Source organism: Urtica dioica, chromosome 2 (assembly GCF_054948205.1).
Source record: "Urtica dioica subsp. dioica isolate 48M chromosome 2, U.dioica_male_clone48M_v1_H2, whole genome shotgun sequence".
NCBI lineage: Eukaryota > Viridiplantae > Streptophyta > Magnoliopsida > Rosales > Urticaceae > Urtica > Urtica dioica.
Genome location: NC_142757.1, coordinates 15,037,045 through 15,109,133, shown reverse-complemented (window position 1 = coordinate 15,109,133; position 72,089 = coordinate 15,037,045). Strand labels below are relative to the sequence as shown.

The 72,089-nt window shown below is 46.1% G+C and overlaps 1 protein-coding gene across 1 annotated transcript; it reads right to left on the bottom strand.

The window, feature by feature from the left end:
- Positions 1 to 39,635: 39,635 nt before the first annotated feature.
- Positions 39,636 to 57,232, bottom strand: LOC149404110 (uncharacterized). Its single transcript, XM_089607407.1, has 7 exons — positions 57,138 to 57,232; positions 55,703 to 56,969; positions 55,034 to 55,282; positions 53,955 to 54,586; positions 53,052 to 53,822; positions 52,700 to 52,898; positions 39,636 to 41,636 (listed from the first exon to the last, which is right to left on the bottom strand). The coding sequence occupies exons 1-7, from the start codon at positions 57,230 to 57,232 to the stop codon at positions 39,636 to 39,638; spliced, it is 5,214 nt and encodes a 1,737-aa protein (XP_089463533.1).
- Positions 57,233 to 72,089: the final 14,857 nt, after the last annotated feature.

The window sequence follows — 72,089 nt, the reverse complement described above, 5'->3', positions numbered from 1 at the left end:
CAAATGGGTTCAAGGTCTGCGTCCAAACGACAAAGACGTGCAAATCGATTATGCCTTCGTTGGAAAATCGAGAAAAGTAAGACGCGCACAAAACGACAAAGACGCGCAAATCGATTATGCCTTCGTTGGCAAATCGAGAAAAGTAAGACGCGCACTAAACGACAAAGACGTGCAAATCGATTATGCCTTCGTTGGCAAGTCGAGAACATAAGACGCGCACAATGCAAAAAAGACGTGCTAATCGATTATGCTTTCGTTGGCAAATCGAGAAAAGTAAGACGCGCACTAAACGACAAAGACGTGCAAATCGATTATGCCTTCGTTGGCAAGTCGAGAACATAAGACGCGCACAATGCAAAAAAGACGTGCTAATCGATTATGCCTTCGTTGGCAAATCGAGAAAAGTAAGACGTGCACGAAACAACAAAGACGTGCAAATCGATTATGCCTTCGTTGGCAAATTGAGAAAAGTAAGACGCGCACGAAACAACAAAGACGTGCAAATCGATTATGCCTTCGTTGGCAAATCGAGAAAAGTAAGACGCGCACGAAACAACAAAGACGTGCAAATCGATTATGCCTTCGTTGGCAAATCGAGAAAAGTAAGACGCGCACAATGCAAAAAAGACGTGCTAATCGATTATGCCTTCGTTGGCAAATCGAGAAAAGTAAGACGTGCACGAAACAACAAAGACGTGCAAATCGATTATGCCTTCGTTGGCAAATCGAGAAAAGTAAGACGCGCACGAAACAACAAAGACGTGCAAATCGATTATGCCTTCGTTGGCAAATCGAGAAAAGTAAGACGCGCACGAAACAACAAAGACGTGCAAATCGATTATGCCTTCGTTGGCAAATCGAGAAAAGTAAGACGCGCACAAAACAAAAAAGACGTGCTAATCGATTATGCCTACGTTGGCAAATCGAGAAAAGTAAGACGTGCACGAAACAACAAAGACGTGCAAATCGATTATGCCTTCGTTGGCAAATCGAGAAAAGTAAGACGCGCATGAAACAACAAAGACGTGCAAATCGATTATGCCTTCGTTGGCAAATCGAGAAAAGTAAGACGCGCACAAAACGACAAAGACGCGCAAATCGATTATGCCTTCGTTGGCAAATCGAGAAAAGTAAGACGCGCACTAAACGACGAAGACGTGCAAATCGGTTATGCCTTCGTTGGCAAGTCGAGAAAATAAGCCACGCACGATCAACAAGAAACAAAGGCCGTCCCTTGAGACGCACAAAGGCCGTCCCTCGCGACGCACAAAGGCCGTCCCTCGCGACGCACGAAGGCCATTCCTCATGACACGAACCCGAGAGCGTTCATCCCGCATCCGTATAAAGGCGTAGATTTTGAGTTTCCACTCGATCTACGCTCGACCGGAAACTCGGGGGGCTAATGTTGTCGGTCCGTCTCGGACCGACGAGAACTAAGGCATCGCTTAGATCCACGCGACCGGTGCGAGGCCCGCCCAGCGGCTCCCGGCCGGCCAAGTGCCGTCCGGCCAGCTCTCGGCCGGCGGCCGCCCGGCGTATGACCGGCCCAAGGCCGGCGCTCCAAGGCCGGCCCTACACGGCCGGCGCTAGCCAAGGTCGGCGCTCCACGGCCGGCTCTCCAAGGCCGGCGCTCCAAGGCCGGCCCTCCACGGCCGGCGCTCCAAGGCCGGCCCTCCTCGGCCGGCGCTCCAAGGCCGGCCCTCCACGGCCGGCGCTCCAAGGACGGCCCTCCACGGCCGGCGCTCCAAGGCCGGCCCTCCTCGGCAGGCGCTCCAAGGCCGGCTCTCCACGGCCGGCGCTCCAAGGCCGGCCCTCCAAGGCCGGCGCTCCAAGACCGGCCCTCCACGGCCGGCGCTCCAAGGCCGGCACTCCAAGGCCGGCCTTCCTCCATGGCCGGCCCTCCATGGCCGGCACTCCAAGACCGGCCCTCCTCCATGGCCGGCCGGCACTCCAAGGCCGGCACTCCAAGGCCGGCCTTCCTCCATGGCCGGCCCTCCATGGCCGGCACTCCAAGGCCGGCCCTCCTCCATGGCCGGCCCTCCATGGCCGGCACTCCAAGGCCGGCCCTCCTCCATGGCCGGCCGGCACTCCAAGGCCGGCACTCCAAGGCCGGCCTCCCTCCATGGCCGGCCTTCCTCCATGGCCGGCCGGCACTCCAAGGCCGGCACTCCAAGGCCGGCCTCCCTCCATGGCCGGCTCTCCATGGCCGACCCTCCAAGGCCGGCCCTCCTCCATGGCCGGCCCTCCAAGGCCGGCCGGCACTCCAAGGCCGGCACTCCATGGCCGGTCGGCTCTCCATGGCCGGTACTCCAAGGCCGGCCCTCCTCCAAGGCCGGCCCAACCTTGCTCACTCGGCCAAGGGGTCTTCAAACCACCCTTTGGCTGCCTATAAATACAAGGGTCCTTCCCTTGACCCAGGTAATCCATTCTTGAGTACTGAAACGCTGCCGAACTCGTACCTCGCTCGTTTCTCTCAAGCTCTGGCCTCTAAACACCCCTAAAACCTCTATACTCCACCTCAATCACACTAATGTTGAGCGTCGGAGAGGTAAACAGGGGCACCCCCCCTGTTTCCCCTTTGTAGTTCACAATCTCTTGTTTGCTTTTTCAGGTATCGAGACGAGGTGAGCTTCACCCACAACTAAGGGACGACTTGGGATACCAAGTCCGACACGCTCGAGTCAAGACGAGACCACTTGGTCCGGCCTTGGGTCTAACCGTCTGCGACTCCTAAATCGTTGTCCGAAAAACTGCGACAACAGGCAGCACTGCCGTTGTTGATGAGAACTCTTTTCACCAAGTTATTAGCTACTTGGGCTTTGAGCACAATTGCGTCATTGTGCGGATGCACAACTCGCTTGGCCTCTTTGTTGGTGAAATGCATCGTCTCGTGAGGCACGGACGGAGGTTCTTCATACGTGAGGTTGACGTGCATAGCAGCGTCTTCTTGAGCCACGGCCCTTAGGAATTTTTTCCGTTGTCGGGCCGAATCTCCATCTTGTGGACCTCCCAATATGGTGGTCACAACGTGGAGTTGTGGATTGGCATTGGCAGTAGCCGTGGTTCGGTCGGCAGAAGCGGCTGTTCCTCCTCCCCTGCCAGACTGTGGTCTGTTCGAGGTGGGGGCCCGCAGCGCTAATCATGCGTAACACGAACTCTTTTAGCTCACCCCGTTGGATCAATGCCTCGATCTGCCTTTTAAGACTATAGCATTCAGAGGTCAAGTGACCGTATTCCTGATGGAACTCGCAATATTTAGATCTATCGCGAGTCGCGGGATCTTTGTTCATTGGAGCCGGGGGAGTGAACTTGTCACGCGCTAAAGCTAGGATTTGCTCCGGCGTTGTGTTCAACGGTGTGAACGACGAGTAGCCCTTAAAGTCTTCCGCAAGTCGCGGCTTCTGGGGCATCGGAGGTCGTCTATTAAAAGTCTGACCTCCTCTGTTTCGCCTTTTACGGGAGTTTCCTTGCTCGTTGATAGGCTCGTCTCGGTGGTGAGGGCTTTGATCATTGCCCTTGCGACCATCGAGGTAATCTTCGACTCCCATGAAGGTCTTGGCTCGAGTCATTAACTCGGCCATGGTAGAAGGGACACAGCCGACGATGGACTTAAGGAAGTCACTTGTGCGCAAGCCCTCAGTGATGGCGGTGATTGCGCCTTTGTCGTCAAAGCGGTCGACCTTATTCGATTCTTCAGTGAATCGGGCGAGGTATCGTCTAAGAGACTCGCCATCCTCTTGCCTGATTGACCACAGGTACATCTTGGTCTTCTTTTGGACCATAGACGTAGCGAACCGTGCTAGGAACATGTCCTTCAGGTCTTTGAACGAGCGGATGCTTCCCGGCCTTAAGTTCTTGAACCACTCGAAGCCGGGTCCGGCGAGGGTAAGACTAAAAGCTTGGCACATAGCGCCGGGAGTGACACCCTGCATCGTCATCCAGGTTTCATAGTACTGGATGTGGTAAGCAGGATCTGCTTTTCCATTATATGGAGCGAGGTTCGGGAGTTTGAAATTTCCCGTACATACCTCGGCCAATATCTGAGCCGTGAAAGGCGAGGACTTCTCCTCAACGACCCCATAGGCACTTCCGCCTATTCCGTGTTCTCGGAGATCTCGTACTTCATTTCGAAGATTGTGGATCATCGTGATCACATCGAGATCGGTAGTCGGAGTAACTCCCTTTTCGGGAGGAGTCATCTGTCGTCTTTCATTTGACCCTTGACCCGTGCGGCGGTTCCCGTTAGTTGGGGCTGCTACGGGGACGTTTGGCCGAGAGCTTAGTCGCTCTCTTAAGTCATCGCCACGCTCAATGCGTTGGGCGGTGAGGTGATCCCTAAGATCGGGGCTGGACATACGGAGGCGCAGGCTTTGTCTGCGACGGCCCGCTCTCCGCGTGCCCTGACTCTCCGTAACATTCTCCCTTTGACCTAGTCGGTCGAGGGCCGAGCGTCGGGAGTTTCCCTCTTGAGAAGCAGCCGGCGCGTCGCCTTTCCGGGGTAGGGGATTCGAAGGACCGGTTTCAAACACGGCGGGGAGTCCCCCGTCCTTCGTGAGAGAAGTCTCGATATCCTCTGGATCGCCAGTACCCTCATAGTCAGGGTCACGGTCGTGGCTTTCCTCGTTGAGGTTCTCAGGATCCCCGTTGGGGGTCATTGCGTTATGCGCGGGTTGCTTGGTAGCCAGTTGGCTGCGGTACCTCGCGTTCTTCGCCTTTAGTTGGCGGATACTCTCCTCCAGCTCCATGATGCGGTTGTCCCTGCTATCAGGAGATGGAGATGGTGAGCGGGTCGAGCTCTCTTCGTGGAGCGACTCTTCGTCACCATGCGCTCGGGAGCGCAAGAAGTATTTCTTGGTCCCGGTGACGTTTTCGGGGTTGTTCACGCCCTCAGAACGTACGGGTGGTTGAGTACTCATCTTTTCTCAAGTTCGAGAAAGTTGAGTTTGTAGAAGAAAAGAAGAAGATGAACAGAAGGGATTTCGGGCTGAACAGGTCGGGAAGTCCCCTCCTTCTAGCGCCAAAATGTTGTCGCACGAAAATGAACAACTATTTAAAACCTCGGGCGGTTCGATCCAAGGCCGGACCAAGTGATCGCACCCGGGCCAAGAGTGGGAACCCGATAGTCTCGAGCTAGGGTTTTCTCCGATCAACCCGCCTCTCGGGAGAGGTAGGGGGTGAGGAGGAGGAGTGACCGTGCCTTGGTTGTCGGCTGCCTACGTACCCGTGTGTGGGATCAGGTCAGAACGTAGTTCAAGCGTGTAGGACGCAGTATGAGGCGCGGAGCCTTGGTGGAGAGGCGTGCTCAACGAAGGAGACGAGGCATGGAGGAGTCCTCGGCGACGTCTCAGAACTTCGGAGATCGCGTATGCGAGAGAGAATGTGTGTTTTCTCTCTTTTGGAGACGTGGAAGACTCTAAGTCAAGAGTGTCTTGTTGTGGCGGAGATTCCGGACGCGTAGGTGATTCCTAGTTGGAAATGCCGGACGCGTAGGCGATTTCTTGTCAGAAATGGTGGACGCGTCTAGGGTGCTAGACGCGTAGGCGATTTTCAGTCGAAAACCGTTAGAGCGCTCGTGGGCTCAAGATTAATCGTTCGATCAAGAGAGGCGGCACTCGGGAGTCCCCGGAAAGCGCTTCAGAATCTCTGAGAACGAGAAATCGTGGAGAATCTGCTTCAGGCCAAGGATGGCATCCAGAGAAGCAGAGAGAAGTCTCAAGTTCCTTGAGAATGAATGGGATGGCATTTCCCCTCAATGAGAGAGGGTATTTATAGGTGTTTGAGGGCCTTAGGAGGCTCCTTTTTCGTCCATGTGGGACTAGGAACGCGCGCGCCATCAAGTGGAGGCGCACGGCGCGCGCGGCGCACAACGCGCGGCGCGCGGCGCAGGGGGCGCGGCGCGCGGGTCACCAGGCGCGGCGCTGGATGTGCGGCGCGGGATGCGCGGCGCGGGCGTGTCATCGCGCGGCGCGCGGTCTGCCTGGCGCGGCGCGCGGGCTGCTGTGCTTGGTTGGCCGGCGCGGCTGCGCGCGCGGCGCATGGCCCGCCTCGTCGGGCTCTTGCGGGCCTTCGAATACCATTCTTGCCACATGAAATATGAAGGTTTCTACCTGGCGAGAGTGACTCGATTCGAGGAGCGACTCGAGGCTCGACTCGAGGAGTGAAGCTCGACTCGAGGAGACCGACTCGAGGCTCGACTCGAGGAACAACCCAAGGCTCGACTCGAGGAACGACTCGGGGCTCGACTCGAGGGGCATGAGGATTTGGCACGAGGACTTGTCAGTCGACTCGTGAGAGAAGGCTCGCCGCTCTTTAGGACCTCCGGCCTGACCATCGGCCCTTTGAATGGCGTGTCTTCTTGGCGTCTCGGGTTTTCCGAAAACGACCGACAACAACTGTGACGACCTGGATTTCCGGCCCGTCATACTAAGCTTAATTCTTTTACTTAGAAAAAAAATATTGGATAATTTTTTTAAACATCATTTCATTTATTTATAAAATTTAGACTTGAAAATAAAACAACTTTGAAAATAACCAACATTTGGAATTACAAAAACATTTGATGAAAATAAGAGAAATACTTAATTCGGAATTCCAAACTAAAGTAGATGGTTGGAATATTCAACGAACATAAAACCATAAAAAAATTCAACTTCAGTTTTGCAAAACTAATTAAAGTCGGAAAGTATCTTAAGCATAAAAATCTCAAACCGAGAGTTTAGAAAATTTCGTAGCGGAAGTCTTTTAAATAAGCGAGCGGAACCACAACCCAACCCTTAGCTATCGAACGCCGCTGATCCACCCTCCTCACTTGTTCATTTGTTGCTTACCTACAATACGGATGAAAACACATAATATGAGCTAACGCTCAGCGAGAATAACTATGACTCACGAAAAGATGAGTAATGCGATGCATGATCCTATTATTAGAGTTTTAAATTCTAACAGTGTCATGGTCTTTCGTATCATAAATCTTATCATATTTTATTTGGGGTGCCCCTAGAGTAATCGTATCAATTTCAGTGTACACTTTGGAAACGAACCATGGGGCTGCGACCTCCCATAGTTCACACCATCTAATAAACATATCATATGAGAAACTCCCTTTCTGAGCCCGTAGGTTGGCTCGAGAGAATTCTCTTAACACCTCTGTAGCTCGAGGCAGTACGACTCTCTTACTTATCTTATCACTTGATTATTTGCGTTACATACAAAGATGACATATGACATAAACATAAATAAAACATGCTAATAATTAGAACATGTTATGCCAAAGTTGTACTAAACCCATACATAAACTCGTCATAACAAGACATAACATATTACTCACAATTCACTCAATAACACATACACGCATATAAGAAATATCACATAATCAATCATATAACACATATTAACCAATTCAGATCACATACTCATCGTAATTAATTTTAAACTAATCCGTATTGTAGTGAGATTATTCTCACTTTGATTCGGAAATGTGCGACTTTAAACTATCGAACGATCGGAAAAAGTCTTTGGCTCGGGAACTAAACGAAAGAATGAAAATCAGGTTCTAATAAACAATTTTTGGCGTAAAAAGTTTCTGGAAAAACTCAAAGACGGAACTCTAAAGTGAAAAGACAAAAATACCCTTTGCCCTAGGGTTTCGGCAAACAAATATTTCCGAGAAAAATTCTGGAAAAATTCTACAGAATAGGAAATCAAATTTTAAACATTTTCTTCTTTAGTGGAAGTGTCGAAATCAGACTTTAACATGAGGAAAACTAATTGAAATGTATATTGCCTATAAATTGAGTTTTAGAAAAACGAGACAGGTACGCGCACTTGTTAAAATAAATACTAAAAAAATATTTCCGTTAACAGAAAACTCCTAATTATTTTTATATACAAAAATAACAAATATATGTGTCTCTTATAAAAATTAATGCCAAAATAAGTTTTGCAAGTATTTAAAAAAAATTGCAAAACATGCTGTTTGAAAAAGAAATAAAAAGTCTGCGTACTGATCATAATTTATTTTTAGAAAAAACACGGTTCGTCCAAAAATTTCGAAATTTAAAACATGTATTAAAAACATCTTGAATATTTTGGTATAAAAAATTCAAATCAAAATTCATTTTATAGCTATTTTATTAAAATTAAAACACGCTGTTTGGGTCATAAAAAAAAGTTCTACGTACCGATGGTAAAGTATTTTTAGAATAAAAATGGTTAATTAAAAAATCATGAAATTTAGAAAACATACTGAAAACATCTTAAATATTCATGTATAAAATATTTAGATTAAAATTATAATCGTAGCTTTTAAAAATATGTAACCATTTACGTTACTTCTTAAAAATCCTTGCAAAACAAGAACTATTGTATTGAGTATTGTTCATAAGAAAAATGTAACAATAAATGTAATCATGTAAAATATGTCACATACGAAAAAAATACCTCTGAACAATATAGTCGTAAAGGATGCTCCTTGATCTTTGCATGAACATCAAAACTCAAAGAAAATACTACTAGGTAAATTACGATATTTTTTTTTTAAAATGATGAAAAGAAAGAGAGAATATTGAAGTGTGTGTGAGGAAGAGGGAAGAAAATGAGTGTATGACCGAGAGCTTCAGAGAAAAGCAAGAGAAAATTCAAAATTCAAAAGTAATCACTAGGGTAATAAAAAGTCTCATATTAATCTAATTAAATCACAACTTTAATTCTTTCATAAAATAAGTGTGGACAAAAGGTAACGATTACCTTCCATTCTCTTAATACGTAATGCTATTAAATTACTAAACGTAAGTAGCCATATATAACCATATTCGTATATATACCTATTTGTTAATGCTATTAATACAAAGATTCTTATTAATGTCCACTTTTCTTTTGAAAAGTGGTAACCAATTTCGTCAAAAAAAAAATACATATATATTATACTTAATGCGTGTACGTATATTTGTCCACACATTAGGAACCGGAAGCGGTCAGGCCCAAGGCCAGTCCAAGTGGCCTCGCTTCGGTTCGAGCGTGACGGACTTGGTATCCCAAGTCGTCCCTTAGCTGTTGGTGATGTCTATCTCGTCCAAACACCTGAAAAAGTAAGAAAAGATGTGTGAACTACAAAGGGGAAACAGAGGGGGTGCCTCTGTTTACCTCTCTGACGCTCAACATTAGTAGGATTGAGGTGGAATACTGAGGGTTTAAGTATTTAGAGGCCAAAGATGAGCGAAACGAGCGAGTTATGAGTTCGGCAGTGTTTCGGCCATTGGCCGAGTGAATTGTTGGGCCGGCATGAGGTTTCACTCGGCCATTGGCCGAGTGAACTTGATGGGCCGGCTGAGGGTTCACTCGGCCGTTGGCCGAGTAAATCTTGATGGGCCGGCTGAGGATTCACTCGGCCACTGGCCGAGTGAACTTGATGGGCCGGCTGAGGGTTCACTCGGCCATTGGCCGAGTGAACTTGATGGGCCGGGTGAGATTCACTCGGCCATTGGCCGAGTAAACTGCTTGGACCGGCCAATGGCCGAGTGAACTGGGCCAGCCATCGGCCGGGTGAGCTCGTCCGGTCGCCCGAGAGGTCGATCGCGTCGTCGGACCTCGTCGGGCCGATAACATTAGCCCCCGAGTTTGCCACCGGGCGTAGCGCGTGTGGTAAACTCAAGTGAGCTCCGTCCCTCGCCGTTTCGTCGGACCGCCTTGTCTTGAATCGGTAAGCCTCCCTCTCTTAACCATTATTTTATTAATTTTCCGACGCCATCCCTCGTTACACGTGTCCATGGGGTCCCCCAACCACCTGTCGGCAAATGGACCCCCCCGAGGACCTCTTTTCTTTCTTCACCGACGATTCTTGTGAGACCTTTGACGATTTCTTAGGACAATTTTCATCGCCTCCCGTCGATTATCAATCTCTCCCAACCTTGGGTTTGATTTTCCCGGACCAGGTGACGATGGGCCTAGATGATCGTTACTTCTCCTCGCTGGACAGGTGGCTAGCCGGTGAGGACGACCACCCGACGGCCCATGAGACCGCGCACGGCCTGGAGGGTGGGCGCGCGGCCGTGGGGACCGCCCAGGGAGACCCTGCCGGGTCGCGCGCGACAAGCTCAGCCGGGACGAGCGCCGAGGGGGCCGAGCGAGCTGACGCCGGCGTGGGGGGAGCCGCGCCAGGCTGGGTCGGCACCGTCTAGGTCGATCCCAACCCCGGAATGGCCCTTGTCGGGCCGCGCGCGAAGGGCCTGGCCGGGACGCGCGTCGAGGGGGCCGGCGCCGGCGTGGGGGGAGCCGCGCCCAGCCGGGTCGGCGCCTTCTGGGTCGGCGTGGAGGACGCTGGAGAGGCGCGCGAGCCGGGGGCGACGTCGCCGGGGTCGATGCCGGCGCCGAGAAGGACCCCACCCTCTTGGGTGGGGTTGGTTTGCAGGTGGCTGGCGGCGTTGGAGACCTGGGAGGCTCGGGCCCGGCCGCGCCTGAGGGCGCGTGCGCTGGTGAGGGGTCGCCGGAGGTGGGCGGCGCCAGAGGCGAAGAGCGCCGGCCGGGCAACGCCGACCGGGGGGCGGTGGCCGAGGCGTTGATTGCCCTAGCCCTAGGGGCCGGTGAGCTAGGGTTGCGCGAGGGCAGCCCACCCGGTCGCAGGCCGGGCCGCGCTGCTTGGCTGGACGCGCGCGCCATTGGGCCGGGCGAGAGCCCAGGAGGCCTAGGCAACCTGGGCGCGCAAGGGGGTGCCCCATCTAGGCCAGGCGCTGGTGAGGCCGACCCAATGGCCTTGGGCGCTCAGCGTGGGGGCCTGGATGGGCCCGTTGGGCAGGATGCGCATGGAGGGACCTGTTCGACCGGGCCAAGCGCGGGCGAGGAGGAATTCTTGGCCGGCCCGGGTGCGGGCGAGGAAGCATGCCCGGCTGGCCCGACCACCGGTGTGGGAGGCCGCCCGGCCAGCCTTAGCGCGGGCGACGGAACCCAATCGGCCGACTCAGGCGTGGGCGAGGGAACAAGATTGACCGGTCCCGAAGGCGCATCAGACCTAGAGAGCTTAGCGAACCCTGAAGGCTCATGCGAGTCCCTTCTGCCTCGTCTACCGGCGGCAGAGGTGCGTACTTCGACTGCTCGAGAGGAGGAGCGCGCCTCATCGTTCCCTATCGGGAAAACGGCGATTCAAGGCGGCTTCGATTGTTCCGGGGTCGACTTCCCGAGCTCCCTTTCGCTCGCGAGCTTCAGAGGTTTGAGGAAGCGGTTCAGCATTCTGCTATCCGTATCGTTACTGCGACCGTTGCCTGAAGATCTTCCGACTCGCCCTCGGAAGGGGTACGCCGCCGTTCACGAGGCGAGTGTTTGCGGCGGGCTGCGACTGCCTTTTCAGCCCGTGATCTAGGATCTCTTGGTCCAACTCAACGTCCATGCGTTCCAGATGTCTCCATCCTTCTACCGCATGGTGGCCGCTTGCCACATGATGCTACATTGAGCGAAGGGCCGGGCCGTGACGGCCGACGATATTAGGAACCTTGTGTCCGTCTACGATGTCCCCGGGAAGCCTGGCTTCTACAAGGTTCAACACCGCAAGCGATTTCCCATACTCACCAAGCTATCTTCCAAACACCGTTACCCCGGGGTGTGGGTATCCGAAAACGCCTTCGGGGCAGCGCCTCTCGCCTTCGGTCCCACGGCCGATGTCCCGGCCGATTATGGCATCGAGAATTCTGAGCTCGCGCTCGTGGTTGGGGCGGTACCAGATTCGAGGCGAAAGGGATCGCTCTTCGAGTCCCCAGATCTTATGGCGACTACCGGGTGGTTTGTGCGTGGCGACGAAGCTCCCCAATGCCCTGGCCTCGGTGCGGAGGTTGTGGAGGGCCCCGAGTCAGAGGCGGGGGGTTCGTCTGCCCCTCTCCCCGATGTGAGGGGGTACTAACCATACGTATGCTTTTGTGCTATCGCATCTCTTTGTTGTTCGCGTTTATCGTTATGTTCTAACTGACTGACGCCTTTTCCTTTCTTTTTGCAAATACCATGGTTCGAAACCGGTCGCGCGCGCGAGTGCCGAGGGTAGAGCCTACTGCTGAAGCTGTGGCCGCGGCTCGTTCCCGAGTCGAGGCTCGTCGCGGAGGATCACCAGCGCGGGCGAGGAACGAGGCGATCTCTTCGAGCAAGCGACCGTCGTCATCAATCTCCCTCGGTTCACCTTCCGGCCGTAAGCGTGCTCACACGTCGGCAACGTCAGACGGCATGGACTCGATGCTCCTAGCGGAGGCCGCAGAGCTGAGGGGTCAATGTTCCCAAGGGATCCTCGGAACCTCCTTGCAAGACTTTAAAGGCCTCTTGACGACGAGCGACCTCGAGTACTTTCAAAACGGAGTCAGCGACGCTCGAAAGGTATGCCTCGCTTGTTTGACTTACACGCAATCGTTATAGTTGTTCTGACTATGCGTACATTACCCCTTTTCGCAGATACTCGCGGAGCTCTCGAGCCGGGACGAGGAGCTGAAGATTGTTCATGCTCGACTATCGGCGAGCGAAATCTCCCGCGTCAAGGCGGAGAGGGAGAGGGATTCTCTTTTGGTGGAGATGCAGACCCTTATCGAGGAGAAGGACGACGCCGTGCGATCCAAGGCGAACCTAGAGGATGATTGGGACCTCGCGTTGGAAGAGGCTCGTCATTCGGCAGCCATACGGGTTCGAGATGCGACCGCGAAGGAGAACGCGTCTCGCGGGACCACCTTTTCGTTCTTCGATGCCATGTTTCCTCCTCTGGATGGCGCGCCACAGGTGGGCGACCCGCGTCCCCAGGTCCATGCGGAGGCCGCTCAATCGACGAACCGCCTGCTTGACGGAGAGGCTACCGACGGGTCGACTTTATTTTCGTTTTCCACGCACTTGTTTAGCGCTTGCCTTGTTTTTCCTTTCGGATTATTTTTTTTCTTGTGTTGGATGTTTGTCGTATTTCCTTGTTCTCTTTCGTTGGGTTGTTTATGAAACATTGCTTGTCTTAGTTGAAGCTTCTTTTTGTTTACCATGCGTCTTATTTTCTCAATTTACTATGCTTAGCGTAATCGATTTGCGCAATCCGATTAGTGCGTGTCTTACGACCCTTGGTTTACTATATTTAGCGTAACCGGTTTGCACGGCTTACTGCCACACCTGGCGGCGAAGTTTCCCGCAGACACTGGCTAGACCAGTTTCGTTCGGCGGGTGCGAGTCTCTGCCATCCATTCGTGACTCGCTGCCTATCGGCGTGTGCGAGCTGGACGGCCGTCGCGCCCATCTTCCGGTGAGTACGCTACCTATCGGCGTGCGCATTGTGCACCGGGACGGGCTTGATCTAAACGCAGTTCCCAGTGAGCATAGTACCTGTCGGTACGCGTGCCACGTTTTGGGTTTTGACTGCCGGGATCGAGGCGAAATATAATTCGATTACTATGTCAAAAATAGTTAAAAAAAATACATTCCCAGGCCATTGGCCTTATTTGAAACTTGAAATTGTCTTTTGCTAAGATTGGAAATAAGACGAAAATAATTAAACATAAAGAGGATGGGGAGCGGCTTCTATTGGTAGTATTGACGCAGGTGCTCCGCGTTCCACGGATGGGTGAACACAAACCCTTCTAGGTTCTCGAGCTCGTATGTGCCGTTGTGTATGGCTCGGCGCACGCGGTATGGACCTTGCCAGGTGGAGCCTAGGACTCCCGCCCCCTACACTTTGGTGTTTTGGAACACCCTTCTTAGGACGAGGCTTTCGTCGGCGAATTTTCGCAGCTTGACCTTGGAATTGTAGTACTTCTCGACCTTCCTCTTCTGTGCAGCAAGGCGGGAAAGCGCGTCCGCCCTCTTCTCGTCTATGAGGTCCAGCTCGAGCCTGATTGCTTCGTCGTTGGCGGCTTCTTCATACTCCTCGATGCGAAGGGTCGGCAGCTTGGTCTCGACGGGTACCACGGCCTCGATACCGAATGCAAGGGCGAAAGGGGTTTCGCCGGTCGCGTTCCGTGCGGTGGTCCGGTATGCCCAGAGGACCATGGGAAGCTCTTCGGCCCAAGCCCCCTTTCTCTCTTCCAGCTTCTTCTTCAGGTTCTCTTTTATTGTCTTGTTGACTGCCTCGACTTGACCGTTGGCTTGAGGATGGCGGGGAGAGGAGAACGTCTTGCTGATGCCCAACCGTTCGCACATGTCCCAGAGGCGCGCATTATCGAATTGCTTCCCGTTGTCGATAACAATTGACGCGGGGATCTCGAAGCGGCAGACAATGTTCTTCCAGATGAAGCTTGTCGTTTTTTCCTCCGTGATCTTTGCTAACGGTTCGGCCTCTACCCATTTCGTGAAGTAGTCGATAGCCACGATCGCGTGCTTGTATTGCCTCGGACCGCAGGTTGCTCACCGATGAGGTCGACTCCCCACTTCGCGAAGGGCCGGGGTACAATAATCGGGCATAACGGGGCCGGTGCTTGGTGCGGGATGTGGGCGAACCTTTGGCATTTGTCGCACTTTTTGGCCCATTCGTGGGAATCCGTCTTTAAGGTAGGCCAAAAGTACCCAAGCCTTAGCAGCTTAAGGGCCAAAGGCTGTCCGGCGGCGTGGTTTCCGTACACCCCTTCGTGCACTTCGTGGAGCGCTTTCTTTGCCTCGACCTCGGTTAGGCACCGAAGAAGGGGCATAGAGTATCCTCTCTTGAACAAGTTGTCCTCCCTCATTGTGTATTTCGGCGCCAAGCTTCTCAGCTTTCGCTTTCTGGCCTCTTCTTTGTCTTCCGGGATGACTCCTCGCCTTACGTATTCCATGAGCGGTGTCATCCAAGAGGGGGGCGGCGTTTCATCAACTACCCCTACGTCGCCTCTCAAGACGTAGGGTCGAGTCAGTACTTCTATTGGGACGCTGCCCTCTCCCTCTTCGTCTATACCGGACGCAAGGCGTGCCAGGGCGTCAGCGTCGATGTTCGCCTCTCGGGGAACCTGGACTATCTCGAACCAAGACAGGGCCTCTAGGTTCTTCTGGGTCTTTGACAGATATGCGACCATGTTCGGCTCTTTGGCTGCATAGTCGCCCTTAACCTGGTTCACAATCAACTGTGAGTCACAGTGGATGCGCAGGTTTCGGACACCTAACTTGTTTGCCAATTCCAAGCCAACGATCAGAGTCTCGTACTCTGCCTCGTTGTTGGAAGCCTTGAACTCGAATCGCAGGGCGTATCTCAGTTTTTCCCTATCGGGATTTGTGAGCACAACGCCGGCGCCAGCCCCCCGGGCGTTTGACGTGCCATCCACGTGTAAGTCCCAGACTCGCCCTATCGGGTTATTGGTCATCTTCTTCGACGACCTGTCGTGGTCGTTCTCCTTGTCTTCCTCGTTCTCGTTGTCTTCGTTACCCCCGTCTGTTGAGGGTGCATCGGTGAATTCAGCCACGAAGTCGGCGAGGGCTTGGCTCTTGATGGCGGTTCTCGGTTGAAACTCGACCCCGTATTCGCCCAGCTCTTAGGACCATATGGCCATTCGAGAGGAGGTCCCTTTTTGTAAGGCATTCTCGATGGGATGTCCCGTACGCACCACGATTGGGTGCACTTGTAAGTAGGGGCGAAGTTTTCTCGCGCTCGTGACAAGGGCGAGGGACAATCTCTCGATTTCTGGGTATTGGGTCTCGGCGTCGAGGAGCGCCTTGCTAACGTAGTAAACCGGCCATTGTACCTTGTCTTCTTCGCGTATTAGAACTGCGCTCACGGCCCTGTCGGAAACCGCGAGGTAGACATACAAGGTCTCGCCATCCTTCGGTTTTGCGAGGAACGGGGGGAGCTGAAGTAGGCTTTCATTTCACGGAACGCCTCCTCGCACTCCTTCGTCCACACAAACCCGTCGGTCTTCTTCAATGCCTTGAAAAATGGTTGGCACCTGTCGGTTGCCTTGGAAATGAATCGCGTTAAGGCGGCGATCCTTCCCGTCAAACTTTGGACTTCTTTAACTTTCTGCAGCGACCTCATCTCTAAGATCGCCTTGATCTTCTCGGGATTAGCTTCAATCTCGCGGCGGCTAACCATGTAGCCCAGGAATTTTCCGGACTCAACCCCAAAAGCGCACTTATTGGGATTGAGCTTCATCTTGTAGCGCCGCAAGATTGTGAACATTTCCCTGAGGTCTCGCACGTGGTCCTGGGCCTTGAGGCTTTTGACTAGCATGTCGTCTACGTAGACCTCCATCGTTTTTCCAATTTGATTGGCGAACATTCGGTTTACCAACCTTTGATACGCTGCTCCCTTGTTTTTGAGGCCAAAGGGCATGACCTTGTAGCAATAAAGTCCGTGGTTTGTAACAAAGGTGGTCTTGATTTGATCCGGCTCGTGCATGCGGATCTGATTGTAGCCTGAGTAGGCGTCCATGAAGCTCAGCAGCTCGTGGCCCGTCGTGGCATCCACGAGTTGCTCAATTCTCGGGAGAGGAAAGCTGTCTTTCGGGCAGGCCTTGTTGAGGTCTTTGTAGTCGATGCAAATTCGCCACTTCCCGTTCGGCTTCTTGACCATAACGACATTGGACACCCACTTGGGGTGTTCCGCCTCCCTGATGAAGTTGGCGGCGAGAAGTTTGTCAACTTCTTCACCAATGGCTTGGTACCTCTCCCCACTGAATCTCGGTTACCCTCTTATCGTCGTTGAGGCGGTGGACCATTATCTCGGGGTCGATCCTCGGCATGTCGGCGTGTGTCCACGCGAAGATGTCTTTGAACTCGCAGAGGAAGGCTGCGAGCTGGAGTCGGATTTCGGATGGGAGCTGGGCGCCTACCTTGACTACCTGGTCAGGTTTGGCCTCGTCCAGCACGACGGGAACGAGGTCATCCGATGTCTCCACCTACCGACGCTCGACATCGTCCCTTTGGTCCAATTCGCCGAAGGTGCCCCCTTCCTCGATCTTGCATGGGAATTTGTCCCCGAGCTGGAAGATGGTGCTCACCATCTTTCCCTTTCCCTTTCTGTCCACCCCTTGGATGTAGCACATCCTTGCCATCGACTGGTCTCCCAACATTATGGCGATCCCCTCCTCGGTCGGGAATTTCATCATCAGGTGGTAGGTGGAAGTTATGGCCTTCAACCGATTGAGAGTCGGGCGGCCGATGATGATGTTGTACGCTGAGGGCTGGTCCACAACCAGGAACGACACGATGTGGGTGACCTCGATCCCCCCCGGTGTCCCGAAGGTGACCGGGAGGTCGATGGTACCCTCCGTCATGACCCTCTCCCCGGAGAAGACGAAGAGCGGGGTCGAGATTGGGGTCGGTCTCATCCCGGATAGTTTCATCCTGTCCAACGCCGATTTGAAGATTATGTCGGCGGGGCCGGGGCCGAGACGACTATCGCGTCGTTGTGTGGATGGAGAACTCGCACCGCCTCTTGGCTGGTGAAGAACATGGACTCGAACGGGGTCGGAGGAGGAGCCTCGTATGTGTGGTTGATGTTGTGGGCTATCTTCCCTTGGGAGACTTCTCGCACGTACTTCTTCCTTTGCGTGCTCGAGTCCCCAAACTCCGGGCCGCCCATGATCGGCCGAGAGTTGTGGAGGGGAGCGCGTCTCTCCGAGAGTTGAGCCTTTGGCGGAGATCCTCCCCTCGGGAGTTTCTCTGTGCCGTCAGGCGCTCTCTCAGGTGCACACTCGGTGTCTGCCGGGGCGAGGTCACCGTTGGCCGGATCGTCCGGCGAGCGCTCCGGCTATCGGCCCCATCGTCTCCTAAGGTCGCTCTCTCCCCGGCGAGGGGCCATGTCCGGCCGCCTCTTGAAACCGAGGGGGCGAGTCCTCGGGAATGTGACCGTGCCTGTTGTCGCACCGGGTGTAACGGTCCGGCCAAGGCGCCATTCGTCCTTTCGGACTGTGAATGGCCGAGGCTAGGCGTTGCCTCGTCGGTTCTCGACTGCCCCACATAGTCAGGGTCGGAGTCGCCTCGGGCGGACCTATCCTCGACGTCGTAGCCGAGGAGGTCGGCGATGAGCGTGCCATTGACGCCGGGACGGTCTAGGAGTTCGGCGAGCCTTCGAGCCGTGTCCTCTCGGAGCGCGGCCTCGGGGTCATTCGCCGAGTCTCAGGGCTGGCTCTTGTTGTCACGAGGCTGCCCTCCAAGACGGTGCGCGAGGCTTCGGAGGCCGTATCTTGAGCTCGTCGCTCGAGTGCCCGCGGAGGTAGCGGGAACTTGACTCATCTCTCGAGAGTCGTAGATGCAGTAAGAGAAAGGATTGGAAGGGAGAGCGCCGCCAAGGTCGGGAGGTCCCCTCCTTCTAGCGCCAAAATGTTGTCACTCGTTTTCGGACAACGATTTAGGAACCGGAAGCTGTCAGGCCCAAGGCCGGACCAAGTGGCCTCGCTTCGGTTCGAGTGTGTCGGACTTGGTATCCCAAGTCGTCCATTAGCTGTTGGTGATGTCTATCTCGTCCAAACACCTGAAAAAGTAAGAAAATAGGTGTGAACTACAAAGGGGAAACAGACGGGGTACCTCTGTTTACCTCTCCGACGCTCAACATTAGTAGGATTGAGGTGGAATATTGAGGGTTTAAGTGTTTAGAGGCCAAAGATGAGCGAAACGAGCGAGTTATGAGTTCGATAGCGTTTCAAGACTCAAAATTGGATTACCTGTCTCGAGGGGTCGAGCCTCGCATTTATAGACGACCAAGGGACGTTTTGAAGGTCCCTTGGCCGAGTGAGATTGAGTCGGCCATCGGCCGGGTGAGACTCAGTCGGCCGATGGCCGAGTGAGATGTTGAACGCCGGGAGAGGTTCACTCGGCCATTGGCCGAGTGAGATGCTGGACACCGGATGAGATTCACTCGGCCATTGGCCGAGTGAAAGGCCTGGGCCGAGAGAGGATTCACTCGGCCACTGGCCGAGTGAATTGTTGGGTCGGCATGAGGTTTCACTCGGCCATTGGCCGAGTGAACTTGATGGGTCGACTGAGGGTTCACTCGGCCGTTGGCCGAGTGAATCTTGATGGGCCGGCTGAGGATTCACTCGGCCACTAGCCGAGTGAACTTGATGGGCCGGCAGAGGGTTCACTCGGCCATTGGCCGAGTGAACTTGATGGGCCGGGTGAGTTCACTCAGCCATTGGCCGAGTGAACTGCTTGGGCCGGCCAATGGCCGAGTGAACTGGGCCGGCCATCGGCCGGGTGAGCTCGTCCGGCAGACCGAGAGGTCGATCGCGTCGTCGGACCTCATTGGGCCGATAACAAAGTGTATTCATATATATTCTTATCCCAGATACATAATTACTATTATATATATATATACGTGTATCTATTTATATATATATACAACTCATTTCTAATATTTGAAAATGGAAGTATTCAAACACATGTAAAAGCAAGCATAATGCGAAAAAATAGCGGCAACCCAATAAAAACAACTCGAAAAAATCACATAACAAATTCTAATTTACTTATGGCTAGGTTACGGGATTTCACATGGTATCAGACACGAACAATCGCTTCGATACCACTTGTAGGGAAACGAGGGGGGTATTGGACACGAGCAATCGCTCCGATACAACTCGTCGGGATTTTGTGCTCACCTTGATAACCATATAAGTTGTAGAATAAATTAATTACACTAACAAGAGCCAATTAAAAGGATGATTATCTAACAAGATCTAGATTTACTTTACTAATTAAATAATGAAAGCATTCAAACATGTCAAGCAACCAATAAGATCAAAGATTAAGACTTATAGAGAACTTACGGATTGGGCTCACGAACAAAATCTTCTAGCTTTCACAATCCGTCTTCAAACGCCTTGAGCTCCTTCTTCAAGCTATCAGATCCTCATACTTGAATGCCTTGATCTCCTTCTTCAAACTTTCAGATCCCCGTACTCCTCTTGAAGACACCGTAGTCTTTCGGGAATACGGCAACCGGATTACGAAAATCGTCCACGGTCATGGCACCCTGCGTCTGGCAGTGCCACTTCATGAAGCACATCACCAACAGGCGATAGAACGCTGGGCTCATCTGGCAGGCATGGACTCCTAGTCGGGTCAAAATCCGCTGAATGATTGGCAGAAATGGGAGACACAGCCCACAAGCGAGGCTCCATATCGTTACGGCAGCAAACCCATTCCTCGGGCGGGATGGCTGGTCCTCGGGGGCAGGTCGAAGCAGCCCCACCGAGGAAGGGATGTTGTACGTCTCTCGAAGCGTGTTAAAGACACGGTTGGCGAGCGTGCTCGCAGCAAAGACCCCCTTGCAGTCTAAGCCCTCGGGGGCAACAGAATTGCCCACTCTGAACAGGTGGGTCCTCTCCTAGGATTTCCCGAAAGCATAGTCCGAAGACTCTGGTAATACAAAGGCTTCCTTGGCCGTCTCCAACACTTTCCCGCTACGCTTCACTATCCCCATCGTAGGGGTGATAAGTGCATAATTCTTGTTATTTTATGATCATTCTTCACCACGTTATTCATCATAATCACTTAAAATCACGTTTACAATTGATCATCTAATGATTTGAGTGTTTACATGTATTTAGGTGAATCCGGAGGAGTTCGGAGCTAAAATGTTAACTTTTGGAAGTAAACGGATCAGCGCACTGAAGAGGAGCAAAGCAGTAGCTGTACCGCGGTACAGCAATCTAGTACCTAGGTACAGGAGCAAGAATCAGTGGCAGTACTACGGTACACAACACGGGTACCGCGGTACAGTTCCGTTAAAAGCCCAATACGACTCAAGTAAAGCCCATTCGGAGTGCAATTAAAAAGGGACTTCCGTATTTTGACCTAGCACACTTAGACTACGATTTTCAGAGCAAAAGAAGAGCTGCAAAGACTACGAAGAGAGAAGAGGAATTTCGGCGACAACTGGAGTACGGACGGTTTCCCCGTGGAGACCGTCCCGATTCCAAAACTCGTTCTATCTTCTTTCTCTTTTCTATTGCTTGTATTGTTTTTTTTTATTTAATTATGTCTAGTTAGGTTTTGAATGGTTAAGGGGAATTTCAATCCCAAAACATGAATTGAAGATCTTGGTGTAGACTTTGCTTTTTACTTCTTATATTGAAGTTGTTATTTCTTTTCCAATTGTTCAGTGTTCATGAATTGTTGTGTTTCTGTTTGGATTGATCACCTAGATAGGAATATAATTATTCATAGCCATACTTGCAATTTTAATCCGTAATTGTTAGAATTGCTAGTAATTAGTGGTACGACTACGGGTACGGGTTTCGCAAGGATCTTGTGCACGTAGTGAAAAGAGTAACCGGAATTAATTGAATCACGCGTGTTGAATTTATATTGTTCTTTTCGTCTCGCTTTCTGAATTCATTGCTGTTGTTAGATTAAATCTAGGCGCGTGTTCATTAGGTTGTTTAACAATTAGGGCTCTTTATCGGGGCAACGTCATGATTAGCTAATATCAAAGGATTGCGGAGATTATTGACCACGTGTGTCGATTTTCTGTGGACGTTGATTTCAATAGAGTTGTGCGAGTATTGTCGAACCAAGATTGAATAGGATTGTTGCGGGAGCGAATGAAACCTTAACCGTGTCTTTTCGCCATTTGGTTTTCTTTGTTAAATTCATAATTTTCAAAACCCCCGATTCTTTGTATTATAGTTATTTTTCTTGAAATTAGTTAGTCATTTAATTAATCTAGGTCCTTGTGGGTTCGACCCTTATTTGCTACTATACTTGGTATTCAATTAAGGAATTTATTTTTGATCGCGGAACGACACGCATCAAATTTTGGCGCCGTTGCCGGGGACCTTTATTTAATTATTCGACTTTTTGGTTTCAGTTATTTTTTTATTCCAGCTAACATTTATTTTTTTTTCTTTTGGTTCGAGGTACAAATTTGAAATGTCACACTATGAGATCCTCGTCCGTTTTCGCCAACAAGATTCGGAGCCTTTGCATAACATTTGGTGGAGATTCAAAAATTTGCTTCGTCGACTTCCATATCACGGATTTTCAAGAGAGGGACAACTCGACATATTTCTTAATGGCTTGAATACACGAGCAAGGGCTTGGGTTGAAAAAGGAAACGGTAATATCTCTTTTTACCAACAATCTATTGATCAAGCCTATTTTATGTTGGATAACATGGCAGAGTTCGATTATCATTGTTGGAAGTGTTCAATGAACAACTACGGTTGGGAGAGCGATTCTAACATGACTGAGCTGGGATTCTATGACGCTCAACAACAAGAAGCCGCGTCATTGGAAGATCTTGTAAGGACATTGGCGATCAAAACACTCGAGTTCCAACAAATCACATATGCCCAACTACAAAGCTTTGAAAATCACATGAGCTACTTGGCTACGACTTTAAGCCGATTAGAAGCTAATATCCTGGAGGTGCCACCGGAGCTCATCATCGAAGAATCCTTGCCCATTTTTCCAATGGAGAAAATGCCTCACGACTTCATATTTGACGAGTCATCGCATGAAGATGTTAAAGGCTATGAATCGCCAGGTGAAAATGATGAATCCCCACTTCGTATGCTAACATTGATAATCGCAGATTCCGTCGACAAGGATTCCGTGAAGCTTACTTCCTCTTTACCGACAAAAAGCAATGACCTTTCAAGCTCCCAAAATCTATGCAACCGAATCTGTTGTTACGTTGTTTTATTGGCTTTATTTTTTATTGCAAGTGGTATGGAAAGATGTCGAGTGTTATGTTTCCACTTCTGGATTGACATCTTTCCTCGTGTGTGCAGACAGTATTTCAGGCAAGTTTCCTGTTTCGACAGATTGCTTCGCTGGTGACTTATTGTTGAGTTATTGCCTTGCTGCTGTCTTCATTACAAGATATCTGCCTCGCTGGAGCCTTCATTGCAAGATATCCTTCGCTGCTATCTTCATTGCACGAATATTCACTTTGATGGAGTCTTTACTTTGTGATATTCGCTTGAGGCCGGGTAAGGAAACCCGAGATATCTTCCAGGATTGTCCAGCTGCTATAAAAGCCATGCGCTCTCCCTTAGCAGCCTCGACACTTTTGATCAAACACTCAGAGCTCTCAGACGTGCAAGACCGGCGGACTGGGAGGCTGTGTGTTTTGGTTTTAAGTGGTGTATTCTCTCAAACACTATTCCACAGATTGAGTGTATGTGAGAGTTGGGTTCTTGTGCTTTTCGTGATTGAAGGTTCACGTATCACTGAAGACGGAAGGTGATCCGAGCCAGGAGGTTGCTCGAAGAGTGGAATTGAGACAGAGCTCAAATTCAGGGGGAGTCCATGTCTAGGTGATCACTGGTAGTAATAGTCTCTAGGTTTTATTGATTTGTTGATTGTAATCAGATATAACCTTGTGTGTACTATTGACTACAAGATAGTGAAAATCCTTTCCACTGGCTGCGTGCCCCCAGATGTAGGTGTGATTCACCGAACTGGGTAACCATATCGTGTGTACTTTGTTTATTGCACCTTTTTGTTGTTTATCCATATCTGTGTTCAAGCAAGTTGTCGGACACATTGTCAACACATTGTGTGCGACATCTTGCCTTTGCAACTAATCAGAATTTCAGAATCGAAGTTAGTTGGTGCACCACATGTTCGCCATTCGTATCATGCCAAGCTTGAGGGAACCCAAAACGAAGATCCATTCGTGGTGGCGTACTCGATTCTCCACGGGAGAACACCCTATTTTGAATAACATCTACTTCATGTCGGGCCAAAGACGGTAAATCAAGCGCTTCTCGGGAGGCAACCCGAGGTTTTTATAAGTTTTTTTTTATCATAATTTTTTTTGTTTGTTTCTAAAAAAAAAAGGGGCAGTACCGCGGTACAGATCTCTTGTACCACGGTCTGCACAATTTTCTGAAAAATTCCTCTCTGTGTACCGCGGTACAGCTCTTTTGTACCGCGGTACAGCCCGTAAAAAAAAAAAAAAAAAACTATTCCTCTCGTTCTCGAGTTTCTCGACGTGCTCCACTATGGCGAGTAGCTCCAAGGAGACCTTGTAACACCATGACAGAGTTTCGCTCCGCCGAGTTGCACAATCGTTCCACCATCACCATGACAACGTTTCATCGAGGGAGTTTTTCATTTCCTTACACTTTGATTTTGTGCTATATTTTCACATCGAAGACTATGTGTGTCATAAGTGTGGGGGGATAACTCATGTATATTATTATGCTTTCTAGGGTAACTTATTTATTTTCTCGTTTTGTGCGATTTTGAATCTCAAATACTTGCTCAATCTTGGTTCAACAGTTTTCAAAAAAAAAATATTTTATTATCGGAATTAATCCCAACACAGCTTGAACTCAACTTCCTAACTTGTTTGATATGTGACTTGTTTTTGCTCAAAACATCATTCCCTTGAATACTTTATCATGGACAAAGAACTAATGTTGCGCGAGTGTGACTTGTCAACTATTTGTTTAACTGTTTTCGGTTCATTTGTTCTCACCAGGGCCAGTCTAGAACTCATCTTCGGTAACCGTTCGAAGCGCGATGTGCGATCGTGCCGATGCTTAGAGAATGATTGAGGCAATTAGGATAATAACACCATGGCCAAATCGACCAAGTTCCCTCATTGATGCTCTGCGAGAGCATCCCAATAGTAAGCCCCTCTCAGCCTTTCACGCTATAGCCATTTTCTTTTGAGCCATCCACATGACCAAGCCACTTAAAAATAATTCCCCTCCAAACCCTTGTTCACGAGTGATTTTGACGTTTTAGGGTGTTACTTACCTGGAAATTAGGGTTGAGAGACATTTTTCTTGGTGTCAAAGATGTTTTATAGGATTCGGACATTATTTCGAACTTGTGTAGTTGTTTTGAAAAAAAAAAGAGAGTATGAATTCCGGGAGTTGAGATGCTAAAAATGATTGAGTTGAAAGAGATGTTGCGAGAAATACTATTGTGAAATGAAAGTATAGTTGTAAAAAAAAAGAGAAAAAAAAGGAAAAAAAAAGAAAAAAAAAGTCGATCATTACAAAAGATCAGGTGCCCTTGTTGATGCAAAATAGTGTTTGGTTGGGTATCAGTGCTTCGAAAGAAATTGGGATTTGGAAAATGGGTAAAAAACTCCTTAGCGTCAAATGAACTCGTGAACCTTCAGAATCCCAAATTCCCTCCGTTACTTAGCCCGCATTTAACCCCATGGCCCCATTACAACCCTTGAAAGACCTCATGACTTTGAGCAGAGCCTTCGTTTAGTGGAGACGGTTCCGGAGTTCGAGCATATCATCTGGTCCTTTCAAGATACAAACTAAAACCGGGGGCAGTGGGTAAGCAAGTTGACATGTTCATTTTGCAAAAGATATACCGGGTAAAGTGATTCATTCTCATTTCCATTCGAGCAAAAACAATAAGTACATGTGGAGCACTTTAGGAACTTGTATTTCGAGAGGTATTGGGTCATGATCGGTATGTTCTTTCACGTCATCTAACTGTTGAGATATGGATTGAGATTTGAGTATTTCGGATTCTGTTTTTAGTTAGCTTTTTTTTTCTATTTTATTTATTTTGTTAATTTTTAGGATTTAATATATGAGTTTGTACGGGGACGTACAAAACGATAGTGTGGGGGGATTTGATAAGTGCATAATTCTTGTTATTTTATGATCATTCTTCACCACGTTATTCATCATAATCACTTAAAATCACGTTTACAATTGAACATCTAATGATTTGAGTGTTTACATGTGTTTAGGTGAATCCGGAGGAGTTCGGAGCTAAAATGTTAACTTTTGGAAGTAAACGGATCAGCGCACTGAAGAGGAGCAAAGTAGTAGCTGTACCGCGGTACAGCAATCTAGTACCTAGGTACAGGAGCAAGAATCAGTGGCAGTACTGCGGTACACAACACGGGTACCGCGGTACAATTCCGTTAAAAGCCCAATACGACTCAAGTAAAGCCCATTCGGAGTGCAATTAAAAAGGGACTTCGGTATTTTGACCTAGCACACTTAGACTACGATTTTCAGAGCAAAAGAAGAGCTGCAAAGACTACGAAGAGAGAAGAGGAATTTCGGCGACAACTGGAGTACGGACGGTTTCCCCGTGGAGACCGTCCCGACTCCAAAACTCGTTCTATCTTCTTTCTCTTTTCTATTGCTTGTATTGTTTTTTTTTATTTAATTATGTCTAGTTAGGTTTTGAATGGTTAAGGGGAATTTCAATCCCAAAACATGAATTGAAGATCTTGGTGTAGACTTTGCTTTTTACTTCTTATATTGAAGTTGTTATTTCTTTTCCAATTGTTCAGTGTTCATGAATTGTTGTGTTTCTGTTTGGATTGATCACCTAGATAGGAATATAATTATTCATAGCCATACTTGCAATTTTAATCCGTAATTGTTAGAATTGCTAGTAATTAGTGGTACGACTACGGGTACGGGTTTCGCAAGGATCTTGTGCACGTAGTGAAAAGAGTAACCGCAATTAATTGAATCACGCGTGTTGAATTTATATTGTTCTTTTCGTCTCGCTTTCTGAATTCATTGCTGTTGTTAGATTAAATCTAGGCGCGTGTTCATTAGGTTGTTTAACAATTAGGGCTCTTTATCGGCGCAACGTCATGATTAGCTAATATCAAAGGATTGCGGAGATTATTGACCGCGTGTGTCGATTTTCTGTGGACGTTGATTTCAATAGAGTTGTGCAAGTATTGTCGAACCAAGATTGAATAGGATTGTTGCGGGAGCGAATGAAACCTTAACCGTGTCTTTTCGCCATTTGGTTTTCTTTGTTAAATTCATAATTTTCAAAACCCCCGATTCTTTGTATTATAGTTATTTTTCTTGAAATTAGTTAGTCATTTAATTAATCTAGGTCCTTGTGGGTTCGACCCTTATTTGCTACTATACTTGGTATTCAATTAAGGAATTGATTTTTGATCGCGGAACGACACGCATCAAGGGGAAGCCTCCAGGTCCTCTCCAGGAACCTCCGAATCCGACCCTAGGGAGTCATCGGAGTGAATCTCGTCCAAGACTGATTCGGACAGAATTATCGCAAGTTCGGCGGCCGAGGCCTCTATGTCAGACGCCCAGGGAAGCCCTGTGGACTTGGCCACCACGTCTCTCCACTTGGGTGAGGGGGCGTCGAAGGACGCCTCGCGGGAGACCAAGTTTATCACCAAGCGTGACGAGCGCGTTTCATGAATCCCTCTCTTCTTTCCCTTTGGGGCCACACCTAGTTGATGGGCCGCTCCTGGGCTCCGCCAGCTTGGCTAGTGCCGTGGCGTTCATCTCCAATTATGCGAGCCATTGATCGGCCACGCGAGGACCTTCCTCGACGTATATCGGAATCCCATTGAGTTCCTTAAAGGGACTCTTGGCCGCCCTCTCAGAATCCTGGGCAGGGCAGGAAAGGTCGACCTCAGGACCATCGACTTGGGAAAATAATTCACTCCCCATCAAAATGATGGAAAAATAGGCCAGCCAAAAAAAATTCAACTAAAAAAAGAATTTTTTAATTCTTAAGGCTGCCAGGTGTGAAGAAAAGGGGGATGGGACTATCCTATTTATAGGAAAGGAAGGAGTAGGAACCCTACTCCTAACCCCCCCCCCCCCCAAAATGCTTGATGGGCCCGACCCGCGCGCCAGCCTCGCACGCTCGCTGGCCCGTCGGCGTCATACAGCGCGCGGGCCCTACGGTCCGACAGGTCGGTCAGGACCCGGCCCGGCCCCCATGGGTCCGGCCCAAAAAAAAATCGTCAAGAGGGACAAAAAGATCTCAACGCCCTCGAGAATTAAATTTCACGACTCGCAAGCCATGTACTTGGGGGGCTAATGTTACCGGTTGATTTTGGGAAACCGGGAAAAAAAATATACCGCGCCGGCCGTGCGTCGCTGGCAAGACCACCTGCCGGGTCTCGGCCCGTGCACGTGCCGGCCCACCTGCGCACTGCATCACCGGGCCCCCGGCCCGCTCATGCGCCCAGCGCTCCCGGCCCACGGGCCCGCGCGAGCCCAACACTCCCAGCCCACGGGCCCGCGCGCGCCCTAGCGCTCCCGGTCCACCGGCCCGCGCGTGTCCTCATGCGTTCGCCCTCCGGCCCGCGTGCACCCTGGCATCCCTGGCCCTGCCCTCCGGCCCGCGCGCGTCCTCGCGCCCCCGGCCCTCCGGCCCCCGTGCAACCTGCGCCCGGACGCGCCCTCCCAAGCATGCCCGTCACCCCGCCTGCGCCCAGCTGCCTCCCACGCACACCGGTCACCTCGCCTGCGTTCGCTTCCTCGTGCGCGCCCTGCTGCCTCAGTCGAGCGCCCAGCTGCCTTGGCTGAGCGTCCCAGCGCCGGCCGAGCCCCCATCGGCCGACTTGGCCTCCCTTGGCGAGCACCGACGCACCCCTGCCGGGACGCCGGTCAGACAGCGCTCTCGGTCGAGCTTCAAGCCCCAGCACTCCCCGCGCCTGGCAGGGCTTCATGCCCGCGCGCTCCCCGCGCTCGGCCGGGCGTCACGCCTCACGCGCCTCATTCGCACGCCGTGCCCCGTGCCCTCCCATCCGGTGGGCCTCAAGGGGGCCGGCCCAAGGCTTCCTCCAAGCCTATAAATACCCCTTCATTTCCACTTGAGGGGGACCTTGAACCTTGATTAAAAAAACCTTTGGCCTCACTTTCGGAGAACTCTCTCCCTCCTCTCACCACGCTCTTGTGATATTCCAAGAACGCTCTCTCCTCCTCTCCCGACTCGGCTCAAAAATTTGAGAACCCCCCTTGACGAGAGGGAGCGCGTTCCCATTCTGCGACCTGAGCCTTCATAGTGCACAAGCTGCGCTCCCGCTTCTTAGCCCTTGAGTTAGAACTCTGAGCTACGATTTACGCGACCCCTCTATAGTCTACACTAGAAGCTACGAGCCAGGTCCTTCTCTAAAGTCTTGGATTCTCAACCTCCGAGACCAAGATAGCCCCCACACTTACATTGAACTATGTTCTGACCTGATCCCGGATGACGGGTACGTAGGCAGCCAACCTTTGTCACGGTCACACCCTCCAATACGCACCTCAGGGTCTGGAGGATGCAACTCGGTCTTTGAGTTCACATTTTTGGCCCGGGCGCGATAACTTGGTCCGGCCTTGGATCGAACCGGCCGAGGTTTTTAATCGTTGTTCATTTTCGTGCGACAACACATGCGAGGGCGGCAATCCGATCGGTCAGACTTTGGACCTCCTTAACTCGTCGAGGAGATCTCATATCAAGGTGTGCTTTGATTTTCTCAGGGTTCGCCTCGATTCCTCGTCGGCTAACAATGTATCCTAGGAACTTCCCGGACTCAACCCCTAACACGCATTTGTTGGGATTGACCTTCATTTTGTACCGGCGGAGAATTAAGAACATCTCCCTTAGGTTGTCTACGTGATTAGTAGCCAGTGGGCTTTTAACGAGCATGTCATTCACGTATACTTCCATAGTCTTGCCGATTTGATCGGCGAAGATCCAGTTTACCAATCGTTGGGAAGTAGCTTCCGCATTCTTAAGGCCAAAATGCATGACCTTATAGCAGTAGAGACCACGATCAGTGATGAAAGTTGTCTTTATCTGATGGGGCTCGTGCATTCGTATATGGTTGTATCTCGAGTAGGCATCCATGAAACGTAGTAGCTCATGTTCGGCCGTGGCGTCGATTAGTTGTTCAATGCGTGGAAGTGGAAAGCAATCTTTTGGACAGGCTTTGTTAAGATCTTTGTAGTCTATATAGATGCGCCACTACCCATTTGGCTTTTTAACCATGACCACGTTGGCCACCCACTTGGGGTATTTGGCTTATCGTATGAAGCCAGTGGAGAGAAGTTTTTCAACCTCTTCGTTTATAGCCAGGTATCATTCATTATTGAACGCGTGTCTAGCTTGTACTCTTTTGGCGATATTCTTATCGTCGTTCAACCGGTGCACTATCACATCGGGGTCTATTCAAGGCATGTCTGCATGAGTCCACGCGAAGACGTCCTTAAACTCCCGAAGGAAGGATGCGAGTTGAGTTTTGATGGCGAGAGGGAGTTGTGCACCGATCTTCACAACCTGGTCAGGTTTGGCTTCGTCGAGAACGATCGAAGTGAGATCATCGGGGGTGTCAACCTTCCGCCTCTCGATCTCATCACAGGGATCTAATTCCCCAAACTGCCGTGCATCTTTTTGATCACACGGGTAGTCATCTTCCAGCTGGTAGATCGTGTTAACCCTTTTTTCAGCGGGCTTGCTGTCCACTCCTTGGACGTAGCATATCCTCGCTTGGGTTTGATCTCCAGCCATGACGCCAATTCCCTCTTCGGTTGGGAATTTCACTAGTAGGTGATATGTGGATGTGATGTCCCTTAGTCTGTTCAAAGTGGGTCGCCCAATGATAACATTGTAGGGCGATTCCTAGTCAACCATAAGAAAGGAGACCATGTGAACGACCTCAATACCTCAGGTAGTTCCGAAGGTGACCGGTAAAGTGATGATTCCTTCAGTCATGACCTTTTCTCCCGTGAACCCAAACAAAGGTGTTTGGGTTGGGACGGGGCGGAGTCCCCCGAGCTTCATGCGCTCTAGGGTACTCTTAAAGATTATATCGGCTGCACTGCCGTTATCAATAAGGACCCTTTTCACCAAGTTGTTAGCCACTTGGGCTTTGAGGTCTATTGTGTCATTGTGTGGATGCACAACTTGCTTAGCCTCTTCATTGGTGAATTGTATTGTCTCGTATGGTACGGACCGTGGTTCCTCATAGGTGAGGTTAACCTGCCCGGCAAGGCCTTCTTGAGAGGCAGCCCTCAAGAGCTTTTTCCTTTGCCGGGCTGAATCCCCATCTTGCAGGCCACCCAGTATGGTGGTGACAACGTGGAGTTGTGTGTCAGTTGTAGCCGTGACCATAGCATGGTCAGTGTTAGTGTTGGTTCCTCCATCCTTTCCAGGCTATTGCTCGTTAGTGGTGGGGACTCCAGCACTTGTCTTTCGGAGAACGAACTCTTTGAGCTCGCCTCTTTGAATCAATGCTTCAATCTGCCTCTTGAGCGTGAAGCATTGAGAGGTCAAATGACCATAGTCTTGGTGGAACTCACAATAATGGGACCGGTCGCGAGATGTGGGGCCTCCTTTCATTGGAGCTGGAGTGGTGAATTTGTCACGCGCCACAACATAGATTCGATCTACCGGGGCGTTCAATGGTGTGAATTATGAATAGCCTCTGAAGTTGTTCGCAAGACGCGGTTTCTGAGACGTAGGGGGTCGACTATCAGAAGCTTGACGTCCCTTATTCACTTTATTTCTGGGGTTGCCCTGCTAGTTGTCGGGCTCGTCTCGATAGTGGGAGTTACGGTTATTGCCCCTACGACCGTCGAGGTAATCTTCGACCCCCATGAAAGTCCTGGCTCGGTTCATTAACTCGGCCATTATAGATGGGATTTTGCCTACGACAGACTTTAAGAAGCCTCCAGTGTTCAAGCCCTCAATGATCTGTAATTACGTCATTGTCGACGAAGCAGTCGACTTTGTTCGATTCCGCAGTAAATCGAGTGAGATATTGTCTCAAGGACTCATTATTCTCTTGCCTGATTGACCATGAGTACATCTTGGTTTTCTTTTGAACCACTGATGTAGCAAATCGTGCTAGGAACATGTCCTTCAGGTCTTTGAACAATTGGATGCTTCCTGGTCTTAAATTCTTAAACCACTCGAAACCGGGTCTGGTCCTCGGTAAGAGTAAAAGTTTGGCATAGAGCCCCATGTGCAACACCCTGCATCGACATCCAAGTTTTGTAGTGTTGCATGTGGTAAGTGGGGTCGGTTTTCCCACTGTAGAGAGGTAGGTTTGGAAGTTTGAAGTTTCCCGTGCATACCTCAGCACGGATTTGGGCGGTGAATGGCGAGGAATGTTCTTCTACGACCCCGAATGTATCACCGGCCAGGCCGCCTTCACGTAGATCACGTACATCATTGCGAAGATTGTTAATCATAGTGACGATGTCGAGGCCAGTGTTCGGAGTCACTCCCTGTTTGGGAGGAGTCACCTGACGCCTTTCATTCAACCCTTGTGTCGTGCGGGGATTCCCATTGATTGGGGCCGCATGATTGTTGCCCTGGCGGGCACTCAACCTCTCTCGTAGGTCTTCGTCACGACTGTTTCATTAGGCGGTAATCTGATCCCTCATGTCTCGTTTAGCGGCTTGCTTGAGTTTTGAGTAACACGCCTCACTCTCCGAGTTCCCCGACCTTCCTTGACATTTCCTCTTTGATCAAGTCGGTCATGGGCTGAATGTCAGGAAGTCTCCTCTTGTGAGGAAACGAGTATCACCTTTTTCTTAGGCGGTGGATTCGAAGTAACGGTTTCAATCTCTACGGGGAGTTCCCCATCTTTAGTTAGAAAAGTTTCGATATCTGCCAAAATTTCCAAACCTTCGTAGTCAGGATCATAGTCGAGCTCTTCATCTACGAGGTTTTCAGGTTCCCCTTTAGGAATGTCTTGCATAGGTCGGTTATTAGCGAGTTGGCGATGGTACCTTGCATTGGCCACATTAGTTGGCGAATCTTCTCTTCCATCTCAAGGATGCAGTTATCCCGACTATCTTGAGGCGGAGATGGTGAAGGAGTATGACTCTCATCGTGGAGAGATTCCTCATCACCATGCGCTCGGGAGCGCAAGAAGTATTTCTTCACCCCAGTTGCATTCTTGGGGTTATTCACGCCCTCAGAATGAACGGGTGGTTGGTTGCTCATATCTTTGTCAAGCCGAGAAAGAGGAGATTATGATGTAGAAGGCATTTCGGGCTGTATAAGTCGGGAAGTCCCCTCCTTTTGGCGCCAAAATATTGTCGCACGAAAATGAACAACAATTTAAAACTACGGGCGGTTCCATCGAAGGCCGAACCAAGTGATCACGCCCGAGCCAAAGTGTGAACTCGAAGGCCGAGTTGCACCCTCTAAACCCGGAGGTGTGTTTTGGAAGGTGTGACCATGCCAAATGTTGGCTGCGTACGTACCCGTAGTCCGGGATCAGGTCAGAACGTAGTTCAATATGGCGGTTGTTGCAATCTTTGACTCGGAGGTTGAGAACTTAAGTCTTTAGAGAAGGTCCTTGCTCGTAGCTTCTATTGAAGACTTTAGAGGGGTCGCTTGACTCGTAGCTTAGCTTTCTAACTCAAGGGTCAAGAAGCAAGTGAGCAGCTTGTGCGTTGTGAATACTCGAGTCTCATAATTGGAACACACTCCCTGTTATAGAAGGGGGTCTTGGATTTCTTAGCCGAGCTTGGAGAGGAGGAGAGAACTCTTAGAATGTCACAAGAGAATGGTTTGAGAGTAGAGAGAATTGTCTCTAAAAATGGGTTCCTCTTCAAGTGAAGAGATGGGGGGGTATTTATAGGTGTTGAGGAGGCTATGGGTCAGCCCTTATGGAGCCCATAGGAGGGCCGGGCGCGGCATGCGCGCGGGAAGCCTACTCGGCCAGGGCACGGGGCGCGCACGGACAGGATGCCCGGCAGAGCGCGGGGAACGCGCGCGGGCAGGAGGCCTGGCCGGGTGCGGGGCACGCGATTGGGCAGGCAGCGCGGGAGGGCGTGCGCAGGCCAACGGGCCGAGGGCGCATGGACCGCGCGGGCTGGGGGCGCATGGCCCGCGCTGGCGAGGGTGCAGAGCGCGCGCGGGTTGGAGGGTAAGGGGGCCGAGGGCGCAGGGCGCAAGCGGGATGGTGGGCCGAGGGTGCAAGGTGGGCACTGGCCGAAGGCCCGACCGGGGGAGCAAGGCGTGTGCGGGCTTGAGGCCTGGTGGGGTGCGTGCGCACGGGCTGACATGTGCATTGGCCGGGGGCCCGGTAGGCGATTTGGCCGTCAAAGTTCATCCGGCGAAGTTCGGCCGGCGCCGTTTGTTTTTGTTTTTCCAGTTTCCCGAAAACGACCGTCAGAGCGGAGTCCATGCATGTACTTCATCTTCCAAGGCTGATCAGAGGGATTAGGGAAGGAGCGAATCTTGCTAATGTGTCGAACTTCGTCGTTTATTCTGGTACAGACATTGAACCTTGTCGTAGGCCCATAAACTCGCGTACCTTGTTCGACAGGTTACTTCACTCAAATACTTCCCATGGAAGAGATTGAGAAAATGGACCCATGTCATCGAGTGGACATCCTCAGATGACGTCATCACCTCCCACCAGCCCCTAGCCTCATCCTCTAGTTGATTCACGGTGCAAGCCACTCTCTTGGTATCAGACAGCTACATGTAGTTGAAGATCTGATGCATCTTCTTGACCCAGTTCTCAGCTGCAGCTGGATCAACATGGCCGTCAAACATTGGAGGCTTCTGCTTATGAAACCTCTCATATACCGGCTCTCTCACAGGAGGAACGACGTCAGGAATCTGGAAGTTAAGCTCCTCAGGAGGATCCATAAACACTGGCGGCGGATTCTCTTGTCGTTCTCCTGGAACTGGAGGCGCTGGGTGCTGTTGACGCGGCGCGTTCAACCTCGTTAAGAGCTCTGCGATTGTGCGGTTCCGCTCCTCTAGCAGTTGCGCGAACCTTTGATTCATCTCGTCCCTTTGGGTCGCGTCAGCAGCTTGTCTCTCCAGCGCGCGTCTCATCTTCGTGAGATCCGCTGCTATAACATTCTCGGCATTAGATGGGTCTTGTCAAGGGCCCACGCTTTCTCAAACCTACATCTAGAAGAAGGCATGATAAAAATCCAAGTCACAACATCGAGAATGCAACGAATGAAACATATCAACACATGATCATAACTCAAAACGAGATTTCATAAAAATTTCTCATATCTACATAAAGTCAAAAAGATATATACAACCTGCATTCAGGCATCTACTAATTACACATCACATGGCATCTATCACTATATACATACATCTACATACTCCCAAAATAGACTAGCCTTCTCCGAGGCTCAGTCAGACGAGTTTCAAAAAGAAAAACATAACCGGTCAGAAAAAAAACAAAAATGGTACTCCTATTCTACTACATGACTAACTCGCATCCTGTACGCTCATGCACTTGGAGCAGCCAAAGGCGGGTCTTCCTCCCGGTCCTCATCCTCATCTTGATCCTCCTCTGGATCCTCATCTAGATCCTGATCCACATCACGATCTCCCTCGTTAGTGTCACCCTCACCGTCCTCATCATTGGACTCTAACTCCACCATTGACGGAGCGGGTGGCGGAACGATCAGCGGGGGCACGACGAGTGGTGGAACTATTGGCGGAACAGCCGGTGGTGGCACGACCAGTGGGCGAACTGTTCTAGATACTCGACGCGCTGATGCAGTTTATGTTGGCATTGGTGCCCACAAGAAGAGTGGTAGTCATAACTTATCTACATTTGATATAATAATGTCTTACGAAGATTATTGCTTGTAATTGTTGAATAATAAAAGTTGAAACTTTCATTCATTCTTCCTTTTCTGTTTGAAGCTTTATGATAAACCATAGTCTTTATTCCTTAAACAAACCTAACAACAAATGAAGAGTCAAATATAGATTTGCATGAACAAACTCTTCATGGTTTACTTAAAACAGCATATTCACAATCTAAGGATCAAAGGGCTATTGATCTTAGTATGATTGTTAAGAGAATCTATGATGCCGGGTTATGAGGCATAGAGAGTTGGAGACTCTATAGTTCATCCTAGGTATCTTCTAAAGGTACTGAATTGACCAGTGCACTTCTAGAGACATTGTAAGAACAACCAATTTAACCTTTTCTGTCTCAGAGTCACTATGTATGAATTGCATCATGTTTACCTCAATCCTGAAATGAGACGTCATTTCATAGATTACGTACTCTCATTTGAGAAAGTCAGAGTTCTAGATTCAGTATGTATTATAGATAAGACCTATTGGAGAAGTACTAAGTTATGAAGATGTCATGAACAACTTTGTGAAGATCTCATAGACATGGAATTCATGTACAAGATTGTTGAAATGCAATGTATCACATCATGCTTTGTTCCTTGGAATGTGAATAAATGAACTGGCCAGTGTCCAAATTGAGTCATGACTCTTTTGGATGAATCAACGTGACTTGTTAGCTCCTCGTCAATACATTGTTTCTAACTTATTCATAAGCGACAAAGGAGTTGAGGAAATAACAACTAGGAGGGTAAAATGGTAATATTGTAAATCCCATCTAGTTGATGATAATCATGAAGGGTAAACATAGATAATATTCAATGGATCAACTCGTCACAATTAAGAAGAATTTTTTAGTAGAAAATATATTCATTTGAACCGAGAGATTTCAGTATCAACTCTTTAGTGGAGTCAGTTGACATTAAGCTAGAACTTGGAAAAGGTTTGTGAACTTTTGAGTCCAAGTATGCTAGCTCAAGCTTTGTTCATTTGGATCCATGAGGTCACTACCACAAGTCATTAGAGTAGGATTTGTTAAACTAGTAGCTAATGTTACCGGCCTGTCCCGACCCGGTAAAGCGAAGGCGAGAGCGGCAACGGCCGGCCCTGGGCCTCCCCTCGGCGCATGGCCGGCCCTGGGCCGTCGCTCGGCCAATGGCCGGCCCTGGGCCTTCACTCGGCCAATGGCTGGTCCTGGGCCTTCACTCGGTCAATCGCCGGTCCTGGGCCGTCACTCGGCCAATGGCCAGCCCTGGGCCGTCACTCGGCCAATGGCTGGTGACGCGATGCTCGTTGTGAGGAACACGATTTCCAGCGGAAGGATCGTTTTCTCCACAAGTTTGGTGACTCCGCGACCCAACGCCTATAGAGACGCGAACCTTGGAATAATGAAGATACCACAAACAATGGTGAAAGATCGTTTGATAAGTCGGGGATTGAATGACGCCACGATCGGAAGCGAAAGACCGATTGATAAGTCAGTTTGAACGCCACAAGACTCGTCTTGATAAGTTCGATAAAAGTTCATATAGAACTCAAGAGAAGACTCTCATTTTTTTTTTATCAAAATCTGGATGCTTTCTCATTAAAATGAAGATGAATTTATAGGCATGAAACAACCCTTCATGCTAGGAAAACCAAAAGCCTCATTTAAACCCATAAACATAATGAAAAACGAAATTATAACCCCCTAAGTAATCAGACCACATAATGACACCTCTTAAACCCAATAAATACAACATTTTGAATTCAGCCTACTAATAAAACGAAAATAAACAATTACCATTTGTTTCAGCCAACTAAAAGATACCAATTTAAGGTAAAACTTCATAAGAATCCCAAAAGTCATGCCCATTTATAATCCGGTGAAGAGTAAAACGTTTTTGGCTTCTTATCCATCTCTTCAATTGATTAGATGATGAATTAACCATTTTGCTTCTGGAAGCGTAGATCAGCCCATGCCAAGATTTATACTTTTTCCATTCATCTTGGCTTAAACCATGAAAGTCTTCATTGAAGTCTTGAACTCTTGTATTTGGAATTGGCTCGTTGACATGTCTTGGTTTAGACGCTGCCCTTATCATATCATACTCTCTCTCTTGGAAAAGATTTGTCCTCAAATCTTGCATGTTGTTTGCAGCGATTGGAGATATCTTGAACTCCTTTGATTAAGAGGAAATTACTTCATCCTCCAGGCTCTTGTTCTCTTCAAAATTTTTACCTTCAGATTCTGGAACTTCTAAGTTTACTTTAATAGGCTCTTCGTTCAGCGTAGTCACATAATCCTTCTCCGTTGGCTTTTTCATTTCTTTAACAACTTCAACACGCTGAACAAGTTCTTCCGTATCTTCTTGTTCGGTCGGTTGTTCCAACATGGTGTAATTTTCCATCAAAAAAATCCTCTCTAACCTCCTTTTCTTTTGAATCAGACTTCTTGGTTGTAATTTTTCTTCAACTTGATCTTAACTCTTCATAAGCTTTCTCGTTTCTTTTGAAACCATATCCTTCAGTTCACTCAAAACCTTATCAAAATCCATTTTCTTTTAATAAAACAATTAACAATCACTCATAAAAACCTGGGAGAGTTCTGCGGAAGGATCGTTTTCTCCACAAGTTTGGTGACTCCGCGACCCAACGCCTTTAGAGACGCGAACCTTGGAATAATGAAGACGCCACAAACAATGGTGAAAGATCGTTTGATAAGTCGGGGATTGAATGACGCCACGATCGGATGCGAAAGACCGATTGATAAGTCAGTTTGAACGCCACAAGACTCGTCTTGATAATTCGATAAAAGTTCATATAGAACTCAAGAGAAGACTCTCATTTTTTTTTATCAAAATCTGGATGCTTTCTCATTAAAATGAAGATGAATTTATAAGCATGAAACAACCCTTCATGCTAGGAAAACCAAAAGCCTCATTTAAACCCATAAACATAATGAAAAACGAAATTATAACCCCCTAAGTAATCAGACCACATAATGACACCTCTTAAACCCAATAAATACGACATTTTGAATTCAGCCTACTAATAAAACGAAAATAAACAATTACCATTTGTTTCAGCCAACTAAAAGATACCAATTTAAGGTAAAACTTCCTAAGAATCCCAAAAGTCATGCCCATTTATAATCCGGTGAAGAGTAAAACGTTTTTGGCTTCTTATCCATCTCTTCAATTGCTTAGATTATGAATTAACCATTTTGCTTCTGGAAGCGTAGATCAGCCCATGCCAAGATTTATACTTTTTCCATTCATCTTGGCTTAACCCATGAAAGCCTTCATTGAAGTCTTGAACTCTTGTATTTGGAATTGGCTCGTTGACATGTCTTGGTTTAGACGCTGCCCTTATCATATCAGCTGGTCCTGGGCCGTCACTCGGCCGATGGCTGGCCCTGGGCTGTCACTCGGCCAATGGCCGGTCCTGGGCCATCGCTCGGCCAGCCCTGGGCGATCACTCGGGTAATGCCCGGCCCTGTGCCGTCACTCGGCCAATGGCCGGCCCAGGGCCGTCACTCGGCCAATGGCCGGCCCTGGGTCGTCACTCGGGCAATGGCCGGCCATGATTTTCACACGGCCAAGGAGCCTCTAAACACTCCTTGGTCTCCTATAAATACGAGGCTCGACCCCTCGAGTCAGATAATCCGAAATTGAGTACTGAAACGCTGCTGAACTTGTACTTCACTTGTTTCTCTCAAGCTTCGGCCCTCTAAACACTAAACCTTCTATATCCCACCTCAATCCTCCTAATGTTTAGCATCGAATAGGTAAACAGAGGCATCCCCTCTGTTTCTCCTTTGTAGTTCATCGTTTCCTTCTCTTGCATGACCAACGACGGACGAGTCAAACACCATTCACAGCTAGGGAGAACTCGGGATACCGAGTTCGAGATGCTTGAGCCCGAACGCGACCACTTGGTCTGGCCCTGGGTCGAACCGTTTGGGGCTCCTAAATAGTTGTCCAAAAATGAGCGACAACAGCTAAGTCAAAACAAGTTCAAGTGTTGAACTAGACGAATTTTACGAAAATCGTCTAAAGGGTAATTTTGTCCATTAGGACATGAGATGGTATAAATGTCAAAATAAGATTTTGGACATTTTCATATGATGACAATGTGAATTAATCCATGCGGCCATGAATAGGATTTGGGCCTTGAGGATTGAATTTAATTTTATGGAATTTTATGTGAAAATTCTACATGGGCTTTTCTTGTATTTAAAAGCAAAATAATATGCGGAATGAATAATTCTCATTAACAAATAAAGGGGTATTTATACACATACAATCAGGAAAACCTAATCAGACTCTAACTAAACCCTAAATAATAAAGCCCATCTAACAATCAGCCTATTGGGCTATTTAATGATAATACACGTTAATAAGCAAGAGAGGAACGAAATTACACAATTAAACAATGTACATCACGTGATTTAACACTCCCCCTCAAGTTGGTGCAAAGATATCTAACATGCCCAACTTGCTTATAAAGTCTTCAAACTTCAGCTTGTAGAGCCCTTTGGTGAGAACATCTGCTAGTTGTTCTGATGTTGGGACGAATGGCATGCAGATTTCTCCCCTTTCTAGCTTCTCTTTGATGAAGTGACGATCTATCTCCACATGCTTGGTCCTATCGTGTTGAACCGGATTGTTGGCAATGCTGATGGCAGACTTATTATCACAGAATAGCTTCATAGGAGTTGTGAACTTGATTTGTAGCTCATTCAAGATGCCTCTGATCCAGAGGATTTCACAAATACCTTGGGCCATAGCTCGGAACTCAACCTCTGCACTACTCCGAGACACAACAGCCTGTTTCTTACTCCTCCATGTTACAAGATTACCCCACACAAAGGTACAATATCCTGAGGTTGATCGCCGGTCATCTAAGCACCCGGCATAATCAGCATCTGTGAATACTTCAATCTGCCTCCCCTCACTCTTTTTGAAGAGAACTCCTTTTCCCGGGCTTCCTTTGAGGTAGTGAAGAATGCGATACACTGCCTCTAGATGATCATTGGAGGGGCTGTGCATATGCTGACTTACAAGACTCACTGAGTAGGCAATGTCAGGCCGAGTGTGAGCTAAGTAAATGAGCTTTCCAACCAACCTTTGGTACCTTGCTTTATCTGCCGGATCCTCACCATCTGACTTTGAGAGTTTATGGTTTGGATCAATTGGAGTAGAGGCAGGTTTGCAGCCGAGTAGACCTGTCTCCTTGAGTAGATCAAGCACGTACTTTCTTTGTGAGATTGCAATCCCCTTTGATGATCTGGCAACTTCCATACCTAGGAAGTATTTAAGGCTTCCTAGATCTTTCACCTCAAATTGCTGAGCTAGGAACCTTGTCAACTTGCTGAGTTCAGCCTCATCATCACATGTCATCACAATGTCATCCACATAAACAATCAATATGGCGAGTTTACCATTTAGAGAGTGTTTGTAGAACATGGTATGATCACTGTGGGCTTGTGTGTATTGCTGATCCTTCATTGCCTTTGTAAATCTGCCAAACCAAGCTCGTGGAGATTGCTTGAGCCCATATAACGCCTTCTTTAGGAAACACACTTTCCCATTTTTATTCTGGTCAAATCCCGGAGGGGGCTGCATAAAGACCTCTTCTTCTAGTTCTCCGTTGAGGAAGGCATTCTTGACGTCAAATTGTCGTAGAGGCCAATCAAGATTCACGGCAAGAGAGAGCAGAACTCTGACTGTGTTGAGCTTGGCAACCGGAGCAAAGGTCTCCTCATAATCAAGCCCATAGGTTTGACTGAACCCACGAGCAACTAGCCTTGCTTTGTACCTGTCAATTACCCCCTCAGCTTTATACTTGATAGTAAAGATCCACTTGCAATCAACCATTCGTTTTCCCTTAGGTAACTCAGTCATCTCCCAAGTCTCATTCTTCTTAAGAGCTCTCATTTCCTCTAAAACAGCTTCCTTCCACTTAGGACTACTTAGAGCTTCATGTATAGAACTAGGAACCTCATCAGTCATAAGATTAGTGGTAAAGGCTCTAAAGGTAGGAGAAAGGTTTTGATATGAGACATAATTAGATAAAGGGTACATGGGAAACTTTTCAGCTTTTCTAGTGGTGCAATTTCTGGTTCCTTTTCTAAGTGCAATAGGCTCATCTATGCTTTCTGACTCATCTAGGCTTTCTGACTCATCACTCCTTTCAATGGCTATGGGTGAATTATGGATGATAGTAGATGTGTTACCTTGGCCTGAGCTCGGTTTTGATGATGACAATGCTGGAGTTTCTACTTCATTCTCTGATTGCACTCTTGAGTTAACACGGAAATCAGTACTTCGTTCCTCAATTGAATCAGTTCTATTTTCATTAGATGATGAAATAACATTGGGCACACGTGTAGGTAAAGGTACATAATTAGGCAAGGTGTGATTTAATTCCCAAAAACACTCTTCATTACCATTTATCTCCCCCTGAAGAGAGTTTTTCTCAAAGAATGGTTTGTTTTAAAAAAATGTGACGTCCATACTTACAAAGAATTTACCCGAGCTGGGATCATAACATTTAAAACCTTTTTGAGTTGGTGAAAAACCAAGAAAGATGCATTTTATTGCTCTAGGGTCCAATTTTCCTCGTTCATGATTATGAATGTGAACAAAGGCAGTACACCCAAATATTTTTGGAGAAAGATGTGTGAAACATTTATTTTCAGGAAAATACGTTTTTAGTGTTTTAATGGGAGTATTATAGCTAAGAACTTTGCTAGGCATTCTATTAATTAGATATGCAGCAGTTAGTAAAGCATCTCCCCAAAAACGTTTTGGAACATTCAATGAAAACATTAGAGCTCGAGTAACTTCAAGTAGGTGTCTATTTTTTCTTTCGGCAATTCCATTTTGTTGAGGTGTATAAACACAAGAACTTTGATGGATTATGCCTTTTTTCAATTAAAAACTAACCAAGGATTTTATTAAAGTACTCTCTACTATTATCAGTTCTTAAAATCTGTATCCGGCTATTAAATTGAGTTTCAACCATTTTGTAAAACGTTTTAAACATGTTTTCAGCCTCAGATTTATCCTTTAAAAGGTATATCCATGTGTTTCTAGTATGATCATCAATGAAAGTAATGAACCAACGTGTACCAGTTATATTTTTTACACGTGATGGTCCCCAAATATCACTATGAATTAAGGCAAAAGGTTTTGATGGATTATATTTCAAAGTAGGAAAACTTGACCTTTTGTGTTTTGCTAATTGACAAACTTCACATTGCAAAAGATCAATATTCTTATTTTGAAACATAGAAGGAAACAAATGCTTTAAATAACTAAAACTTGGATGACCTAAACGAAAGTGCCATAACATTATTTCATCAGATACTGAAAATAAACTAGAACAATGAGGTTTCTGAATTTGTTTACTCAAGGTGTTCTCGGATGTGAAGTAGTAGAGCCCTCCATATTCTTTAGCACTGCCAATCATCGTCCCCGAGCTTAGGTCCTGAAAATCACAACAAGAAGGCACAAACGTGAGTTTACATTGTGAATCAATTGATAATTTATGGACAGAGATCAGGTTATAGGCAAGTTTAGGAACATGAAGGACATTTAATAGGGTCATTGATGGGGATAAAATAATTGAACCTTTCCCAGCAATTGCAGCAAAAGAACCATCTGCAATTTTTACTTTTTCATGACCAGAACAAGGATAATATGTGTGAAAAAGATAAGATGAGCCAGTCATGTGGTTTGTAGCACCTGAATCTAAAACCCATGGATTGGAATTTTCTAGGGTGGTTTTTAGGGCTGCTACATGAATACCTTTGTGTGCTAGGTTTGATGAGGGCTGATGAGATGACCATAGCTTAAACAATTGCTCTAAGTTGTCTTTAGAGAAGGAAATCTGATCTTGAGTTGATGATGAAGCTCTAGGGCTGCCTGGTTGAGACTTTGGCGGCTGTGACCACTCCATGAAATTACTTCCATTCAGCTTATGAGAAGTAATGAAATTAATGGAATTAAAAAGAGAAGAATTTTCGCCTGGGTTGATAGAATTAATTCCACCAGACTTAGGGGAATTTCCAGTAAAGCTGGAATTGTTAGAATCGGCCATGAGAGTTTGGTCACGAATTCTAGAGGTGTTTAGGGAAGGGTCTGCGATTTTGTGGCTCTGATACCATAAAAGCAAAATAATATGCGGAATGAATAATTCTCATTAACAAATAAAGGGGTATTTATACACATACAATCAGGAAAACCTAATCAGACTCTAACTAAACCCTAAATAATAAAGCCCATCTAACAATCAGCCTATTGGGCTATTTAATGATAATACACGTTAATAAGCAAGACATGAACGAAATTACACAATTAAACAATGTACATTACGTGATTTAACAGTATTGTCATGAACAAATAAAGAAACATCTAGAGCATGTTCTAGATGAAAAATTTCGTGGCCTTCATCAAGAGAAAGAGGGAAATAATACACATCCAAAAGACTTAACAACTCAATAAAACGTTCAGTTACACTTAAATCTTTTGCACTTATGTCCCGACCGAATTTCTGTCTAGTTTTCCTTGAGCTTAAAAAGTACCTACTGTAAAAGGGACGTATCATTCTGCTCGAAAGTTGGATTTGAATGGTTCTTGAATCAAATTAAAGGTCTGTGAGTCTAATTTCCAAACCAGTTAGAATTAGCTAAATTGGACATCGGAGTCGCCATTTACGGCATTTTTACTCCGATGTGTTCGCTGCCCGGGATTCCAGGATTTCTTGAAAATTTAATTTTGAATTCCGAATCCCGGCTCCCACTCTAGGAGTTCTAGAACTCAAATGGAAAAATTTTCTTGAGAAAAAATGTTTTTCTTAATGTTATAAACATAATGTGTAAGATTGAAAAGTTTTGATTATTAAATATTTAATTCAAATTGAGTTTTTACAAAAACTAGTTTGAATTTTGAAAAACCGTTTTCACTTTCAAACTTGAAAATGTTTTGTCATCCAAATCAAATAAGTTTTCAAAATGCTTTGAAAACTATATCTATATCACAAATGTTCAAAATCTATTTGCTTTTGAAAATTTAGGTGGGAGGTCTCCTCGTAGATTAGTCGAAAAACTGCAAGAAGATGTGTAATCTCAAACTTCAAGTGTTCAAAGGAGTTAGAAGTTCACACTTCCCTCATACACTTTCCCTAGTAAAAAATATAGGAAAATGTCCGAGTATGTATCTTGTGCCTTTATACACTAGCACTGCTCTTCCTAGAAATATGACGATCTAAGATTAAATTTCTAGAATTCCACTCTATCTCTCTATACGCTTAGGAAATTTGTTTCCGAAACTTATAAGAGACGATGTACCAACTCTAAAAACTAAGTGGGATGGTTATACTTGTTGTTTGCAACCCACGATCCCCAACGCTAATGAAAAGTGTAATTGTCACCAGACTAAGAGTCACCCTCGTGGCCCTCTCTTAAATGAGAGTACTCAACGACGCTTTGCTCTGATCATTGCTCAATGAGCTACATCCGAGAGTGAGACAATGAGACAAGGCCTCCCCTCGGTGGATTGTTTTTCAAAGTCGATCTTTTGGACTAAGTGGTTGGTTACACACTTAGACTCAATCCCTAGTAATACTCCCTCGAGACTTTTCGAAAGGATATGAGTGATCAAACTTTTTTATAAGGTGGCTAGTGAAATATGATGTATTGACATCTTGGCTATGCATTAATGACGAGTAATTTACTTATGAAAAGAGACTCTTTGCAGCCTTCCCTCGGAGGAGTAAAGTGTCATTTCGTTCATAACACCTTTGGATTTTTCCGGTCTTGTTCATCCTAAAAACTTAAACAAACTTAAATCTTAAACCAAAAGACTAATCATAAAATTGTTTCAACTTAACTTCAACAAGAAGTCTCTCAACCCTCTCTCAACCATCCTTTCCTCAAACAAACTCGAAACGAAAAACTACGTTGATTGGAAACGTAATATCAACATCGTCCTTACCATTGACAAGCACAAATGGGTACTCACCATCCCGTGTCCTCCTCAAACAAATGATGATTCGACTCAAGAAGAAAAAGATGCCTTGACGGCCTGGCTCCACTCCAATGAGATTGCGATGTGCTATATCCTAGCATTGATGAACAATGTGTTGCAACAGCAACATTGTGTCATAGAAACTACCACCGACATGCTCTATAATCTCCATGAGATGTTTGGAGGGCAAGGGCGTCAGGCCAGACAGCAAGCAGTTAGACAGTTTATGAACTGTCGCACGAAGGCTGGGACTCGTATTAGGGACCGTATGATGCTGATCATTAGTTACCTAAATGAGATGGAAATCCTAGGATCCGAAATCGATGGGGAGACCAAAATAGATATGATCTTGGAAACTCTCTCCGAATCTTTCGACACCTTCAAGCTGAACTACTCCATGAACTAGCTAGAGTATACTGCTACCGAGCTTATGAAGGAGCTTCACACTGCTGAAGGTCTCACTAAGAAAAAGAGGACTCAAAGAGAGGTACATGCTACTGCCTCCACCTCTGGATGTAAGAAGAAACCTCGCAAGGCCGAGAAGAAGAACCAACCTAAGGTTCAAAAGAAGAAGAAGCCCCGGGTTCCTAAGGTGGACAAGTCTAACGACAAGTGCCACTGCTGCAATGAATTTGGACACTGGCGCAGGAACTGTCCTGCCTACCTCAAAACTAAGGAAAAAGGTATTGAACTGATTACCGAAGCATGCTTAGTAGCTCATAATGTATCAACGTGGATTCTTGACTCCGCTGCTACTAACCATATTTATTGCTCCTTGACGGGTTTCAGGAAAAGCAAAAGTTTAGAGGAAGGTGACTTCTCCTTCAAATGGGGTGATGGGAACTAGATGTCGGCGAAAGCTGTGGGATCTGTGACGTTTTCTTTTGAAGACAAGACTTTAAATTTAAATAATGTTTATTTTGTTCCTTCCTTCAGGAAAAACTTAATATCTGTTGCTCGACTTTTTGAGCAAGATTATTGTTTAAAGTTTATAAAGAATGGAATTCGTATTTCTCTTTCAAATTATTTTGTCACTGATGCATGTATGAAGAATGCTCTCTTTTACATTTATCCCACTCAACCTTCCCTTTTAGACATTGAAATAGATAATGATCTAGTTAGGGAGCCAAAGAGGATCAAACTTTCTGATTCCTCTGATCTAATAAAATCAACATATCTCTAGCACTTAAGACTTGGTCATATCAGTCTAGACAAGAGTAAGAGACTTGTGAATCATGTATAGAAGGAAGAATGACTAAGCGACCTTTCTCTGCTAAGGGTCGAAGAGCCACTGAGTTGCTGGAACTCGTACATTTTGATGTATGTGGTCTGCTCAGTACACAGGCACGGGGAGGATACGAATACTTCGTTACCTTCACCGATGATTACTCAAGATACGGTTTTGTTTATTTCCCCAAACACAAATCCGAGACCTTTGACATATTTAAGACCGGGCTTTAGTGGAAAAGCAAACTAGAAAACCGATCAAAACCCTTCGATCCGATCGAGGTGGTGAGTATATGTCTGGAGAGTTCAATGACTTTCTTAAAGAAGAAGGTATCGCTTCTCAGCTTACAGCACCTGGCACACCTCAACAAACGGAGTGTCAGGGAGAAGGAACCGAACTCTAATGGAGATGATTAGATCAATGATGAGGTACTCATCACTCCTTCTTTCCTTTAGAGGATATGCCCTCGAAACAGCAGCTTACATTCTGAACCAAGTTGCATCTAAAATGGTTCCTGGTACTCCTTATGAAAGATGGATTGGCCGTAAAGTGAATCTAGGCCACATCCGAATTTGGGGTTGCCCAGCACATGTGCTAAGGCAAAAAAAAAAAAAAAAAAAAAAAAACTAGCAAGCTGGCTAGTAGGTCAGAATTGTGCCTGTTTGTCGGATATCAAAAGGAATCCAAGGGTTTCACATTATATAGTCCCGAGGATGACAAGACTTTCTTTAGCATGAATGCTCGTTTCCTTGAGGAGGACTTTATGAAAGATGTAAAACCTAGAAGCAAAATTGTGCTTGAAGAAAAGTTGGGTGAGGAAGCTTCTACCTCATCTGTAAGAGTTGTTCTTACCCCAACTGAAACATCTGCATACTTTTATCCATAACTGCAGCTCTCAATTATGAGATCTGGAAAATAGATGTTAAGACTGCCTTTCTGAATGGCTATCTTGACGAGCGCATTTATATGGCTCAACTAGACGGTTTTGTGGAAGAATGTCAAGAGACCAAGGTTTGTGAGCTGCTTAAGTCCATTTATGGATTAAAGCAAGCATCTAGGTCATGGAATATTAGATTCGATGAAACTGTGAAAAGCTTCGGTTTTGAGCAGTCAATAGATGAGCCGTGTGTTTACAAGTTAATACACGAAGGCAAAGTTGTCTTCTGGTACAGTATGTCGATGATATATTACTCATAGGTAATGATGTGGGCAAATTATCTGAGGTTAAGATCTGGCTAGCAAAGCAATTCGATATGAAGGATCTAGGAGAAGCCGCGTATATTCTGGGGATCCAAATCTTTTGAGATCGGAAGAACCGGACTTTGTCGCTCTCTCAAGCATCTTATATTGATAAGGTGATGGATCCCTTCTCGATGCAAGACTCCAAGAAGGGCCAAACTATTGTCAATGGTGCCCACAAGAAGTGTAGTAGTGTCTATTTATATACATTTGATGTAATAGAGTCTCACCAAGGCACTTGCTTGTAAATGCCAAATTATTAATAAAAGTTGAAACGTTCATTCAGTCTTACTTGTCTGTTTGAAGCTTTATGATAATCTATAGTATTTAGTCCTTAAACAAACCTAACAACATATGAAGAGACAACTATAGATTTGCATGAACAAACTCTTCATGGTTTGCTTAGAACAATATATTAGCAATCTAAGGATCAAAGGACTATTGATCTCAGTACGATTGTTAAGAGAATCTATGATGTCTGGCTATGGGACATTGAGAGTTGGAGACTCTATAGTTCTTCTAAGTATCTTTTGAAGGTACTGAATTGACCAGTGCACTTCTAGTGATAGAATAAGAACAAACCATTTAACCTCTTATGTCTCGAAGTCACTACGTGTGAATTGCATCATGTTTACATAATTCTTGAAATGAGACATGTCTTTTCATAGCTTACGTATTCTCATTAGAGAAACTCAGAGTTCGGATTCACTATGTGATTTTGAATAGGACCTATTGGTGAAGTACTACGTTATGAAGATGCCATGAGTAACTTTGTGAATATCTCATACATATGGAATTCATGTACAAGATTGCTGAAATGCAATATATATCACCTCATGCTTTGTTCCTTGGAATGGAAATAAATGAACTGGCCAGTGTCCAAATTGAGTCATGACTCTTTTGGATGAATCAATATGACTTGTTAGCTCGTTGTCAATACATTGTTTCTAACTTATTCACAAGCGACAAAGGAGTTGAGGAAATAACAGCTAGAAGGGTAAAATGATAATTTTGTAAATCTCGACTAGCAGATGATATTCATGAAGGGTAAACATAGATAATATTCAGTGGATCCACTAATAATAATTAAGATGAATTCTTGAGTAGAAAATAAATTCATTTGAACCGAGAGATTCTCAGTGTCAACTCTTTAGTGGTGTTAGCTCAAGCTTTGTTCATTTGGATCCATGAGGTCACTGTCACAGATCATATCGAGTAGGAATAGTTAAATTAGATGCTAAGTCAAAACAAGAACTAGAAAAGTTTTACTAAAATTGTCTAAAGGATATTTTTGTCTTTTTGGACATAGGACGAAATGAATGTCAATAAATTTTTTTGACGTTGTCATATGATGACAAATAAACCACCCGGCCATAATAAGTTATTTGGGCCTTGAGGATTCTAAATGGGCTATTCTTATGTTGTCATGAACAAATGAAGAAACATCTAGAAGGTCCTTCTAGAAGCCCTTGGCCGTCCAACATAGCAAGAAAAAGAGAGATAATTTTGTGCATTGATGTATGAAGATATTTGCCAAAAGAAAAAGAGGAAACAATTTCCTATATGGGGAATCAATATGGGCGGCCAACAATAGGCAAGGGAGAAGCAAAACAAAAGAGGAAACAAATCCAAGGCTTCTAGAAGCCATGTTGGCCGTGTGACTTAAAGAGAAGGAGGGCAAATTTTGCTCATGAATATGTGATATTCTATAGAAGAGGAAACTACCTTGTCGAAGGTAATTCCTCTCCTATAAATAGGGCCCTCATTCTCATTGTTTTCTCATCCAAAAGTTTTGGAGATTGAGAGCTTCTCTCTCTAGAACCTTGGCCGCCCATCTCCCCATCTCTCTCTAGTTCTTTTTGTTTTTGTTTTGGCACCTAGGTCCACATTTGACCTAGTGTTTTAGCTCTTCGACTCTAAGAAATGTTCTTGAGTCGTCGTGTTTAAAAGTGCCCACACACTAATTCCTTCTTACCTAGAGTAATTTATGTGATAGAAACTTTCATGGTTACTCGAGTTCCCGAAGAAAGAAGAAAGACGACCTGTGTGGGGAGACGAGCGATTCAACCGCCACAAGCTTCTCAACGATCAAGCTTCATAAAAGTTAGTAAACGTGTAATCCCTTGATAGTTTTAATAATAACATGTGCTTGCTCTTTGTCTAGGTTAGTAAAATCCGTTTTACTTGTTTAAAGAAAATTTTTATTTTCCGCCGCTTGCTAGAAGCGTTAAATCTTTTCTTAACCCTAGACCAATTCCAACACAAACACCCTTTCGGCATGGAGTCTCACTCTCTACGGACCAGTCTCCCAAGACTGCACAAGAAATTGAGGACGTGAGAAATATTCCTTACGCCTCAGTCGTAGGACGTCTCATGTATGCTATGCTTTGCACTAGGCCATATATCTGCTTTGCAGTTGGCGTAGTTAGCCATTTTCAAGCCAACCCTGGACCCGGGCACTGGATTGCTGCTAAGCATGTTCTTAAGTATCTTCGGAGAACTAGGAACTTGATGCTTACATATTCAGGGAATGACCTGACTATGACGGGATATACCGACTCCGATTTTCAAGCGGATAAGGATTCCAAGAACTCCACTTCAGGATCTGTGTTCATCCTTAATGGTAGATCTGTTGTTTGGAGGAGTATCAAGCAATCCAGCATTGCTGGCTCCACAATGGATGCAGAATATGTGGCTGCTTGTGAACCATTCAAAGAGGCTGTATGACTTAGAAAATTCCTTAAGTATTTGGAAGTTGTTCCAAACATTGACGAGCCCATGACTCTTTATTGTGATAACAGTGGAGCTGTCGCTAACTCAAAGGAACCTCAAAGCCATAAGCACTCTAAGCATTTTGAGACGAAATACCATTTGATTCGAGGGATCGTGCAGCACGGAAACATGGAGGTGAAGAAGATCTCGACTGTGAACAACCTGACAGATCTATTCACCAAAGCTTTATCCTGCAAGGTCTTCAACCAGCATCGGTAGTGATACGAACCTCGGCCGACTAAGCTCCGAGACCCGATACCCCAATAGCACAGCGACGGATCGTCTACAATTTAGGAATGAAGGTGGATCGAATAACGCCACGGACGGATGCGAATTGGCCGTCTGATGAGTCGGTCTCGAACTCTTACACGCACCGCTTTGTTAGAAACCCGGGTAGTTCTAAACGAACCAAAGAGAGAATGAAATCCTCACAGAAAGTGTTTAACTCGAAAATCCAAATTGTGTGTCTTCCATTCAGCCTAAAGGCTTAATTTATAGAGTTTACAAAGGTCAAATTCGTAGCTCCATGGGCCCCATAACCTAATAAGCCCATTTAGCCTTATTTAAGTACTAATAAACATAAAACAAAGGACCAGCCCAATACAAACACATACGGGCTTTTAAATAATATGTCTTGGCCCAAATAACACAAACTGAAATAGAAAAATAGGAATAGTTTGACTAATTCAATTCAGCCCAAATAACATTCTTCATTGGTGTTTCTTGGCTTCCTTGAATTCTCTCCTTTGCGAGCTTGTCCCCTTCTTCATCTTGTGATGTGATCCCACATGCGAAGGAACAAAGGCACATCATCGAGCCTATTCCTAATTCAAGAATACAAGACTTCAACAAAGAGTTTCATGGTTTGAACAAAGCTGAATGGAAGAAATATAAAGCTAGAGCCAAAAGCGACGCAAGAAGAAAACCCAACCACGAGACCAAGGGCGGCGCAAATAAAGGAAAGCTTATTCACGTCATTTTAAGCAGTTTGAGCTATTTATTTGTTATTTTCGTAGTTAAAAATAATAGATGAAGTTAGAGCCTTTTTAAAGTGTTTTTGGGCTTTAGTTATGCTTAATGAAGCCCATATGTGTTAGGTATTAAGTTAGGCTTTTAATTTTAATGTTATCAGGCCTAAATAATGTTTTGTAGGCCCATTTAAACTAGGGCAACAATGTACTCCGAATTTGCTTTGTATTTTCCTATTTAAAGGAGGTTTCAAGCTGAATGAAAGAAGATCCAGATTTTAATAAAAAAAAATATGAGAGTCTTCTCTTGAGTTCTTATGAACTTTTATCGAAATTATCAACACTAGTCTTGTGGCGTTCAAACTCGACTCATCAGACGGTCTTTCGCAACCGTTCGTGGCGTCATTCGATCCACCTTCGTTCCTAAATTGTAGACGATCCTTCGCTATCCTATTGGGATATCGGGTCTCGGAGCAAGTCGATCGAGGTTCATATCAAGTGGTATCAGTGCTGTGCTCTACGTTTAGGTCTGTTTATCCAATTTTCTATTTTTTTCATTCTATTTGTATTCATTTTTTTTTTGAAGTATGATACGAACCTCGGCCGACTAAGCTCCGAGACCCGATACCCCAATAGCACAGCGACGGATCGTCTACGTTTTAGGAACGAAGGTGGATCGAATGACGCCACGGACGGATGCGAATGGCCGTCTGATGAGTCGGGCTCGAACTCCTACACGCACCGCTTTGTAAGAGACTCGAATAGTTCTAAACGAACCAAAGAGAGAATGAAATCCTCACAGGAAGTGTTTTAACTCGAAATTCAAATTGTCTTTCTCCATTCAGCCTAAAGGCTTAATTTATAGAGTTTACATAGGTCAAATTCGTAGCTCCATGGGCCCCATAACCTAATCAGCCCATTTAGCCTTATTTAAGCAATAATAAACATAAAAACAAAGGACCAGCCCAATACAAACCATACGGGCTTTTAAATAACATGTCTTGGCCCAAATATCATAAACTGAAAATAGAAAAATAGTAATAGTCCGACTAATTCAATTCAGCCCAAATAACGTTCTTCATTGGTGTTTCTTGGCTTCCTTGAATTCTCTCCTTTGCGAGCTCGTCCCCTTCCTCATCTTGGAGCTTGATGATCAGATTGTTAAGCTCCTCCTTGAATCTCCTCGCTCGAGCTCTCGTCACGGGTCCTTCCGGCACTTGGTATTTTGCTTGCGGCTCCTTTTGGGGCATGTCCTCATCATTCCCCTCGTCTTGAAAAGGATTTGCCCTCAAATCATGATATGCATCAAAAGGAGATAAGTCAGTCACATTGAATGTAGCGCTAACATTATACTCACCTGGAAGATCCAATTTGTAGGCATTATCGTTGATCCTGCGAATAACTTGGAATGGTCCATAGCCACGCGGCTGTAGTTTGGACTTGCGTTGCTCCGGAAAACGCTCCTTGCGCATATGTAACCAGACCCAATCACCTGGTTCAAAAATCACTCTCTTGCGGCCCTTGTTGGCTTGCTGCGCATACTGCTCCGTTCTTCGCTCAATGTTGAGTCGTGCCCTATCGTGAAGCTGCTTAACAAGCTTTGCTTTCTGTTCACCATCTAAATTCACATGCTCAGAGATAGGAATAGGAGATAAATCCAACGGCGTTAGTGGGTTAAAACCATAGACAATCTCAAACGGTGAGAACTTAGTAGATGAATGAATAGCGCGGTTATAAGCAAACTCAACATGTGGTAAACAATCTTCCCAAGTATTGATATTCTTCTTAATTATTGCCCTCAACAAAGTCGACAAGGTCCTATTAACTACTTCGGTCTGACCATCAGTTTGGGGGTGACAAGTAGTCGAAAACAACAACCTAGTACCCAACTTAGCCCATAAGGTCTTCCAAAAGTAACTTAAGAACTTGGTATCCCTATCCGAGACAATCGTCCTAGGCATGCCATGCAACCTAACAATCTCTCGAAAGAACAGATCAGCAACATTAGAAGCATCATCGGTTTTGTGACATGGGATAAAATGTGCCATCTTTGAAAACCTATCAACCACTACAAAAACAGAATCACGACCTCGCTTAGTCCTAGGCAAGCCTAACACAAAATCCATAGATATATCTACCCAAGGTGAGCTAGGAATAGGCAAAGGTGTATACATACCGTGTGATTGAACTTTCGACTTAGCTTTCCTACATGTGATACAATTACCACAGATCCTCTCAACATCACGCTTCATGCGAGGCCAATAAAAGTGCTCTTGGATCACTCCTAGAGTTTTTGCTATCCCAAAATGTCCCATAAGGCCCCCACCATGAGCTTCCCTAACTAACAACTCCCGAAGAGAACAACTAGGCACACAAAGTCTACCAAGCCTGAACAAAAACCCATCATGCCTAAAGTAATCTCCCGACGCCATCTTCTCACACTTCGTAAATATCTCACTAAACTCTCGGTCTTCAGGATACAACTCTTTGATATGTTCAAAACCAAGCAGTTTAGCATCTAAAGTGGAAAGTAAAACATACCTTCGAGAAAGGGCATCGGCTACCACATTCTCCTTACCTTGTTTGTACTTGATGACATATGGAAACGGCTCGATGAACTCCATCCATTGCGCATGCCGTTTGTTGAGCTTTTGTTGTCCCTTTAAGTACTTCAGTGACTCATGGTCGGTGTGGACCACGAACTCTCTTGGCAAAAGGTAGTGCTGCCAAGTCTCTAAAGCTCGAATCAATGCGTACATCTCCTTGTCGTAAGTGGGGTAGTTAAGGGTGGCCCCACTCAGTTTTTCGCTGAAATACGCAATCGGCCGTCGGTCTTGCATGAGAACTGCTCCGATTCCCACGCCGGACGCATCACACTCCACCTCGAATGGTTTATCGAAGTTAGGTAATGCGAGACAAGGAGGGTTGACTAATTTCTCTTTGATTGCGGTGAACGCCTCCTCTTGTGCTTGCCCCCATGCGAACGCCACATGTTTCTTCATCACCTCCGTGAGCGGGGCAGCGATCGTGCTAAAATCTCTGACAAAGCGCCTATAGAAGCTCGCTAAGCCATGAAAACTCCGTACTTGAGCTGCATTTGTCGGTGTCGGCCACTCCTGAATAGCCTTCACTTTTTCCTCATCTACCTGCACTCCTTTTGAACTTACAACAAAACCCAAGAAAACAACGTGATCGGTGCAAAAGGTGCACTTGTCAAGGTTAGCAAATAACTGTTCACGTTTGAGTACAATAAAAACCTCACGCAAGTGTAAGACATGATCATCCAAGGTCTTGCTATAAATCAAAATATCATCAAAGTATACCACCACAAATTTACCAATGAATGAACGCAAAACATGATTCATAAGTCGCATAAATGTGCTAGGTGCATTAGTCAAACCAAAAGGCATCACTAACCATTCATACAACCCAAGTTTAGTTTTAAAAGCGGTTTTCCATTCATCCCCCTCTTTCATTCTAATCTGGTGGTACCCACTCTTTAAATCAATTTTAGAGAAAACACACGCACCATGTAATTCATCTAGCATATCATCCAATCTAGGAATGGGAAATCGATACCTGACCGTGATGTTGTTGATGGCTCGGCAATCCACACACATCCTCTGAGACCCATCCTTCTTTGGAACCAATAGAACTGGTACGGCGCAAGGGCTCATGCTCTCTCTAATGTACCCCTTTGACAAAAGTTCCTCGACTTGCCGTTGCAACTCCTTCGTTTCCTCAGGGTTGGTTCGGTAGGCCGGTCTGTTTGGAAGCGAGGCCCCGGGTACAAGGTCAATCTGGTGCTCAATCCCCCGAATCGGTGGTAGTCCTGTTGGCATGTCTCGAACAACAACGTCCTTGAACTCCTGCAAAAGAGAAACAATGGCAGTAGGTAGAACCTCGCCAAGTTGGTTAGTGAATAAGGTAGCCTCCTTGTACACAAGTAAAATCATCGGCTGTTTGGCAAAGAAGGCTTTCCTCACATCACTCTTTCCCGCAAAGAAGTTGTTTTGTTTTCTCTCACCGATTTTGTTTTTCATGACCCCATCCTTTCTTTCACTCCCCACTTCTCTCTCGGGTTTTCTCTCTGGGACTCTCTCTTTTTTTCTCTCTGTTTTTACCTCATCCCTTGGTTCTTTTCCCTTCTCTAGGGCCCTAAACCTTTCCCTCTCTTGTTGCATCCTCAGTTGATCTTCATGAACTTGCTTTGGAGTCAGGGGGGCGAGGGTGATGGTACGATTCTTGTGCCTGAGGGAGTACTTGTTGGTGTAGCCGTCATGAGTCACCCTCCGATCGAATTGCCACGGCCGCCCCAAAAGTATATGTCCCGCGTCCATTGGTGCCACGTCACAGAGCACCGAGTCCTCATAGCTGCCAATCCGGAAACTGATAAGGACTTGTTTGTAGACACGTACCTCTTCACCATCATTAAACCACTGAAGCTTGTAAGGACGAGGGTGGTTTGTCGTGGGAAGTCCAAGTTTCTTCACTACAGCAACGCTGGCTATGTTCGTACAACTCCCTCCATCTACGATAACGCTGAATACTTTCTCACCAATATGGCACCTGGTGTGAAAGATGTTTTCACGCTGCTCCTCATCATCTCGTACGACCTGTGCGTTCATAGTTCGTCGAGAGACCAACACGAGCTCTGCTGGTGCCTCAATTTCCTCGTCTGACTCTTCTCCAGTACACTCTTGATCTTCCTCTTCATCGTCGGTAACCATCTCTCCGGTCGGAAGAATCGTCATGCTCCTCTTATTCGGGCATTGATTTGCGAAGTGACCAACTCCCTGGCATTTGAAGCACTTGATATCACGATTTCGCTGAAATGACGTCTCCGGTTTCTTTTGAGCACTGGGACCAGGACTAGATGTGGTTGGGGCCGTGGAAGTGCTTGGCTTGGCTACGTCCCCTCGTGGTTTGAAACTGCTCTTTTCGTCTCGGTTGAAGGTCTTCTTCCATGCAGGTTGGTCTGAGAATCGGTTTCCCCGCATGCTACCCCTCGTCTTGAGCTGCTTCTCAATCTTGACGGCCAAGTGAACCAAATCCTCCATCTCGACATAATGCTGCAACTCCACCTTGTCCGCTATGTCAGGGTTCAGCCCGTTGATAAATCTGGCCATGGTAGACTCGCGATCTTCCTCGATGTTTGCTCGGATCATGGCAACCTCCATTTCCCGGTAGTACTCCTCAACACTGCGAGTGCCTTGCCGTAGGCGCTGAAGCTTCTGGTAGAGCTCTCGGTAATAGTGGCGAGGCACGAATCTCTTCCTCATGATGGCCTTCATCTCATCCCAAGTCTCTATCGGCTCCTCTCCATCCCGTTGCCTACTCGTCACCAGCTGATCCCACCAAACAATAGCATAATCAGTGAATTCAGCGGCAGCAAGTATTACCTTCTTGCGTTCGGTGTAGTTGTAGCAATTGAACACAAACTGGGCTTTGGTCTCCCATTCAAAGTAGGCGTCCGGGTCACTTTTCCCTTGGAATGTTGGAATCTTCTGCTTGATGCCACCAATCCCTCCGTCTTCTCTGTCCCTTCCTCCTTGTCTTCTTTCGAACCTTCTCTCGTTTCGTCCTCCTCTCCTATAGTCCTCCTCTTCAAAATCATTCTCCATCTCATCTTCTGTCTCCTCCCTAGGCTGTCTTCGTCTTCCTCTGTTGGGAGCTTGTTGGCCTTCTTCCACTCTCTCAACACGTTCTCGTAGTGGCTCCAACTCTTCCCTCATCATCCTCCGCATTTCTCCTATCATGGCTTGCATCATCAGCCTCCGGTCTGGAATTCCCTCATCTGCGTCGCCGTTGTTAGACATGGTTGCTGCAAGAAATTGTTAGTAACAAAAGAAAACCTCACCAAACTCTCCCTCACGTGTTTTCACTCAAATAATATCACTCAGCGCTCGTGTTTGATAATGGCGATAGTTATACTCTCTCTGCCTTTTACCACTCACTCAAACTCTCTATAGGCTCGTACCGAACTACTCAGAGACCAGGAAGGTGATGAAAGGAATTCGAAAACGATACACCAAAACGACACAAACGACACCCAAACGACACGAACAATAAAACGACACCCCAAATGACACGAACACGAAAGACAACACCACGGAAAGTTATGATCAGGTCTTATATAAGTCCCAAAAAAAACAATTCTCCCAAGGTGCGACAAACAGCCCAAAATGACAAATGGCGACAAAAAAAATTTCGATAGGATGTAGGATACCTAAAAACGCTCCAAAACACACCAGGAATTTATCAGGAAAATAAAATTTCTTGAGCTCAAAAATACTCTTTTTTTTTTTTTTTTTTTTTTTTTTCAGATCCTCTTTCTTTCTTTTTTTTTTTTTTTTTTTTTTTTTTTTTTATATCCGGGAGGTAATGCTAATTCGAAATTAAATGTGAAAAGTCGAAATTAATTGTGAACACACACAAACAGGAAACGAATGAAAGGGAAACTAAATGGGAAATGATTATGGAAATAAAAGAAACTAAACGAGATCCTGAATTAAGTGAAACTGAAATGTCGAAATTGATTGTGAACAAAATCCGGAATCAATGAGATACTAGGAATGAATGAAACCCGATTTCAGGATAATAAGAATGAATGCCGAATAAATGAAACCCGATTTCAGGATACTAGGAATCAAGGAGATTTCCGAAATTAAGTGATAAAATCCGGAAATGAATTTTCTTTGACTTCCTAAGATAGACTGTGATAATTATAATTGATCTCCACTGAATTCGAATTGATCTCCACGAATTTCCTTTTCTTTTTTTTTTTTTTTTGGATCTTTTCTTTTCTTTTCTTTCTGCTTTTTTTTTTTTTTTTTTTTTTTGATGCTCAAGAACACAGACCTAGCACGAAAAGAACACAGACCTAATACGAAGAAAACAACACAGACTCAACACAACAAATACGTACGTACGGGATGAACACAACACAATTGGAGAAAAGAAAAAAAAAACAAGGACAGACTCAACAGAACGTTTTAGGGTGATTCAACACAGACTCAACACAACAATTACGTACGTAGTGAATGAACACAACACAAACGGAGAAAAAAAAACAAAGAAAACGAAACAAAGGATAAGCAGACCTAAAAGTAGAGACTAGCTCTGATACCACTTGATACGAACCTCGGCCGACTAAGCTCCGAGACCCGATACCCCAATAGCACAGCGACGGATCGTCTACGTTTTAGGAACGAAGGTGGATCGAATGACGCCACGGACGGATGCGAATGGCCGTCTGATGAGTCGGGCTCGAACTCCTACACGCACCGCTTTGTAAGAGACTCGAATAGTTCTAAACGAACCAAAGAGAGAATGAAATCCTCACAGGAAGTGTTTTAACTCGAAATTCAAATTGTCTTTCTCCATTCAGCCTAAAGGCTTAATTTATAGAGTTTACATAGGTCAAATTCGTAGCTCCATGGGCCCCATAACCTAATCAGCCCATTTAGCCTTATTTAAGCAATAATAAACATAAAAACAAAGGACCAGCCCAATACAAACCATACGGGCTTTTAAATAACATGTCTTGGCCCAAATATCATAAACTGAAAATAGAAAAATAGTAATAGTCCGACTAATTCAATTCAGCCCAAATAACGTTCTTCATTGGTGTTTCTTGGCTTCCTTGAATTCTCTCCTTTGCGAGCTCGTCCCCTTCCTCATCTTGGAGCTTGATGATCAGATTGTTAAGCTCCTCCTTGAATCTCCTCGCTCGAGCTCTCGTCACGGGTCCTTCCGGCACTTGGTATTTTGCTTGCGGCTCCTTTTGGGGCATGTCCTCATCAAAGTACCTTTTCCAGAAAAAAAAATCGGGAAAAAAAAAGAAAAAAACAAAAGACAGATCTAAAAACAAAAAAAAAGGGTCTGAACAAAAAAAAAAGAAAAAAAAAAGAAAGAAGAATCCAAAAAAAAAAGAAGAAGAAAATGGATTTTGATGAGTTTTTGAGTGTGGCAAAGGATATAATTTCGAAAGAGACAAAAAAAATTATGAAGAGATTGGATCGAATTGAAGAAAATCAACAATCCAAAAGTGTTGCTGAAAAGAAAAGGGTAGATGCCTTTGACAAGAAATGGGATGTTTTGACAGAAAAATTTTGTATCTGGTTTGAACACCAGACCTTCCAACAAAAGAAGAAGAAACATGCCCAACATGTCGAAGTTGTTGAAGAAAAGGAAATTCTTGTGGGAGAGGAGTTAGTGACTATGCTAATCGAGGAGTCTATTCCCATAAAATTAGAAGTCCCGAATTTGGCAGTTCCTTATTTTGAGGATAACAAGAATAGGGAGGATGAAGTAATTTCGTTTCAAACGAAGAAGGTCAAGATTTTCTCTCCCATCTCTGAATTCAACAACGTACAAGATTTGAGGACAAATCTTCTTCAAGAGAGAGAGAATGATGTGATCCCACGTGCGAAGGAACAAAGGCGCTTCATCGAGCCTTTTCCTAATTCAAGAATACAAGACTTCAACAAAGAGTTTCATGGTTTGAACAAAGCTGAATGGAAGAAATATAAAGCTAGAGCCAAAAGCGACGCAAGAAGAAAACCCAACCACGAGGCCAAGGGCGGCGCAAATAAAGGAAAGCTGATTCACGTCATTTTAAGCAGTTTGAGCTATTTATTTGTTATTTTCGTAGTTAAAAATAATAGATGAAGTTAGAGTATTTTTAAAGTGTTTTTGGACTTTAGTTATGCTTAATGAAGCCCATATGTGTTAGGTATTAAGTTAGGCTTTTAATTTTAATGTTATCAGGCCTAAATAATGTTTTGTAGGCCCATTTAAACTAGGGCAACAATGTACTCCGAATTTGCTTTGTATTTTCCTATTTAAAGGAGGTTTCAAACTGAATGAAAGAAGATCCAGATTTTAATAAAAAAAATATGAGAGTCTTCTCTTGAGTTCTTATGAACTTTTATCGAATTTATCAAGACTAGTCTTGTGGCGTTCAAACCCGACTCATCAGACGGTCTTTCGCAACCGTTCGTGGCTTCATTCGATCCACCTTCGTTCGTAAATTGTAGACGATCCTTCGCTGTGCTATTGGGATATCGGGTCTCGGATCAAGTCGATCGAGGTTCATATCATCTTGGAGCTTGATGATCAGATTGTTAAGATCCTCCTTGAATCTCCTCGCTCGAGCCCTCGTCATGGGTCCTTCCGGCACTTGGTATTTTGCTTGCGGCTCCTTTTGGGGCATGTCCTCATCATTCCCATCGTCCTGAAAAGGATTTTCCCTCAAATCATGATCTGCATCAAAAGGAGATAAGTCAGTCACATTGAATGTAGCACTAACATTATACTCACCTGGAAGATCCAATTTGTAGGCAATATCGTTGATCCTGCGAATAACTTGGAAAGGTCCATCGCCACGCGGTTGTAGTTTGGACTTGTGTTGCTCCGGAAATTGCTCCTTGCGCATATGTAACCAGTCCCAATCACCGGGTTCAAAAATCACTCTCTTGCGGCCCTTGTTGGCTTGCTGCGCATACTACTCCGTTCTTCTCTCAATGTTGAGTCGTGCCCTCTCGTGAAGCTGCTTAACAAGCTTTGCTTTCTGTTCACCATCTAAATTCACATGCTCAGACATAGGAATAGGAGATAAATCCAACGGCGTTAGTGGGTTAAAACCATAGACAATCTCAAACGGTGAGAACATAGTAGATGAATGAATAGCGCGGTTATAAGCAAACTCAACATGTGGTAAACAATCTTCCCAAGTTTTGATATTCTTCTTAATTATTGCCCTCAACAAAGTCGACAAGGTCCTATTAACTACTTCGGTCTGACCATCAGTTTGGGGGTGATAAGTAGTCGAAAACAACAACCTAGTACCCAACTTAGCCCATAACGTCTTCCAAAAGTAACTTAAGAACTTGGTATCCCTATCCGAGACAATCGTCTAGGCATGCCATGCAACCTAACAATCTCCCGAAAGAACAGATCAGCAACATTAGAAGCATCATCGGTTTTGTGACATGGGATAAAATGTACCATCTTTGAAAACCTATCAACCACTACAAAAACATAATCACGACCTCGCTTAGTCCTAGGCAAGCCTAACACAAAATCCATAGATATATCTACCCAAGGTGAGCTAGGAATAGGCAAAGGTGTATACATACCGTGTGATTGAACTTTCGACTTAGCTTTCCTACATGTGACACAATTACCACAGATCCTCTCAACATCACGCTTCATGCGAGGCCAATAAAAGTGCTCCTGGATCACTCCTAGAGTTTTTGCTATCCCGAAATGTCCCATAAGGCCCCCACCATGAGCTTCCCTAACTAACAACTCCCGAAGAGAACAACTAGGCACACAAAGTCTACCAAGCCTGAACGAAAATCCATCATGCCTAAAGTAATCTCCCGACGCCATCTTCTCACACTTCGTAAATATCTCACTAAACTCTCGGTCGTCTGGATACAACTTTTTGATATGTTCAAAACCAAGCAGTTTAGCATCTAAAGTGGAAAGTAAGACATACCTTCGAGAAAGGGCATCAGCTACCACATTCTCCTTACCTTGTTTGTACTTGATGACATATGGAAACGGCTCGATGAACTCCATCCATTGCGCATGCCATTTGTTGAGCTTTTGTTGTCCCTTCAAGTACTTCAGTGACTCATGGTCGGTGTGGACCATGAACTCTCTTGGCAAAAGGTAGTGCTGCCAAGTCTCTAAAGCTCGAATCAATGCGTACATCTCCTTGTCGTAAGTGGGGTAATTAAGGGTGGCCCCACTCAATTTTTAGCTAAAATACGCAATCGGCCGTCGATCTTGCATGAGAACTGCTCCGATTCCCACGCCGGACGCATCACACTCAACCTCGAATGGTTTATCGAAGTTAGGTAAAGCGAGACAAGGAGGGTTGACTAAGTTTCCCTTGATTGCGGTGAACGCCTCCTCTTGTGCTTGCCCCCACGCGAACGTCACATGTTTCTTCATCACCTCCGTGAGCGGGGCAGCGATCGTGCTAAAATCTCTGACAAAGCGCCTATAAAAGCTCGCTAAGCCATGAAAACTCCGTACTTGTGCTACATTTGTCGGTGTCGGCCACTCTTGAATAGCTTTCACCTTTTCCTCATCTACCTGCACTCCTTTAGAACTTACAACAAAACCCAAGAAAACAACGTGATCGGTGCAAAAGGTGACTTGTCAAGGTTAGCAAATAACTGTTCACGTTTGAGTACAATAAAAACCTCACGCAAGTGTAAGACATGATCATCTAGGGTCTTGCTATAAATCAAAATATCGTCAAAGTATACCACCACAAATTTACCAATGAACGAACGCAAAACATGATTCATAAGTCGCATAAATGTGCAAGGTGCATTAGTCAAACCAAAAGGCATTACTAACCATTCATACAACCCAAGTTTAGTTTTAAAAGCGGTTTTCCATTCATCCCCCTCTTTCATTCTAATTTGGTGGTACCCACTCTTTAAATCAATTTTAGAGAAAACACACGCACCATGTAAATCGTCTAGCATGTCATCCAATCTAGGAATAGGAAATCGATACCTGACCGTGATGTTGTTGATGGCTCGGCAATCCACGCATATCCTCTGGGACCCATCCTTCTTTGGAACTAGTAGAACTGGTACGGCGCACGGGCTCATGCTCTCTCTAATGTACCCCTTTGACAAAAGTTCCTCGACTTGTCGTTGCAACTCCTTCGTTTCCTCAGGGTTGGTTCGGTAGGCCGGTCTGTTTGGAAGCGAGGCTCCGGGTACAAGGTCAATCTGGTGCTCAATCCCTCGAATCGGTGGTAGTCCCGTAGGCATGTCTCGAATAACAACGTCTTTGAACTCCTGCAAAAGAGAAACAATGGCAGTAGGTAGGACCTCGCCATGTTGGTTAGTGAATAAGGCAGCCTCCTTGTACACAAGTAAAATCATCGGCTGTTTGGCAAAGAAGGCTTTCCTCACATCACTCTTTCCCGCAAAGAAGTTGTTTTGTTTTCTCTCACCGATTTTGTTTTTCATGACCCCATCTTTTCTTTCACTCCCCACTTCTCTCTCGGGTTTTCTCTCTGTTTTTACCTCATCCCTTGGTTCTTTTCCCTTCTCTAGTGCCCTAAACCTTTCCCTCTCTTGTTGCATCTTCAGTTGATCTTCATGAACTTGCTTTGGAGTAAGGGGTGCGAGGCCCGATGGTACGATTCTTGTGCCTGAGGGAGTACTTGTTGGTGTAGCCGTCATGAGTCACCCTCCGATCGAATTGCCACGGTCGCCCCAAAAGTATATGCCCCGCGTCCATTGGTGCCATGTCACAGAGCACTGAGTCCTCATAGCTGCCAATCCGAAAACTGATAAGGACTTATTTGTAGACACGTACCTCTTCACCATCATTAAACCACTGAAGCTTGTAAGGACGAGGGAGGTTTGTCGTGGGAAGTCCAAGCTTCTTCACTACAGCAACGCTGGCTATGTTCGTACAACTCCCTCCATCGACGATAACACTGAACACCTTCTCACCAATATGGCACCTGGTGTGAAAGATGTTTTCACGCTGCTCCTCATCATCTCGTACAACCTGTGCGTTCATAGTTCATCGAGAGACCAACACGAGCTCTGCTGGTGCCTCAATTTCCTCGTCTGACTCTTCTCCGGTACACTCTTGATCTTCCTCTTCATCGTCGGTAACCATCTCTCCGGTCGGAAGAATCGTCATGCTCCTCTTATTCGGGCATTGATTTTCGAAGTGACCAACTCCCTGGCACTTGAAGCACTTGATATCACGATTTCGCTGAAATGACGTCTCCGGTTTCTTTTGAGCACTGGGACCAGGACTAGATGTGGTTGGGGCCGAGGAAGTGCTTGGCTTGGCTACGTCCCCTCGTGGTTTGAAACTGCTCTTCTCGTCTCGGTTGAAGGTCTTCTTCCATGCAGGTTGTTCTGAGAATCGGTTTCCCCGCGTGCTACCCCTCGTCTTGAGCTGCTTCTCAATCTTGACGGCCAAGTGAACCAAATCCTCCATCTCGACATAATGCTGCAACTCCACCTTGTCCGCTATGTCAGGGTTCAGCCCGTTGATAAATCTGGCCATGGTAGACTCGCGATCTTCCTCTATGTTTGCTCGGATCATGGCAACCTCCATTTCCCGGTAGTACTCCTCAACACTGTGAGTGCCTTGCCGTAGACGCTGAAGCTTCTGATAGAGCTCTCGGTAATAGTGGCGAGGCACGAATCTCTTCCTCATGATGGCCTTCATCTCATCCCAAGTCTCTATCGGCTCCTCTTCATCCCGTTGCCTACTCGTCACCAGCTGATCCCACCAAACAATAGCATAATCAGTGAATTCAGCGGCAGCAAGTATTACCTTCTTGCGTTCGGTGTAGATGGATTTTGATGAGTTTTTGAGTGTGGCAAAGGATATAATTTCGAAAGAAACAAAAAAAATTATGATGAGATTGGATCGAATTGAAGAAAATCAACAATCCAAAAGTGTTGCTGAAAAGAAAAGGGTAGAGGCCCTTGACAAGAAAAGGGATGTTTTGACAGAAAAATTTTGTATCTAGTTTGAACACCAGACCTTCCAACAAAAGAAGAAGAAACATGCCCAACATGTCGAAGTTGTTGAAGAAAAGGAAATTCTTGTGGGAGAGGAGTTAGTGACTACGCTAATCGAGGAGTCTATTCCCATAAAATTAGAAGTCCCGAATTTGGCAGTTCCTTATTTTGAGGATAACCAGAATATGGAGGACGAAGTAATTTCGTTTCAAACGAAGAAGGTCAAGATTTTCTCTCCCATCTCTGAATTCAACAACGTACAAGATTTGAGGACAAATCTTCTTCAAGAGAGAGAGAATGATGTGATCCCACATGCAAAGAAACAAAGGCGTTTCAAGGAGCCAATTCCAAATTCAAGAGTTGAAGACTTCAAAGAAGAGTTTCATGGCTTAAGCAAAGATGAATGGAAGAAATATAAAGCTAGAGCCAAAAGCGACGCAAGAAGAAAACCCAACCACGAGGCCAAGGGCAGCACAAATAAAGGAAAGTTTATTCATGTCATTTTAAGCAGTTTGAGATATTTATTTGTTATTTTCGTAGTTAAAAATAATAGATGAAATTAGAGACTTTTTAAAGTGTTTTTGGGCTTTAGTTATGCTTAATGAAGCCCATGTGTGTTAGGTAATAAGTTAGGCTTTTAATTTTAATGTTATCAGGCCTAAATAATATTTTATAGGCCCATTTAAACTAGGGCAACAATATACTCCGAATTTGCTTTGTATTTTCCTATTTAAAGGAGGTTTCAACCTGAATGAAAGAATCCAGATTTTTATAAAAAAAATATGAGAGTCTTCTCTTGAGTTCTTATGAACTTTTATCGAACTTATCAAGACTAGTCTTGTGGCGTTCAAACCCGACTCATCAGACGGTCTTTCGCAACCGTTCGTGGCGTCATTTATTCCACCCTTGTTCCTAAATTGTAAACGATCCGTCGCTGTGCTATTGGGATATCGGGTCTCGGAGCAAGTCGATCGAGGTTCGTATCATGTATGCCATGCTTTGCACTAGACCTGACATCTGTTTCGCCGTTGACATAGTTAGCCGTTTCCAATCCAACCCTGGACCCGAGCACTGGATTTCTTTTAAGCATGTTCTCAAGTATCTTCGAAGAACTAGGCACTTGATGCATACATACTCAGGTACTGACCTGACTATGACGGGATATACCGACTCCGATTTTCAAGCGGATAAGGATTCCAAGGAAATCCACTTTAGGATCTGTGTTCATCCTCAATGGTGGAGCTATTGTGTGGAGGAGTATTAAGCAATCTTGCATTGCTGAGTCCACAATGGAAGCAGAATATGTGGCTGCTTGTGAAACATCCAAAGAGGTTGTATGGCTTAGAAAATTACTTAAGTATTTGGAAGTTGTTCCAAACGTCGACGAGCCCATGACCCTTTATTGTGATAATAGTGGGGCTGTCGCTAACTCAAAGGAACCTCGAAGCCATAAGCGCTCTAAACATATTGAGAGGAAATACCATTTGATTCGAGAGATCGTGCAGCTCGGAGACGTGGAAGTGAAGAAGATCTCAACGGTGGGCAACCTGGCAGATCCATTCACCAAGGCCCTAGCGAACAAGGTCTTCGACCAACATCGAGCGGAATAAGGCATGAAGGACTACACACATCTTCTTTGAGTCAAGTGGGAGTTTTTTTTCAATGCTGCCCACAAGAAGAGTTGTAGTCTTTATTTTGTACATTTGATGTAATAAAGTCTTCCGAAGACTCTTGCTTGTAATTGTTTATTCATTTAATAAAAAGTTGAAACGTTCATTCATTCTTCCTTGTCTGTTTGAAGCTTTCTGATAAAAACATTAGTCTTTAGTCCATAAACAAACTTAACAACTTACGAAGAGACAAATGTAGATTTGCATGAACAAACTCTTCGTAGTTTGCTTAAAACGATATATTCGCAATCTAAGGGTCAAAGGACTATTGACCTCAGTATGATTGTTAGGAGAATCTATGATGTCTGGTTATGGGGCATTGAGAGTTGGAGACTCTATAGTTCTTCTAGGTATCTTCCAAAGGTACTGAATTGACCAGTGCACTTCTAGAGACAAGATAAGAACAAACCATTTAACCTCTTATGTCTCGAAGTCACTACGTATGAATTGCATCGTGCTTACCTTAATCCTGAAATGAGACATGCCATTTCACAACTTACGTATTCACATTTGAGAAACTCAGAGTTCGGACTCACTATGTGATTTTGAACAGGACCTACTGGTGAAGTACTAAGTTGTGAAGATGTCATGAGAACTTTGTGAAGTTCTCATAGATTTGGAATTCATGTACAAGATTGCTGAAATGCATTGTATATCACCTCATGCTTTGTTCCTTGGAATGTGAATAAATGAATTGGCCAGTGTCCGAATTGAGTCTTGACTCTTTTGGATGAAACAATGTGACTTGTTAGCTCCTCGTCAATACATTGTTTCTAACTTATTCACAAGCGACAAAGGAGTTGGGGAAATAACAGCTAGAAGGGTAAAATGGTAATTTTGTAAATCCCGACTAGCTGATGATATTCATGAAGGGTAAACATAGATAATATTCAGTGGATCCACTCATTACAATTAGGTTGAATTCTTGAGTAGAAAATAAATTCATTTGAAGCGAGAGATTTTCAGTGTCAACTCTTTAGTGGAGTCAGTTGGCATTAAGCTAAACTTGGAAAAGGTTTGTGAACTTTTGAGTCCAAGTATTTAGCTCAAGCTTTGTTCATTTGGATCCATGAGGTCACTATCACAAATCATATCTAGTAGGAATAGCTAAACTAGAAGCTGAGTCAAAACAAAGACGAGACAAGTTTTATGAAAATTGTCTAATGGGTATTTTTGTCTTTTTGGACATAGGATGAAATGAATGTCAATAAATTTTTTTGACATTGTCATATGATAACAAATGAAGCTATATCACACGGCCAAGTTCAAGTAAATTGGGCCTTGAGGATTAATTTCATTTCATGGAATTTTATTTGAAAATTCTTAATGGGCTTTCCTTATATTGTCATGAACAAATGAAGAAACTTCTAGAAGCATGTTCTAGAGCCTTAATTTAGTCCAACATAGAGAAAAATATAGAGTTTATTTTATGCATTGATGTATGAAGATACTTGCCTAAAGAAAAAGAGGAAACAAATTTCCTATACAAGGCATGGGATTTCGGCCAACACAAGCAAGGAGAGAGCAAGAAATAAAAGAGGAAAGAAATCCAAGGAGTCATGAAGGCCCTTATTGGCCGTGTGACTTGGATAGAAAAAGGGAAATATTTGCTCATGAATATGTGATATTCTATAGAAGAGGAAACTACCTTATTGAAGGTAAAACCTCTCCTATAAATAGGACCCTCATTTCTCTCATTTTATTCATTCCACATAAGTTAGAGATTGAGAGCTTCTCTCTCTAGACATTGTGGTGTCCGACTTCTCCTCTCTCTCTCTCTCTCTAGTTTTCTTTCGTTTTTGTTTTGGCACCTAGGTCCACATTTGACCTAGCGTTTTAGCTCTTCGACTTTGAGACTTGTTCTCGAGTCGTCGTGTTTAAAAGTGCCCACACACTAATTCCTTTCTTTCTCTAGTGATTTATGTGATAGAAACTTTTGTGGTTGCTCAAGTTGCCGAGGAAAGAAGGGAGACGAACATTTCAACCTTCCCAAGGCTCATCAACGTTCAAGCTTCGCAAAGGTTAGTAAATTATTTTATTCTCATAATAATTTTTATTTACATGTACTTGTTCTTTGTCTAGGTTAGTAAAATCGTTTTACTTGTTGAAAAGAAAAGTTTTAAATTCCGCCGCTTACCCGAAGCGTTAAATGTTTTCTTAAACCCTAGATCAATTCCAACAAGACCTCGCTGATACTACCGATTCCGCGTCTAAGACCTCGGACCTGGCACCTCGCGGTCCCAGGAGAGAGCCTCTGTCCTCCAAAACGGATTCTCCGTTGGTTCCCCGGGACGCTCCACTGTAGGACCCTTAGCACCCGGACACGTCTTCGAATCACCTCCGGGATCATTTGACTCCGGCCCGAAGTCATCCATGTAGTCAATCTCGTAGAGAACCGACTCTAACAGGGTCGGCGCGACCACGCCTTGAACGTCCAAGTCGGACTCTGGCACATTAGACTGGGGCACGTCCCGCGCCCCCTCGCTAACTAAGTTGATCACGAGGCGAGGCCCAGTGCTCGTAGACGTATGCCGACCAGCATCCTCGTCCGCGCCATGCCCAGTTGGTGTGTCCTCTTCCACTCGCTCCCGAGGCTGAAATACAGGCGCAGTCATGCCTAACTCGCCCTCTTTGAGCCATTGCTCCACTCCACTTGGATCCTCCTCCACGTGCAAGGGAACCTCCCCTAATCCCGAGAAGAGGTCGTTCTCTGCATGCTCAAAGTCTTGAAGCAAGAGAGAGAAATCTATCTCGAGATCCTCAGTCGAGAAGGGGAAGGGAATATCTATCATGCAAAAGTGTAGAGAGAGAGAGAGAGAAAAAAAAACTGTAGAGTGAGAGAAAATGAAAATGGAGAAAATATGAGAGTAGTGCCTCTATTTATAGACTCAAGCCCCGGTAGGAGTCCAAATCCTACTTCAACAAGTGGAAAAAAGGGAAAAAAACCCGTCAAAAGTCTACTTTTCTTATGCAAACGTGTCACCCCCGCGCGCGCCCCCCGCGCGCGGGGCGCGCGTCACGCGGAAATTCTGCGCGCCGCGCGCCACACAAAACAAAAAAAATATCGATGTGTGTATCGTTGCAATGGTGAGGACTTTGAAAATAAAGCTTCCTCAAACACTCGGCTGGAATAATTAAAAGTTCACCACCCGGAGCCTCCCGAGCGACGAACTTGGGGGACTAATGTTGTCAGTCCTTTTTGGAAAACTCGAGACACCGAGAAGACACGTCGTTCAAAGGGCTGATGCTTAGGCCGGAGGTCTTAAAGAGCGGCTAGCCTTCCGTCACGAGTCGACTGGCAAATCCTCGTGCCAAACTTTCTGCTCCTCGAGTCGAGCCTTGCTCCTCGAGTTAAGTCATCCTCCTCGAGTTGAGCTCACTCCTCGAGTCGAGCCGTCTTCTTCCTCGAGTCGAGATAACTCCTCGAGTCAAGATAACTCCTCGAGTCGAGATAACTCCTCAAGTAGAGTTACGTGTCCACGAATCGATTAACAAATCCTCGTGTCGACCTTGATTCCTCAAGTATGGACTATTATGTTTCACGCAACTCGCATGAAATCTCAAGTCTCAAACGCCTAACGGGCCGGATAAACGAAGACCACTACAGCCCACAAAAGGCCGACAAGTCATACGCGTGCCCCTCGAGGAAAGCGCACGAGCGCAGCAAGCCATGCGCCGTGCCAAGCATGCCGCGCGCCCCGCGCCCCTCAAGGAGAGGCATCCATGAAGCTTAGCAGCTCATGGCCCGTCGTGGCATCGACAAGTTGCTCAATTATCGGGAGAGAGAAGCTATCCTTCGGGCAGGCTTTGTTGTGATCCTTGTAGTCGATGCAGATCCGCCACTTCCCGTTGGGCTTCTTCATCATCACAACATTAGTGATGTGGACATCAAGATGGATTCGCATGAAGATCAAGTCAAGATGGATTCAACTCATAAACAAGTAAAGAAGGACTTAATCCAAGATCAACCAGGACCAATGACAAGATCAAGACCTAAACAGCTCAAGGAGGAGATGGAGAACTTTATCCATGAGGCCCAAAAACAAGCAGCCCAAATACACTCTTTTAAGCCTAATAAAGAGTTGTACCTAGTTCTCAAAACAACATCTGATTAGAGAAGGCTTATGGTGTTGTCGGTCGTTTTCGGAAAACCCGAGACGCCAAGAAGGCACGTCGCTCAAAGGGCCGATGGTCAGGCCGGAGGTCCTGAAGAGCGGCAAATCTTCAAGCCCTCGCCCAAACTCCCGACTCCTCGAGTCAAGCTTCGCTCCTCGAGTCGAGCCTTGAATTGTTCCTCGAGTCGAGCCTTTAATTGTTCCTCGAGTCGAGCCTCGAGTCATTCTCGAGTCACTCCTCGAGTCAAGTCGCTAGTCGCTCTCGTCGAGTCGAGCCTTGCTCCTCGAATCGAGTCACTCTCGTCAAGTGAGAATCTTCATATTTCACGTGGGAATAATGACATTCGAAGGCCCGCAAGAACCCGGCCAAGACGAGCCGTTCATCACGCACACAACGCGCTACGCCGGCCGGCCGTGCAGCAGACGGCGCGCCTCGATTGTGACCGACAACGGGGCACAATTAGACGGAGCATCTAATGCTCGGGGGGCTGGCGCCGGAATAATCCTGATTAACCCCGATGGGGAAAAGCTGCGATATGCCCTTCACTACGGCTTCCAAGCCTCCAACAATGAAGCTGAATACGAAGCGCTCATTGTAGGGATAGAGCTGGCACAGAAGCTCGGATCCCATAACCTCCAAATACACTGCGACTCGCAGTTGATCGTAAACCAGGTTAAAGGAGATTACGTCGCCAAGGAGCCCAACATGGTCGCGTACCTGGCTAAGACAAATTCCAAACTCGATGCCTTCTCTTGGTTCGAGATTCACCAAATCCCGAGAGAACAAAATTCGGAGGCTGACGCGCTTGCTCGCCTCGGATCTGGCATCGACGAAGACGGATTGGGGAGTGTGCCCATTGAATCTCTCCCACGACCATCCGTCTCCCGAGACGAAGTCGGGACCGTAGAGATGACACCTCAGCCTACTTGGATGGACTCAATTGTCGAGTTTTTGCGAAGAGGGGAACTCCCCGAAGACCGCAAGGAAGCCGATAAACTAAGGGCCTTAGCATCCAAATACACGCTCTGTGAGGGCACACTCTATAAGCGCGGTTACTCGACACCGCTGCTCCGATGCCTCGATAGCGTTGAGTCGACCAAGGTCCTCCGCGAAATCCATGAGGGCATCTGCGGAAACCACGCCGCGGGAACTTCCCTTGCGCTCAAAGTGCTTAAGCAAGGCTATTTCTGGCCTACCATGAAGCGAGATGCTTGCGAATGGGCAAGGCGTTGCGATAAATGCCAGCGCTTCGCGGAAATTCCACGACAGCCCCCGACCCCGTTAAGCAGCATCGTTGTCCCACGTCCCTTTGCTAAGTGGGGCGTGGACATCATTGGCAAGCTCCCTAGAGCGCC

Excerpts from the sequence above, each read along its gene's own strand:
- LOC149404110 (XM_089607407.1), bottom strand. The coding sequence starts at position 57,232 with ATGTCTAACAACGGCGACGCAGATGAGGGAATTCCAGACCGGAGGCTG. Across the intron at positions 55,283-55,702 it reads CGTGGCAATTCGATCGGAGG|GAGTTCAAGGACGTTGTTGT; the intron begins GTGACTCATGAC and ends TCTCTTTTGCAG. Across the intron at positions 53,823-53,954 it reads GCCGATGCCCTTTCTCGAAG|GCATGATGGGTTTTTGTTCA; the intron begins GTATGTTTTACT and ends AGATTACTTTAG.